At 41.1% G+C, this 62,801-nt stretch overlaps 1 protein-coding gene across 2 annotated transcripts; it reads left to right on the top strand.

Annotated features, from left to right (window-relative positions):
* Window positions 1-8,270: 8,270 nt before the first annotated feature.
* LOC139468512 (neuronal acetylcholine receptor subunit alpha-10-like) lies at window positions 8,271-54,830 on the top strand. Of its 2 annotated transcripts, none has more exons than XM_071250510.1 (8): window positions 8,271-8,401; window positions 31,410-31,485; window positions 33,713-33,927; window positions 40,304-40,413; window positions 41,510-41,964; window positions 45,169-45,255; window positions 51,167-51,282; window positions 52,123-54,830. In XM_071250510.1, the coding sequence occupies exons 2-8, from the start codon at window positions 31,431-31,433 to the stop codon at window positions 52,567-52,569; spliced, it is 1,485 nt and encodes a 494-aa protein (XP_071106611.1). In that variant the 5' UTR covers window positions 8,271-8,401; window positions 31,410-31,430; the 3' UTR covers window positions 52,570-54,830. The 2 variants fall into 2 exon arrangements, with proteins under 2 accessions (XP_071106611.1, XP_071106610.1); XM_071250509.1 differs by lacking the exon at window positions 8,271-8,401 and adding an exon at window positions 25,282-25,650.
* Window positions 54,831-62,801: the final 7,971 nt, after the last annotated feature.

Raw genomic sequence — 62,801 nt, 5'->3', positions numbered from 1 at the left:
ACGCGATCCCACAGGCCCACAATGCAACAAGGACCGGATGTATCTACACAGTCCCACATATTCTCATTCTCACAAAAAAATCCCTTGATGGACTTTTCCGCTAATATCTACACTAACTCCCAATAGATTTAAATATGCCTTCAAAATGTTTTCCCATTTGTATTTGAATACGAATCAGCAGTTCTTGCTTTGATATTTCTATGAACTGTTTAGTAGTAAGGATTTATGTTAGGGAGTAGTGGTTGCAGTATTAGTTGTAGAAGTAGAAGTATTGGGTCTAGAAGTAGCAGAATTAGGTGTAGAAGTAGCAGTATTCATGATAGAAGGAGCAGTATTAGATGTAGAAGTAGCAGTATTCATGATAGAAGTAACAGTATTCATGATAGATGTAGCAGTATTCATGATAGAAGTAGCAGTATTCATGATAGAGTAGCAGTATCAGGTATAGAAGTGGTATTAGGTGTAGAAGTAGCAGTATTCATGATAGAAGTAGCAACATTAGGTGTAGAAGTAGCAGTATTCATGATAGAAGTAGCAGCGTTAGGTGTAGAAGTAGCAGCATTCATGATAGAGGTAGCAGTATTCATTATAGAAGTAGCAGTATTCATGACAGAAGTAGCGGTTTTAGCCATAGAAGTAGCAGTTTTCATGCTAGAGGTAGCAGTATTCATGATAGAAGTAGCATTATTCATGATAAAAGTAGCAGTGTTCATGATAGAAGCAGCAGTATTCATGATAGAGGTAGCTGTATTCATGATAGAGTAGCAGTATCCATGATAGAAGTAGCAGTATTCGTGATAGAGGTAGCAGTATTCATGATAGAAGTAGCAGTATTCATGATAGAGGTAGCAGTATTAGCCATAGAAGTAGCAATATTCATGATAGAGGAACAGTATTCGTGATAGAAGTAGCAGTATTGATGATAGAAGTAGCGGAATTAGTTATAGAAGTAGCAGTCTTGGGTGTAGAAGTAGCAGTATTGGTTATAGAAGTATCAGTATTAGGTGGAGAAGTAGCAGTATTCATGATAGAAGGAGCAGTATTAGGTGTAGAAGTATAAGTATTGATGATAGAAGTAGCAGTATTAGTTATAGAAGTAGCAGTGCTGGGTGTAGAAGTAGGAGTATTAGTTATAGAAGTAGCAGTATTAGGTGTAGAAGTAGCAGTGTTCATGATAGAAGTAACAGTATTAGTTATGGAAGTATCATTATTTGTTATAGAAGTAGAAGTATTGATTATATTAGTAGCAGTACTGTAGACGTAGCAGCATTGAGTGTAGAAGTAGTAGTAATGCTTGTAAAAGTAGCAATATAGGTTGTAGAAGTAGTAGTATTAGTTGTAGAGGTAGCAGTATTGGCTGCGGAAGTAACAACATTGGTTGCAGTAATAAGTGTATGAGTTATTTAGTGTTCTAGTGTATAAGTTTTGTCATCATCATTGTTGTAATTATCCAAAACAAAAGGGGATCATGAAATTAATATGTTATGTTTGGTCGCCAGGAGAAAGATTAGCTTAGAGGAATGACTGACAGAGATTGGTTAGGTTTCGGAACTAATACCCAACGTCCCAACACACACGAAACACTGCACATGGACCATGTAATTCCTCCGAGCTCGTCGGTAGAGGGTCAATCATCAAATCGCTCTAAGGCAAGAGTAATTTTGAATTTCTTTTTCCACAGTAACACGTGAGTTCTCTACTCCTGCCGTAATGCAGTATGCGTGATCAGATTGGGAATGTGTCGTCAACAATGCGATGAACGCTTTGTGGCTATTGGCATGCTTTCAACTGGTTGCAGTTGCCAATATCGCCATTTGTGTCACAGTCTGCGATTTGCAGACTTTGGAAAAAGTTTCTGCAGACACAAAATGTTAATGATCGTCCCGCTCATAGCGCCCTTGGTCAAGTTAAGGATTGACTAATCAGAAATTCAGGCTTCAAGAAATCGAGGCCAATCATGCCGGTCGAACCTCTTTTCACTTGCGCCAGGCCACCAGAGTTCAAGTTACTGACCAGACTATTATAAATCGTCTGCATGAAGCTAATCTGTATGCCCGGCGACCACGCGATTAACAACCGTTAACAAATCGACACCAATGGTGTCTAGCCAGATACCAGTGGTGTTTAGAGCGTAACAACTGGGGTAATCGCCGATTGTCTCGTGTAATGTTTTCAGATATTTTCCAGAATTGGCCTGGACTTTCGGGATTGGCGTGGACGTGTCTGGATGCGCCCGATGAACATCATGCGGACGTTAACGTAAGGCAACGTGACAAATGTGGTGAGGGTATAACGGTATTTGACGGGATCACTATGATCCCGCCAATGCAAATACCTATTGTCTATGGAATGTCAGTGGACAGTACGAGACACCATAATGGTCAATAGTTGTGCGCGCTTTACTGGTTCACGTTTTTTCTTTCAAGACGATAACGATAATGCCCGCCATGCACGTATCGTAACTGCCTACCTCCAGCAGCAACACAGAACGCAGGTGTCAACCATGAGTCCTGATCTTTCCCACAAAGAACACGTCTGGGACAAGATCGGGAGACGTGTACGTCGACGTCAAATGCCTAATGCCAAATGGGCCAGGATCGGCCCGAAATGGGCCAGGGTCTGCAAGCGGAGTGGACAAGACTCCCTAAATTGTCTTTTTGAAATTGATTCGGACCATGCCACGCCGCATAAACAAATGTTTGACGAGTCGTGGGGACATGATCCATTATTAATCAAGTCATCTCAAACGTTCATATGATTACTATACAACACTGAAGCCTTTCTCGGTTGTTTGCACACTTACAACACACCGCAAACATATTCTGTTGATTGTCAATCCATTATCGTCACTCGATACCTCTTTGTATCTCAATACGCATCTGTTGTTTTCGAATAACTAGTTTTATTGGAATATTATTTTATTAATATTGCGAGTTAATTCCAGTGATGATTCTTTAATGGTAACCTCAGCTAAGTTCGTTGTTATCGACCTTTGTATCAATACCTACGTGTTAATGTACAAATCAATTCCAGGCTCACATTTTACACCGTAGTTTGCAGCTCGGCTAATGATAATAAAGAATAGAAATACAATAATAAACAAGTAACCAGGCCATGAGCGTGCTTCCAGTTGACTTAGAATGCAGGTGGCGAAACAAAAGCAGATATACCGGTGTAAAGGTATGCTGTAGCAGGCCGGACGAATCAGACTTCAATGTCTGCTCCCAAACAAACCACAGGTGTTTGCTGTTTATGTACTTTCACAGGTTCCGCTAGTCCGTGGACGGTACACATACCGCAACAACGTTCACCGATACCTCTCTAGATACCACTCATGTCAATGTTTCTTTACAAAACATTTACAGCTAACAATTAGTAAGAAACATAAAATAGTTTCATTTCGGATGGAATTTATCTAAAATATCAAAATAAGTAATAATATTTAAAATAATACACCGCCGGGTAAAAGAAAGTAAACACTTGTGTTTGATGTTGGCTAAAAATCAAACAAACAAAAAATGGTTGTGCGATGGTGATGTGTTGGATGTGGGTACCATGGTTGTGTTTTAGACCTTTAGTGTTTCGGCGATTGTTTCCACCCTAGACACGTTTTGATAACGTTTGTAATTTTTCGGTCATTTCCAATTTTCAACTGAATACTTTCTTTTGCCTAGCAGTTTTATTAATATGCGTAATGAACAATGTTAATGTTGTGAATCGTGTGATAGTACGCCAAATCATGTTGTGAATATCGACTTAGCTTTGATCTTGATAAAGATAGAGAGTCTGTCGATAAAATTAACACGTTTTCGACTGTAAATACCTGTATATCAACATCAAACAGATGTGTTACATTATGATTGTTAATAATTCTCTTTCTTCTTTGTTTTCTCTCGCCACTTTACTTCTCTTGTTTTATGTGATGCTAATTGCGCTGCTTGTAAATGAATTCTGACTCTTTCGCAAGGTGTGAAAGCCGATCCCTTTCACGGAATGTGAATAAAATATGTTTAAACTGATTAAATAGTAATTTAATGACTATACTTGGAGATAATGCTGTTGTTGCGTGTTCATTCTGCAACACATGCCCTGCTCTTCAGGTCTGATGATGGCTGCAGATAGACCCAAACATGATTCACACTTGCATTCAAATGCACTTACAGTGATTCAATTAAAGCTGATATCAATAAGTGAAAAGCGTACTTTGGACCAGCGGAACACAGACGTCACCCATGCTGCCCTGGCTGAGTGTGCCAAGTATATCTTTGCACACTCTGCGTTCTGACATACGTCCTCTCGAATTACCTTCAAACAAATTCAACGTGTTCTGGTGCAGCGCGTGTGTATAGAGAGTTGTAGTGCGTATGTGTGGAGTGGCGTAGTGCTTCCGCGTAGAGTAGTGTAGTGTTTGTTTGTTTGTTTTTTGTTTGTTGTTTAACGCCGCACTCAGCAATATTCCAGCTATGTGACGGCGGTCTGTAAATAATCGAATCTGGACCATACATTCCAGTGTTTGACATCATGAGCATCGATCAACGCAATTGGGTTACGATGACATGCATCAACCAAGTCAGCGAGCCTTACCACCCGAGTCGTCTCTTACGACAAGCGTTGTCGGCTTTTACGGCAAGCATTGGTTCCTGTTCTACCCCGGATCATCACGGGTCAATGGTGTACTGCTAATATGAAGAGTAGTGTAGTGGGTACATATATAGAGCGGTGCAGTGCTAAAGTGCAGAATGATGTAGTCTTTACGTGTAGGGTGGTGCAGTGCTTACGTGTAGAGTGGTGTAGTGTAAATATGTAGTGCGGTGTTGTGGTTATGGGAAGAGTGGTTTTGGCAAAGTCAAATTAATGCTATTGTGCCAAGAAGTTTAACAAGTGTGTCGATGATCTGATATCGTTCAATAACCATGTTATCATCAAGTCCCTTCCACCGATTTACCCACCTGAACTAGAAATATCAGAGACCAGTGAAACCACTGCATTCGTTTCATATTTAGATCAATGCATAAACATTCAGAGTGACAAAACACTTTCCACAAAACTGTATGACAAGAGGGGTGACTTCAACTTTCCAATAGTCAACTTTCCCTTTATGTCGAGCAGTATTCCAGCAGCTCCAGCCTTTGGTGTCCACGTTTCAAAACTTCTAAGGTACAATTGAGCCAGCTAATTCTACCAAGATTTCAAAGAGCGTCATACGACTCATGATCAGATGTTGTTTTGTCAGGGTTCTAACATTCAAGGCCTCAGTAAAGCTTTCAAAACGTTTTATGGCAGCCATGTGGAGGACATATAAATTGTCAATGCAATGGAATAACCAGCTTAGATTTTAGGCCGAAACAGGTTCCACTTGGCGTAAAGTGTGACACAAAAGTGTGTGGAATTTATATGAATAGACCACTGAAAATCAGTGATGACACCAGGTGTTCATGTCATGTCATGCTCATGACATAGGAATCGTATGTACGGTGTATCGCCTGTGTCTATACGCGTAGAGTGTATAGATCGATGTGTAGTGTCTTAGTGTTTAGGCTTATTCCTGGTGGGGCACATATGTTCATGTGTAGAGTGATTCAGTGTTTAGGCTTATTCCTGGTGTGGCACATATGTTCATGTGTAGAGGGATTCAGTGTTTAGGCTTATTTCTGGTGAGGCACATATGTTCATGTGTAGAGTGATTCAGTGTTTAGGCTTATTCCTGGTGTGGCACATATGTTTATGTGTAGAGTGATTCAGTGTTTAGGCTTATTCCTGGTGTGGCATATATGTTTAAGTGTAGAGTGATTCAGTGTTTAGGCTAATTCCTGGTGTGGCACATATGTTCATGTGTAGTGTCTTAGTGTTTAGGCTTATTCATAGTGTGGCACATATGTTTAAGTGTAGAGTGATTCAGTGTTTAGGCTTATTCCTGGTGTGGCACATATGTTCATGTGTAGAGGGATTCAGTGTTTAGGCTTATTCCTGGTGTGGCACATATGTTCATGTGTAGAGGGATTCAGTGTTTAGGCTTAATCCTGGTGTGGCACATATGTTCATGTGTAGAGGGATTCAGTGTTTAGGCTTGTTCCTGGTGTGGCACATATGTTCATGTGTAGAGGGATTCAGTGTTTAGGCTTATTCCTGGTGTGGCACATATGTTCACGTGTAGAGTGATTCAGTGTTTAGGCTTATTCCTGGTGTTGCACATATGTTTATGTGTAGAGGGATTCAGTGTTTAGGCTTATTCCTGGTGTGGCACATATGTTTATGTGTAGAGTGATTCAGTGTTTAGGCTTATTCCTGGTGTGGCACATATGTTTATGTGTAGAGGGATTCAGTGTTTAGGCTTATTCCTGGTGTGGCACATATGTTCATGTGTAGAGGGATTCAGTGTTTAGGCTTATTCCTGGTGTGGCACATATGTTCATGTGTAGAGGGATTCAGTGTTTAGGCTTATTCCTGGTGTGGCACATATGTTTATGTGTAGAGTGATTCAGTGTTTAGGCTTATTCCTGGTGTGGCACATATGTTCACGTGTGGAGTGGTTTAGTGTTTAGGCTTATTCCTGGTGTGGCACATATGTTCACGTGTGGAGTGGTTTAGAGTTTAGGCTTATTCCTGGTGTGGCACATATGTTCACGTGTGGAGTGGTTTAGTGTTTAGGCTTATTCCTGGTGTGGCACATATGTTCACGTGTGGAGTGGTTTAGTGTTTAGGCTTATTCCTGGTGTGGCACATATGTTCACGTGTGGAGTGGTTTAGTGTTTAGGCTTATTCCTGGTGTGGCACATATGTTTACGTGTAGAGTGAGTTGATGTTTTTCGTTAACTCAGGTGAGGCACAATGACGATGTGAAATGTGAAACTTTTGAATTAAGAGGTTACATTCCGTTCCAGAGAACTCAGCGATTAATAATATTGGAAACGATTCATGTCGTTAGGAAGACACGCAATCAACGAAGTCCCACATGTCATCCACTCGATCCTCAGTTGCTTCTAACAACCTGACCGGCATGCTGGGAGGCTGCTCTGCCTGGTATCCCCACGGGGCGAAACGTTAAGTAGATTAAATGACCAAGATTCGCTTATTGTGGTAAGTCATGTCAGCTGAGCTCCACCAGTCTCACGACGGATGACAGATACTATCAACCCTATAGCAAATTACTAACGCGCTCACGGACAACCCTTGAACAATGAACCAACTCGCCGAAGAGCCTGTTTCCAGAACACTTTTCACGTGAGATTCACCCATTGCTAGAAATATTTTTGATCATGTCCATGAGTGCATGAGTGAATATTATACCCACGCGGCAGTCTGCAGTGACCCGGCTATGTCACAGTGGCCTGTAAATAATCGAGACATGGCCGGATGTACTAGTGGTTGAGGGCATGAGCATGCCCCCACGGTGTCACAGAATCGAAATCCCCTATGGACTGATACGTTTACAATTCCTTCACAACTACAGTGAACTTCGTTTATAACGAACACGCCTGTAACGAACTGACGGATATACGAACTGTTTTTATTTTGTCCCGGCCATTTGCTGTATATATGCCGTATAAGCGATTATAACGAATTACTGTTATAACGAACTAGAATTAGTGCTCCAATTGAGTTCGTTATAACCGTAGTTCACTGTACATTTGTATCTTGGATAATACAGTTTTGCTAGTATTGAATAGACACTTTGGTTAAGGGTTAACCGCGTCTGAGCTGCTTGCCTAGGTCGCTCCCCGCTTATCACTACCCGCTTATCATGGGTTTGAATCCAGATTTGCTCTGATTATGGTTCTTGTTTGTCAGCATTTGGCCCTTGGTCTACGTGCACCTTGGGGTTTCCTTCCACATGAAAGTAACGTGCCGTGATATATCTGAAACATTGCTAAAAAGCTTACTCATTCACTGGAATAGATTAGAGCCCCCAGACACCGTGCATTAATCGTAGAAATGATTAGTGAAAACCCCAGGGCCCGGATTCCTCTCTTGGACGATTAGAGAAGGGGTCCACGGGCTCTAACATATATGCTTAACATATACTTACTTAAATCGTGAGTAATTGTGTATCCCGAGTCTGCCTTGTGCTTATTATATTAAGTGTCTAGGAATCAGAACAATGTATTCACGGTCGTAGGTTGACGAGACCCCTGGAGTCTCAGCGCGGTGTATGTATCTTGCAAGGTGTCTGTTGTCTGCCTTAGTGTGTCATGAAAGAGACGATGACAAAGAGACGGTTAGCTGTGCAACATTCTTCAACACGAGACAGTCCCGGCCGACGTCAGGCAGTTACTAGACACACTGTGTATCGCTAGAAGAAGCCCGTCCAAGATTAGCAGTGGAGAAGGAAGTTTTAACAAACGACTTATTGACAGATTTGTACTTTTGTGAAGTTTGTTGGAAGCTGGAGAAAACGTCATAGGTAAGATATTCATTGGTAGTTCCGATTCTTCTACAGCAGTGTCGAGCAATAGTGGTAACATGATAATATATCACTGAGTTCATCACACTTACATAGTACGTACTGCAACACGAAGGTTTTGAATACCCTAACTATGTTCTATGTCTTTCATGTTTACTTCTTGACTAGCTTGTATCTCAACTCATCTACCATAGGGATGTCTGTATCTTAGTTGACGTCAAATGTGAAGCAAATGGGTCTTCTATGACCTCCACCAAGGACTGACTGCTCATCTCTCAACCTCACTCTGTGACACAAGGAGGTATGTCTCGACCTTTCTCCAAGAAGTATGTCTATCAGTCGATCTTCACCTAGAGAGGTATGTCTATCAGTCGACCTTTCTTCAAGAAGTATGTCTCTCATTCGACCTTCACCTAGAGAGGCATGTCTCTCATTCGACCTTCACCTAGAGAGGTATGTCTCTCATTCGACCTTCACCTAGAGAGGTATGTCTCTCAGCCGACCTTCACCTTGAGAGGCATGTCTCTCAGTCGACCTTCCCCTAGGGAAGTATGTCTCTCAGTCGACCTTCCCCTAGGGAAGTATGTCTCTCAGTCGACCTTCCCCTAGGGAAGTATGTCTCTCAGTCGACCTTCCCCTAGGGAAGTATGTCTCTCAGTCGACCTTCCCCTAGTGAAGTATGTCTCTCAGTCGACCTTCCCCTAGTGAAGTATGTCTCTCAGTCAACCTTCCCCTAGGGAAGTATGTCTCTCAGTCAACCTTCCCCTAGGGAAGTATGTCTCTCAGTCAACCTTCCCCTAGGGAAGTATGTCTCTCAGCCGACCTTCCCCTAGGAAAGTATGTCTCTCAGCCGACCTTCCCCTAGGGAAGTATGTCTCTCAGTCAACTTCCCCTAGGGAAGTATGTCTCTCAGTCAACTTTCCCTAGGGAAGTATGTCTCTCAGTCAACTTCCCCTAGGGAAGTATGTCTCTCAATCGACCTCCTCCAAGGGAGATATGTCTCTAAGTCGACCTTCGCCTAGGGGGACATGTCCCTCTGTAGGCCTTCACATAGGGATGTATATTTCTCATTTGAATTAACTCCTGGTCTTTGGTTCTCTCAGTGGACTGAATGGATCTCAAGGGTAATTAACCATATAGGATGCCATAGCGGTAGTGGAAAAACATACACGCTGCACGTGATATCAATGGCTTGTGTTTGTGACAGTTGGTGGGAGTGAGAAATGGTGTCTTCTATTCGCCTTCCGGATAGAGTTACGTCCCATGTACTATTCTCGTTGACTGTTGAGCTTTAAATCTCGAATGATCTGCGAATACAATATTAAAGAAGGACTACACAATAAATCCTCTGCGTCAGCTCTATTAGTAGAAGAAATCAATAATTAAGGGTGGCCTGTGGCCTTTTTGAATATCCGCTGCAACACGTCTGAAGGACGTCAACAGTAATGTTGAAATGTCTTATTAATAATGAAAGGCGTGGTGTTGTAGCTTATTGCTTAAATTATCCGCTCCCCTCGCCAAAGGCCCAGGTTCGATTCCCTACATGTATGAAACCCTTTGTTATTGGCTCCCACCGTGCAATTGCTACAATATGAACAACTTCGCTTATTGTTAATATAAAATATCATGTCGATAAACAGTGAACAGAACAGGTAGACAATGAAATGCTATATGACTCATTGGTGTATATAGATTTTTAACATTGAGTTGTGTCAGTAATGATTTACGTATGCTATTGCTATGTATTCTATGATATACATAGGATGTTGTCCATGTTCATGATTGTACTTGGCTCCTTCATTCATACTTTCGGGGCGTTCGGGTAGCCTAGTGGTTATAGTGTTCGCTCGTCACGCCGAAGATCCGGGTTCGATTCCCGACATGGGTACAATGTGTGAATATTGCTAAAAGCGGCTTAAAACCATACTCACTCAATAATACTTTCATTTTGTACGACAAAACTTATACTTATACCATTTATAATTTTTAAACACATATTTTGTCTAATGTACGCTACCTATCGCCAAAGTTCTGACGTGGAGAACACCTTGACAACGTTAAATCCATCCATACTTTGCAAGCACTACTATAAGGACACAGGTCAGTGTAGCCACCTTTCAAAAACACCACGTGAGTTAGTTGTTTTAATAATAAAACTGAGGCCAGATTCATGAACTCTAGGAACACATTATGTAACCATGATAACCTGGGTTGCGTGGATGAAACGTTGTACGCCTTACTACAAAGGATGTATAGTGCACGCTCAACAGATTGCATTCATTACATTTAGTACAACGCTGACCATGCTCGATGTTGCATTTGAACCAAATATACAACTAGGGAGCATATATTTTCAGGTATCAAATTGACTTGGTATATATTTTGTTGAGGATAAAATTGGCTGCAGCGCTGTCATCGGATATATCCAAAATCCATGCATGTGGACATAGTGTCAGCTTTAGGGAACGATGGTCCTTCCTTGGCCATAGTGAAGAGGTGGCAGAAAAATTCAAGGCTGGAAGAAAGAGCTTCGCGATCGAAGATGATCTAAGATCAAGAAGACCTTCAACTTCCACCAGCAAGGAAATGTTGGTGGCACTCATGACATGATTATGGATGTTCGACGACTCACAACACGTAACATGACACAGTAGGTATCATTCTGAGGAATGAACTGGGCATGCCAAAGGTTTCAGCACGCTAGGCTCTAAGGTTTCATACGTTGCCGGTTTTATCACACTTCGTGAAAATTCCCGTTTTGAAAAAAATTCCTGATTTTGTTGAGCGATTGGTAGTCATTGAAAAAGCTGAGTTTCACTCCTACCAGCCAGAGTCTAACACCAGTCATAGCAGGGAGAACATTTGATGTCAGAGGCAGAGTTTGTTCCATTATGTGGTCGGTTTTCTGGGAATCTAAAAGACTCTTACTGGTCGACTACCACCCCAAGGTTATACCATTAATTGCTAATATTATATTAATCTGCCCAAGTAACTGCATGTGAATATCACAGGATAAACGTCGTCGAAAACTCTCTAAAGGTTGGGTTGTTCCATTAGGGCAATGCACGTGTGCAAAAGTCTTTGGTCATGGCTGGAATGCATGAGTGGGGCTTCGTATTAACCAGATTTGTCACCCTTCAAATTTCAGCCTCTTCTCAAACTGGAGGAAAGAACTGCCTGTCAAGCATCTTCTACGTAAGGCTATTTAAACAACCAGGAGGAAGCCTTCTACACCAGCGGGATCCAGGCGCTCGTTGTGTGTGTGGACCTCGGAGGGGATTATGTTGAAAAACACCAACCAACTCCATCAACGCTGTCTATAGTGGTTAGGCTCAGAACGTTTCAGCCACCCCTTAAACCTTTATGTGAGGAACAGTGTATCAGTGGTCTATCCGACAGGAACTAAGTGTGTTGGTGGTTCACCCTACAGGAACACTGTCAGTGGTTCATCCTACAGGAACACATTGTATCAGTGACTCATCCTACAGGAAGACTTTGTGTCAGTGGTCCATCCTACAGAAACATTGTGTCAGTGGTTTATCCTACAGACACATTGTGTCAGTGGTTTATCCTACAGAAACGTTGTGTCTGTGGTTCATCCTACACGAACACAGTGTGTCAGTGGTTCCTCCTACAGGAACACTGTCAGTGGTTCATTCAACAGAAACACATACAGTGTGCCAGCGGTTAATCCTACAGGAACACATTATTTCAGTGACTCATCCTACACGAACACAGTGTGTCTGTGGTTCATCCTACACGAACACAATGTGTCAGTGGTTTACCCTACAGGAACACAGTGTGTCAGTGGTTCATCCCACAGGAACACATTGTGTCAGTGGTTCATCCTACAAGAAAACTGTCAGTCTGTCAGTGGCTCATCCTACAGGAACACATTGTGTCAGTAGTTGATCCTACAGGAGCAGAGTGTATCAGTGGTTCATCCCACTGGAACACATTGTGTCGGTGGTTCATCCTACAGGAACACAGTGTGTCAGTGGTTCATCCTACAGGAAAACACTGTGTCTGTTGTTTATGCTACAGGAACACAGAGTGTCAGTAGTTCATCCTACAGAAACACAGTGTGTCAGTGGTTCATCCTACAGAAACACAGTGTGTCAGTGGTTCATCCGACGGGAACACACTGTGTCAGTGGTTCATCCTACAGAACCCCGTGTGTCAGTGGTTCATCCTACAGGAACACAGTGTGTCAGTGGTTAATCCTACAGGAACACATTGTGTCAGTGGTTCATCCGACGGGAACACATTGTGTCAGTGGTTCATCCGACGGGAACACACTATGTCAGTGGTTTATCCTACAGGAACACAGTGTGTCAGTGGTTCATCCTACAGGAACACATTGTGTCAGTGGTTCATCCTACAGGAACACATTGTGTCAGTGGTTCATCCGACGGGAACACACTATGTCAGTGGTTTATCCTACAGGAACACAGTGTGTCATTGGTTCATCCTACAGAAACACAGTGTGTCATTGGTTCATCCTACAGAAACACAGTGTGTCAGTGGTTCATCCTACACGAACACAGTGTGTCTGTGGTTCATCCCACAGGAACACATTGTGTCAGTGGTTCATCCTACAGAAACACACAGTGTCAGTGGTTCAGCCTAAAGGAACACATTGTGTCGGTGGTTCATCCTACAGGAACACATTGTGTTAGTGGTTCATCCTACAGGAACACAGTGTGTCAGTTGTTCATACTACAGGAACACATTGTGTCAGTGGTTCATCCTACAGGAACACATTGTGTCGGTGGTTCATCCTACAGGAACACAGTGTGTCAGTGGTTCATAATACAGGAACATATTGTGTCAGTGGTTCATCCTTCACAAACACATTGTGTCAGTGGTTCATACTACAGAAACACATTTGTTGGGTGGTTCATCCTAAAGGAACACAGTGTGTCAGTGGTTCCTCCTACAGGAACACAGTGTGTGAGTGGTTTATCCTACAGGAACACTGTGTGTCACTGGTTCATCCTACAGAAAAACAGTGTGTCAGTGGTTCATCCTACAGGAACACACTGTGTCTGTTGTTCATCCTACAGGAACACACTGTGTCTGTTGTTCATCCTACAGGAACACAGTGTGTCAGTGGTTCAACCTACAGGAACACAGTCAGTCAGTGGTTCATCCCACAGGAACACTGTGTGTCAATGGTTCATCCTACAGAAAAACAGTGTGTCAGTGGTTCATCCTACAGGAACACACTTTGTCTGTTGTTCATCCTACAGGAACACAGTCAGTCAGAGGTTCATCTTACACGAACAAAGTATGTTGGCATGAAAGGCTTTGGGGAACACCGTGCCTGAGTAGAGAATTTTGTCTGAAGCATTATGTGCCAATGATTCGTCGCGCCTAGAACATAATTTAACTTATGTTAATGTCAAATTTCCGTAAAACCACATCAAGGCTGACTTGCAAACAAATTGATTTAATTGCTTGGAAAGTATCAAATTATTGTTACAGAACATTAAGCGACTTACCAGGTAAAAAATAGTCCTTCTTGAAATTACCTGTTGGTACAATGCAAAGTTGTAATGAGTTGCGTAAGCGTAAATGAGTAAGGTTACGAACAGAGTATAGTGGAGGCTGACCTCCCATATGTATATAACTTCCCAAAGGTTCTTTACAGCTGATTATGTACTGTAGTGTAGTATTCAGCAAACAACTAACTAAAGGGAAATGGGTGTTTAAAGACCTTCAATTATCATCTCACTGAACATTCAAATATAACTAAATATATATACTTTTGTTTACATTACCCATAAACATTTTAGACAGCCCCGTGGGAATGTAAATTCTACAGCACTCCAGGAACAGGAGTACCTGCCGACATATAAACAATCTGTGAGTTAGCCCAAAGCAAGTTTCCAAGTGATTGATATGTTTATAACTTGGGCCTCTTTTGTGTTCGCGTTTATTCTTCTCGTGACCATGGTCGACATGAGTTATTTCATTCAAAACGCCAATAACGCGTTCATATGTGTAGCCCATTTACGTGGAAAACATGCCAAGACAAAATGAAAGAGGCACGTTCGTAGTATGTTGTAGTGCCGACTAGTTGATACACACACTGACGCTGTCAGAAGTCAGAGGCGCGGATGCGCATGCACCATCTACCGGAAGTTAAGGTTTCGTGGCAACTACACGGTAGTTCTACCGGTAAGCGAACCATCCAGAATGGTTTAGGAAAGCCATGGTAGTACCTAAATTAAACCCCTGTAGTAAGAAACACTGCGCTCCTGCTGAACATGTTAGAACTATTGCGAGGGGAAGAAAAAAGAGTTGAGGATCGTCTTTCTCTTCCTAAAAATAAACAAAACGAACATCAAAACAGATGAAAAAGATAACGTAAACTCAAGGGGTGCATACAGAACTGATTGCTGGCGTGTAGACAGTGAAGAAACGCCCAAACTGGAGAATAATTTAGACTCAAACGAGAAGAATGATGACCTTCTTATTAGCCCAACACACAGTTTGATGGATACTGCACAGATTATTTACACCATAATATCCCCCGCCACAAGAAAAACTAGATAGGGGTAGACGGCATCGTCTAGTTATAATATTTATCACTAATCTGGTAGTTAAGGGATATAAATATGGATGAATACGTTTCTGTTCCTAGTTCGGGGATGGTGGTGGCAGTGGTGTGTTTGTGTGTGTGTCTGTGCTCCTTGCCTCGAGTCTGATGCTTGTGGATTTCACGTGATTCACGTTTAAGAGCTGTATCATTTGGAGTTTTCATCCCATAACAAGTTAATTTTATAAGCGTCACATTACAGAACTACTGTTTTAATCGGCATTAAAGCCAGTCACTCACATGCACCAAGTTTGGAGATGCTTGTAATATGGTTTCAAAATCGAAATGTAGCAAGTGTGAATTATTTTGTCTTTGGATTCTTTGGACTCGGTTGAGGATTCATTGCCGCACCACCTAAATACCACCTTATGCTTATAAGCACAGAGAGATGACCGTTTGCGACTGTTGAAGCATAACCAAGACAGGGATTGAGGCTTAGCAGAGGAGGGGCAGAACATACCTCTCTCTGCCTGTTATACTGGAAATGTATATGTTAATATCTCAAATAGAGCCTCGTGGTGTACGTGTAACAGGATTATGTACATCGACCTCATTTGGCCTCCGCCTTGATGCTTGTTGTTACACGCAAAGTTCTCGTTAAAGCTGTTACTTCTAACATCAATACATATTATAGTCCGTCTTAAGTCCCATAATTCCGGTTCTCCAGTGTAAAAAAGGAAACTTTTGTATCCCGATACATCACACTGTATGTAGCAGCACTAAATTAACACATCACTGTTTTAGGATACGCATATTCGGATTTCCAACACACGTAAAGAATAAAAACAAAGAAATGAAAAGTAATTCATCAACAAACAAACCATCGTTGACACTAGGTGATTGCGAAATAAATGAGCATGCCTAGCTGTTGTAGTGACAATTATGGGTCGAGGTCACTTCTGTTGAAATTCCGTCCGGAAAGTAATTACTGGATGTCGACATTCTTAAAGTTTCTAACTTAAATTGACAGGTATATCCTTGGGCTGTCTGCGATACGTAACTCTTCAGAGTAGCGCTAGCTTGGAAATGTCATCGGCATACTTAAGGCACCAATAAAGGGAACACGCATTTCCAAGAAGAGTTGATAATCACTATAGGTGCCGGAAAGACTTGGTGATCTGTTCCCATGTTCATCTGATGAAGGATACTTTTGAAAGGTCTCTTGGACAAAGTTGCGAAACGATTGAAACATCTAGAAAGATACAATTTTCAACAAGATCAAATATTTCCCCCAGTTGTTGTGGCCCGTCGTACCTGTCAAGCCCGTAGACTGTCTGAGTGTTTACCGTAAAGTATTTGATAGTTTGTACGCCCAAAATGTCATACCCTTACAAACATGTTCTAACTAGCTCGGTGAGACGTACGCTGAAATTAGTCTGAAAGGGCATTAAAGGCTAAGGCATAGGGTATGCTCGTGACATGAAAGGAAGATTGACTATTAGAAAACTGAAGTCATCGCTTTTGTGCAGAGAGCTCAACGATCTTAATTTTCTATGCATAGATCAAGGTATAAAACTGATGATCTGGCTTTCCCTTGGGCGTTTTTAATTACCAGGTTTACGGATCGACCGACCATTTTTTTTACAAACGTTACATAATATAAAATCTTTAAGAACAGCCCTTTGTCTTCCCGACAAGTCTGTTAACAAATTCCATTAATAAAAACTAATGGATAGATATGAGATAATAAACTGTTTACTTTGTTATTCACATCAATTGGTCTTTCTTTCATTTATATTAAAAAAATGTATTTACAACTTTCAACATATTCAACATACGTTTAGAGAGTTACTTTAATAAATAAATAAAACGCCGATATTGTCTGCTCAAGATAGCACACATATCAGTACTGCTATTACAATGAAAACCTCTTTATGTTCATAATATATTTGCTACTTGTCACAAGTTTGTAACATGCAGATTTATGGTTCATTGTAATGTATGTATACTGCGCATGTGTCATATCATGCTACAGTTATTTCAGTTCATGTCGGGGGCACGGGTGGCCCAGTCGTCTAAGGGGCCGCGATTTGCAGAGTTCCGTCCCTTGGGTACGCCAGAAACCTATGATTGTGCGTTCGAATCCCGGGAGTCCCCGATTATGTTTCTAGGTTTGTCAGCACCATACCCGTGCTCGTCTGTTTCACCGAAGTGGTAAACGTCTGAGACCTGCATCACTTCTGGCTTTCCTCCCACATTAAGCTGACACGCCGTGATATAACTGGAATACTGTTAAAAGCGGCGTTAAACCCAACTCACTCACTCACTCACTCAGTTCATGTCACAATATTTTACATTTACGCCGCATGTGCCGCATTAATTCCTGTAAAATATCCTATTATACTACATTAGGTCACCATATATATACCATTAAACTACATATGTGCAACATATATGTTCAATAATGCTACATATATTCAACCCTGTGAAGATCCGGTACAGAATGATTGTCGTAAAGGGATACTACCGTGTCATATTGGTCAGGCTCTCTGACTTAGTTGATGCATGACATCGTATCCCAATTGCGTAGATCCATGCTCATGATGTCAATCAATGGATTGCCTGCAGCAGACTCGATGATTTTATTATTATTTCGATTATATGGCTGGAACATTGCGTTAAACCACAACAAACAAACAAACATATTAACCCATATAAGTCTCATTATACTACATATTTTGTTTTATTATGCCACATTTTTTTACTGTGTCCCATTATACAACATATTTCCAATATATTTTCCCATTACGCCACATACACGTCCTACCGTGCAGCATATTTTTTATGTATATGTCCCATTGGGCCACATTTAATTCACATACATTTCAAATTATGCCACAAATATTCCACATATATATTCCATCATTCCATTGGGTGCACTCTGTATTTTCCCCACATGTATGTCATGGTTGTCTTGTATATATGTGTCACTGGCATACATTGTGTATACCCCAAAACCACAGGTGGAAATGGGTTCTCTGATTATAGGATATGCATAGTTGAAAGACCTTTTTGGAAGCTCTGCATTGTCTCCAGTACTGGCAAGGTGATACTTGTAATTTCATTACTTCTTGTTTAGGAAGATAATTGCATTTCAGTTCGTTCTTTATGCGCTTTGAGCTGAAGGAAAAAAATGCTATATTTATATTATGGAAGATCGTAGAAGCGGAGAGTGTACTGTGGCTCCGGCAAAGACATCCCCCGAGAGTGTGGAGTATCGATCAACGTGCCAGGGTGTCAGGAAGTGTCGGGAAACCGGGAGCTGTAGAGGGAACGTTTGTACTAAATATAATAGAAGCCCAACACTGAACACTTGTGATGGTCCTAATGTGTTGTGAGGAGACCTCAAGCGGACAGAGCCGTGGGCTGCGGTATCATGACCTGACTCCTGACAATTACACATGAGGAACGGTTCTTGAAATCGGGCAAAGTCAGCTGCACGTCTTAGTATTTGGTACTATGAACTCTGATAATTATCGGCAAAGGGACAATGTTTGACCTGTTATCACTGGTCCACTTGAAACAGATTAGCTCGGCCATCAACTACATTCTGCCTATCGACGCCACTGCAGCGGTTTCTGGTATCCAAGACTGCTGACTTAGCACATACAGTCGTCCCAACTGTGGGTACCTTAATCCTTCATATCATCTATTGTTTGTTCAATTAGTCGTATATATCCACTGAAACTGTTATTGGTGGGTTTATGGATATATGATCATGTTTAAGCTTTTCTCCTTGGCTGTAAAGTCGCAGTGCTTCCGTAATTCCAATATCTGTTGCTACGTATTACAAAGACACTAGTAATCAATCCGTCTTTGTAGCCAAGGTGGCACTCTAGAGAATAGCTGATATATTTAAGGGATCCTTTCTATACACTTACGTATTGATGGTGTGGTTAATAGGCTGTAGACTAACATCCTACCACAACTGTGTTGTGGAAAGGGTCATCAAGAATACTTGAGTACACGCCAAGTGATATCTGCCCAGTAGGCTGTGAACAATTGTTACACAATGGCACTACTCTAAATTGAAACAACAATCGTTAAAAAGGCGCATAGCTCTCATTTACTCGAAGAAGGCTTGTCCGTGGGGAACTGGCGTTGCTGGCAGCTTTAGTTTAAATGATTTGAGATAAAGAACCTTCCTGGGAGCTAATGTCAGCCAATGTCACATAATCACTGGCTTACTTTCATCGATAAGTGTCAAAACTCAGAAGGTGTTTGAAGATACTTCTGCATACAATGATGTCTGATAATTTAATAAAAGACAAACAAAGCTGCTTCAGTGCGATTCCAAAAAAGAATTTCGATCAGGGAAATGTGCAAATATAAGTCCCGTGTTTTAGCGCGTTCTCAATTTACGCATTTCGTTCAGTTTAGTCGGACCACAGTTATTTGTAAAGAGTACACAGGATTTACCTTATGGGAATAACGATCAACAATGCTTGGATTAATGTCCTACTCACGCTTAATGTCCTTGTGTATTAAGTAACCAAGTACAATAACAATCATGTCTTTGTTAAGCGTTCTTTCAGTTTGACCAGCTTCTTGCAGATCGTCTAACGCAAAGCGTCTCGTCAATATAACCATGCGTGGCGTGGGCTGTGTACCGTGCTCGAAGGCGGTCGCTGTCTATATAAAGATCCTGTTATGCACAGCAATTGTGGCCTTATATCTGCTAAGACAATTACAAAAACAAACAAAGTTAAGGTGCTGTGTGCGATGCATGTCTTGCCAAGGGTTGCACGCAAGCTTTAAGTAAGAGAAACGTGAGACATTAACTCTCTTACTCGTGTCACGGATGTTTACGGCGCGCTCTTTCGGAACACAACATGCTGGAATAGTCACAAGCTGCAAATCAAAACACTCACTAGATGTACATCAAATAGTACAGTTACTTATGAATAGGTGATAACGTTCTCAAAACATTCAATGAGTAACTGTGGTAAGATGTACTAAGTTATGAAAATTCTTCATCATGTGTGCTACTTATTTTGGTAGCAGTGAGTAGTGTTTTACGCCGCTTTCAGTAATATTCCAACAATATCACGGCGGGGGACATCAGAAATGAGCTTCATACATTGTACCCATGTGGGGAATCGAACCCGGGTCTTCGGCGTGACGAGCGAAAGCTTTAACCACAAGGCTACCCCACCGCCCATTTTTGTGAAATGTTTGGCACATCTTTTTACTTCGACATATGCACGACTGTGGGTGTTTATTCCAGAAATAGATGAACTGATTTGACAGGATCTGTTAATCCGGAGTTCGAATCCACGGTTAGCCTTAATTATTACTCTTGATCTGTCAGCATCCAACTCATATATATCACTACAGTAGTTAAGGCCTCTGACCTGCATCATTTCAGCCTTCTCGTCACATCAAGGAGACACGTCGTCCAGAAACTGAAATAATATTCATGGCGGTAATAAACACAACCCACGCACACCATTATTTTCCAGGGTTGTCCGGAGTGACAAATCGGCATTAGATGGACGCTCGCATTCAATTTCCAAGAGCGTCTCACCTGGTCTGATGGGTTACACAAATTGCAGTGTGCACGGTATGGGTGTTTCATTTATTTGATAGATGTTTTCTTATATTTGATATGAGACCAGCGGTCAGTTTCTACCAGAAATATTTCATATTGGGCGTGACTAGCCAGCGGCAAAAGTGATTCCCAAACCAAGCATCTGACACTTCTCACCTCAAGGAATATCAACTACATTAATAAAAGTTAGCCAAACTAATCAAGCTGCCCGAAGAGGTCGATATTGCGCCATGGCGTGCCTAAGCTTGTGGCTTCTAATCCGGGCCCACTTGCACAAAGCGTTCTGAGCGCTAAGACTAGTTTACTTGAACATTAACAAACACTTTGAGCAGGCTTGGGACAAATGTGGCTGGTAATACTACAAGAGTAACTCTGGTAGTTTAGAATACTTTTAAAACAATCTTAGTGTTAAGATCTGTAGTAGAGACAACTAACATATAGTCTTATATTCAAACACACTTAAAACCGATATTTACTAAGATTGGCAGTTATGAATACGGGCATAACTCGCGTACATAAACACTCATTTACAAAAGGTAAAGTGCTAAGATCCGGAAATGAGATAAACTTTCCGACTTTACCACACGTTTAGAAGAGACTTAGCACTAAGATCTGTTTGTGAAAGTGGACCCTAGTGATCTAATAAGCATTGATTTTTTTAAATGGAGGATATTGTATTTAAACTAACACATTACCTCCTCCCATGTCAGCGGCTGGAATCCTAACAGTTTGATAAACAAATGTTTATTAATTCATAATTACAGGTTAGGAATCTCATTACTTGCACAATACTAAAACATCAGACAAGGCTGATATGTAAAACGCTCTCCGTCGTGGACAGTGAATCAAATATATGGTAATGCAGCAGTTCGTGCAATAACGCGTGACGCTCACTTTTCGAGGCGTATCAACTTTCTGTACATTATTCACCAATTTTTTGGAAATAAGAATCAATATCAGTCATAAAATTCCCGAAGGTACCATTGCGTTTGATCTCTGTAACACAGCATCAGCCTATATACTTGTATGCGTCTATGATTCACCCGCTTGAGAGCTTCCTTCTTTGCCAATTGAAGGCACGCACAGAACGTGGGTTAATTGTAATTCATCTTTAATGTTTAATACCCTAATTCGACCTCTGGAACGGATTTTCTGCGTTGTGGCGAAAGTTTTTACTGTCTAGATATATCAGCCCTTGCACTTCCAAGGGACATATTCTTGGAATGCTTACGTCATGAGACGTTTGTGGATGGCGAATGTACTACTCCACACGTTGCGCTGACGTCGTGGGTACCCATAGTGTGGCAATGTCATTTCCGATCCCTCACTAGTCTTGGGGATCACCTTCTATCTAAGGCTCAAGGCTATGTCTGTGACTTAGCCTTCTGAATGGTGATCATTTGAAAATGGCACAATCCAGAAAATACTTTTGAGAGAGAACTATTTCCTTGACTGAATGTCTATCGGTATCGTGTTCTTGATGTTTACTCACATTTCCTGAACACCTGGTTTGATGACTGTAGCTCGTTGTGAACATGTCGCTTCCATTTTGTCAACAGTCTCTTTCCTGTGACAGAAATACAAAGACTTGATGTCTTCGTATTTTAATCTCAGGAAAAGGACGATTGACAACATGGAAGCGACACGGATGTTCTTATTCCTATCTAAACGTAGTTGACCTTTTAAATTGCAGCTCTGTTAACAGGCCTGGATTTGGTTGAGATCAATCCTCTTGAACACATTGCAAAGCATCCCCACTTGGCAAGAAAACAAAATCATCCACACCAATATCAACCGATGTATGAAGAACAAACTCCATTATGCCAGGAAAATGTAAAAAAGCCAGCCATTAAGAGAGATAAAAGACATCAATCTACTAAATGTAAACTCAACTGTGTTAATAGCAATTATCATTAGCTACTGACGGGTTCTTACCAGATGGGATGTAACGGAGTAACGTAGTTACCTTACTCAGACTAATTACATTGTTAGAACACTTAGCTTAATTAGTCAGTTGTTACAATATCAGCTTATTGCCTCCAAGTGATTAATCCCACTGGCTCCCCTACCCGATATATACTTACCATGTCTATATTAATTAACCCGATCCAAGTCTACTACTGTGTTTGTCTATAACTCTCCATATGATTAGTTTTCCCAATGAAATGAAGGGTCAATGTATAACCATAACAACTTTGAGAATAGCACAAGATATACACAGATTCATGTTTGTCTGTTCTATCAACTTTTGAATTCAAATGAAAGCTCGAAGCAGTAAATTGTGTGCGGATACGAAATTCACTTATAGGGACTGACTATTTAGTATTCTGGTGTTGTTGCTAGTGGTGCTGATGGTATTGTTGATGTTAGCGTTGGTGGTGTTAGTGTTGTTGTTGCTGGTATTAGTGTTGGTATTGGTATTGATCCACGACATATTCTTTATGAAAACATCCAACATGTCCAGTGTACGACGTATGTATTTGTTGGATCTCAGGACCAGTATTTCCTGTTCTCCAGCATCTTATGGTTACATATTTATGTATAAACCAAACCTGCCTCCACCTCCCCATCTTCCAGAGGCAAGAGAGTTAACTGACTTTAAAAGTTCAGTTTTCACCCTTGCCGAGCTAGGCGGGAATTATGGAGTTATAGTTTGGCAGGACTAACTAGCCTATGTATAGTCCAATCAAAATCCCCTTACGATAGAGACATCCAGTTCATAAACAACATGGCAACTGCCGTGCCGAATTCGTTCGATTGCAGGAATTGTTCCATCATTTAGGCGTCGACACATATTTTCTTAATCGTTTCATGTTTTTAATCAAGTTATTTGATACACTTCGCGATTTAAAACCCGTTTTATTGCAGTAAAGATTCTCTATTATCGATGAAGACGTCTTGACTGGGCGCCAACATTTTGTTTAAGCAAATGCAAGTGATATGAAAGATAGAATCTGATTGGTCAGTGTAGGGAGAAGATAGAAGGGACATAACTCGTATTAGCCACTGGTGGCGCTAGGATCGAACCCAGAAATCTCAGCCTAGATCGGAAAGGTTGAAAACTGGACTTTTAAAGTCAGTTAACTCCCTTGCCTTGGGAAAACGCCACCTCCCAAAAATATAGAACGATGACCCTCCCACCAACCCTCCCAAGATTAAAACAAAAGAATATCACATGACGGGCCCCTCAGTCCTTTACTATGAGCCCTTCAAGCACTGTGCTACTGAGTTTCAGATAATACTTTGAAAAACAGTGGCCAGGGAAGACGTGGTTATGCTTTACGCGACCAGTCATAACATTGCTGAAATGTATAGAATTTCCCAATACAATGTGGCATGGTACGCCTGGGAGAAGGTGGCATGCTTGCAACAATGTTGCACGGCATCTGTGAATCTTATGTTTGTGCTTGGAACGAAATGCCATGGAAGAAAGTCAACACTTGCGCCAAATAGTTTCATGTTAAATACAGTGTTATATGGTCTCTCTGAATGTTGCTATGTGTGTGAATGCATGTGTCAGCAAACGCAAGAAACTACAATGGGAACCTATTTACGGAGACCCGGTTAATTATTGCTGAAACCTTACATTGAGTACTGGAAATCCGAAAAGTCATCTTACTCTTACAAGGTAATCAGGAGTACTGCATATGAAATATTTACGGTAATACAACAACCGAACAAGTTTAATCACTTCGCCAATGTTGTGTCATACGCTGCATCCTCGTGATGGATCAGTACATCCCGCGCTCATACGTAGACGGTTCTCTGAAGGCAGATTGATCAGCCACGTGAGGAACGACCACCTGATCCACAGACACATTTACAATAAGCATGCCAAAGTGCAGCTTTGGATGTGATTCCCGGTCAACGCACCTGATGAGCTGATCAAGAGCTCAACCAGAGATAAACCAGAGCTGCACCAGAGGCGATCAAATCACACGGTCGAAGCTACGCACGGTCGACGCCACACATGACTTGAAATATGTTTTGGATATGCAAAGCCAAACAACACAGCCAGGACAAGCAACCTTTGTATTGTCTTAATAACCCACTAAGTCGATATGTCTCCAATACATTTCAAGCGAGGACTTATGGTCTTATAAAAAAATTCAATGTTCATCTTGATTCGTAGTGCTCTAAAACGAACCGTTCTGGATCTATCACACCTGCTACCCTTCAGCTATCTTTACACGTCGTGCACCGAAGATGCGATTACGAATACCAGCTTCATCATTTACGGGGATGCTATGTTTCCACCGCAATTAATTAAAGAAAATAGGACGATTAAGTTACGTTATTACCAGCCATGCCAAATGCATTGGTTTCATAAATCACACCAGTCATTAAATCAAAATCTACTACCGGCATATTCGTGTAGCTGGTCATAAATGATTATTTCATAAAGAATGATACAAAGGAACGGTTTTTTAACAAATCATTACGCGGCGTTATTCTCCCAAATATAGCTGAATGATTAAAGTTTCACTGATACCCACACGTACCATAGAAGTAATTTGAGCTGGATATAAGATTACAGTCTGCAAATCGATGTGGACGGGGATATCTTAGGTGGCGATATAGGAAAAAGCAGGTTGTGGTAACACTTGCATGCTGTATTGAATAAACAGATAGCTGCACGGGCTGATTGGGTATAAATATGTGATAGAGTGGGGGCAATGAATGCGGCCTGCGCAGTGGCCAACGTCGGGGCTGGGTGTACTGGGTTGTTCGTTCTCCCTCCCACATCGCTCCATGTGCCTGGCAGTTGATGACGCGCACAGGTGCATAGGGAAAAAGTTTTGTGATAAGCTCGCTTGTGAAACTGCTGTCTGGTGCGGCACCACTGGGCAAGATAGAAGCGAAGCGCTTTCCAGCTGACTGTAATGTTGAACGGGCGAGAAATGAACAGGTAGAGAACGCGAGCTGGAATACCAACCCAGGGAGGCACGTATATGCACCACTCAGAGACATGTTTCCAAGCGGTATATCGCGGGAGAGCCAGTAGCACGAGCCTCGGATACACCTTGAAGCCACGTGGAGACAGGAGAAGACCACGTTCTTCAAGTTGACCGCTGCCTTCGCATCGATATCTAGGTTCGTATGTAGGTGATTCTTCCAGTATCTGACCCTGTTTTCAGGTACCGTAGACAATACCGAGTCATGCATGCGTTACACATCCTCAGCCACATACTAATTTCATTTTGTGGCAATTATTTAATGCTAACTTAAAGTTGGCTCACGAGACCGCTTGTGCACAGCAGAAAAAGCGACGGATCGATTTCCATATTGGCCAAACCAAACTTAACTCTCGCTGCTAAGTCATTAGCTATATTGATGTATTCGCACAGGTGAAAGTATTCGCAAAGATTTCATCTTGCTACGACTACGCAAGAATGTTTCGATGGAACGAGAGGTCGAGTTTATTCGGAGGAATAAGTCACATCGTGACGGGCATTTATTGGAGTATAGCTACCGGTTTAAATAGTCGCCTGGAAGAGGACGGTATTATTTTGCCGCCTATGTTTCGGCACAAACTCATCGATCAAACCTAGTTGACGTAAAAGGCCTCAGCGTGCGCGTCAATAGTCTCAAGTTTGAGGTATAATATATTCAGAGTGTTCGAAATCCTCTAACCGGGCTGCATCCTGTCCTCTATAGAGAAAGTCGTGAAGGTAGGGACGGCATATCAGAACCCCGGGGGAGGGTTGGAGACGGATGAGGGGTGACTGAGATGTGGGGGGTGATACTGATTAGGGGGGATGCCTTCACTCCAGCACATTCCTTCGCTGTAAATAACATATTACCGTCGTTTGGATTTTTAGCTTTTTACACTTTAGGCAGTTAACGTAATGATATTTTAGCTAAGAGAACGCTATAAATTCCCCAGCTAACTATCCCACGGTACACCCAATCTGGGTAATTCTTCACTTTAGTTCTGGTGAGACGTACGTTATCTGTAACAGTTTTGTATTTGTTTATTTTTGTCACAACGTTTTGCAACGTGCTACGGTGTATCACAGTCATCCCCAGAGAACAATCATCTCGACTATCTGCCGAAACAGATTCCATAGGTCGGAGAAGGCAATGCTATTTAATCTACACCTTGTTGGTTCAATCATCTGCTGACCTGTCTTAGTCATTGCCAGTTAATCCATATACTATTCTTAATAACAATGTATCAGTTTATCCTTTGCTAACACGTGTTGAAAATTGTCCGTCGATCCATTTGTTAGCCTTTGGCAAATATTGGATGAGTTAATCTATCTGCTAACCTTTAATGATCATTCCATCAGCTTTTCCATCTGCTGACTTCTGTATACAATTTCAGTTAACCCATCTACTTTTGATAAATATTTTATTAGGTAATCCAGCTGCTAACCTTAATACTCATTGTATAAGTAAATAATCTGCTAACCTTTATAAAATACATTGTCAGTTGACCTATTTGCTAACCTTTATATAAATTGTCTTTTAAACCACGTACTTTTCTTAATAACAATGTATCAATTAATGCTTGTGCTAACCGGTAACATACATTCGGTGCACATTTCCTATCCATCTTTTTAACTAGAATAAACACTGTTTTGTGTAATACATCTGCTAAAGTGTATGTACATTGTATCCTTCATTCATTCCTCCAACCTGTAATGGATTGCATTAGTACTCCATCTGCTAACCTGTGACGCATTGTGTTAGTTACCCATCTGCTAGGCTATAATACATTGTGTTAGTTACCCATCTGCTAACCTGTGACGCATTGTGTTAGTTACCCATCTGCTAGGCTATAATAGATTGTGTTAAGTAATCAACCTGCTTACCTGTGATACATTGTGTTAGTTATCCATCTGCTAACCTGTGATACATTGTGCTAGTTATCCATCTGCTAACCTGTGATACATTGTGTTAGTTAATCCATTTACTGACCTGCAAAAACATTGCGATAGTTAATCCACCTGTTAACCTGAGATACATTGTGTTAGTTAATCCATTTGCTAACCTGTGATGCATTGTGTTAGTTATCAATCTGCTAACTAATATTACATTGTGTTAGTTAATCAATCTCTAATCTGTAATACATTGTGCCTCTTAATCCATTTGCTTACCTATAATGCTCTGTATGCGTTAATCCCCCTGTCAACCTGCAATGCTCTGTATGAGTTAATCCATCTGCTGACATGCAATGCTCTGTATGGGTTAATCCATCTGTCGACCTGCAATGCCCTGTATGAGTTAATCCCTCTGTCGACCTGCAATGCCCTGTATGAGTTAATCCATCTGCTGATCTGCAATGCTGTGTATCAGTTAATCCATCTGCTGACATGCAATGCTCTGTATGAGTTAATCCATCTGTCGCCCTGCAATGCTGTGTATAATTAACATATACATGAGGAGCAATTGTCATTTGCATATTATGCTATTATCATGCGGATATGACCAGTTTTTCGTTTGTCAAGTACTGTTTATTATGAGTGCAAATAGAAACAACTTACAATGCGCGTGGGCTCCAATATTCTTATATCCTCCCTTTCCGCTAGGATAAATAAGCACTATCTGAAATAAATAAAATCTGTAACACACCACCTTATTCTGTAGTTCTATCCAAGTGTACTCTGAACTGCGCTAATACATATATAAATGCACGTTGTGTGCAGTTTGTTTCCAGGGCAAATTGATCCCTACTAATAAATACATATAAATAATGTGCACGTTTATTCTGAGGCAACATTGATTGGTACTAATACCAAAATAAATGCACGTTGTTGGCAGCACTTTTCCAGGGCAAATTGTTCTATCCCAATGCACATATAAATGCGCGTTATGTGCAGTTCGTTATCAGGTCATACTGCTCTGTGTAAAACAGAGGGCATATTGTTCTGATATAAACATAAATACATGTTATATGTAGTTTTTGCTCAAGGCAATTTGTCTATATCACACCATATATTATTATACGAAGATGATACTGAGGGAAAATTGTTCTTTACCAAATACATTTATCGTTTTATATGAGACACATATACATGTAATATGCAGTTCTTTCACAGGGCATATTGTTTTATATAAGGCATATATACATGTAATATGCATGTGGTTCTCAGGGCATACATATTGTTCTGTATAAGACATATATACATGGAAGTTCTCAGGTCATAGTGTCCTTATGTTAAACATATGTACATGTAATATGCAGTTGTTTATCAGGGCATATTGTTCTATATAAAACATATATACATGTAATATGCAGTTCTTTCTCAGGGCATATTGTTCTATATAAAACATATATACATGTACATGTAATATGCAGTTCTTCCTCAGGGCATATTGTTCCATATAAAACATATATACATGTACATGTAATATGCAGTTCTTTCTCAGGGCATATTGTTCTATATAAAACATATATACATGTAATATGCAGTTGTTTATCAAGGCTTACTGGTCTATACAACAATATATATACATGTAATATGCATTTCTTCTCAGGGCATATTGTTCTATATAAAACATATATACATGTACGTGTAATATGCAATCTTTTTCTCAGGACATATTTTTCTATATAAAACATAAAAACATGTAATATGCAGTTCTTTCTCAGGTATATAGCCCTATTTTAAACTGTATTAATGATATTGTTATGCTGAAATATGTTTCGTCCATTGTAGTTTAAATATAGTATGCTCAAATATGTTTCATAACTTGTTTATAAATATACTTTTGCATAAATAGCTAAATTGAGGATATAATAACTTGGTCTCGTCGCTATGTGGCTGAAATAATGCAGATAAGACGTAAAGGTTAATTCACTCACTCACTCTTTCATATTAAATAAAAACAATATACAATAAAAACGACAATACAATTTCGACAATTATTAAATCTCTCCAAAAAGCAGAGTCCATAACGATTCTGACTATATTATGTTTTTATGAATCGCTGTTAATGGTTACCAGTGATGATACAAGCGGCTCTTGTTCAGGGCAAATGGTCCTCTATTGATATATATGAGTAATGTGCAGTTCTTCGTTTTTCAAACTGACCTTTTCTGTATTGCCCATGATCTGATACAGTGTCCTATGTGTATAAGTGTTTATCACCCCTGTCTGTCATACAGTGTCTTGTGTGTAAATGTTTATCCCCTCTGTCTGTCATACAGTGTCATATGTGTATAAGTGTTAATTCTCCCTGTCTGTCATAGAGTGTCCTATGTGTGCAAATATCTATCCCCTCTGTCTGTCATAAAATGTCCTATGTGTATAAGTGATTGTCCTCCCTGTCTATCATACATTGTCCTATTTGCATAAGTGTTTATCCCCTCTGTCTGTCATACAGTGCCCTATGTGTGTAAATGTTTATCCCACCTGTCTGTCATACAGTGTCCTATGTATATAAGTGTTTATCCTCCCCGTCTTTCATACAGTGTCCTATGTGTATGTGTGTTTGTACTCCCTGACTGTCATACAGTGTCCTATGAATGAATGAATAAATAGTCTTTATTTCCTCCATTAGTACTGTATATATGCGTTTATACCCTTTATCTCTCAGCACTTTTTTCTGATTTTGTGGGTTTATCCACTTTGTCTGTCCAACAGTGTCTTTTGTATATATGCGTTCATCCCCTTTGTCTCTCCAGCCTCCAGCAGTGTCTTCTGTATATATTGCGTTTATCCCCTTTGTCTCTCCAACAGTGTTTTTTGTATATATGTGTTCATCCTTTTTGTCTCTCCTACAGTGTCTATGCGTTCATCCCCTTTGTCTCTCCAGCAGTGTCTTCTCTGTATATGCTTTTATCTTCTTTGTCTCTCCAGCAGTGTCTTCTTTGTATATGCTTTTATCTTCTTTGTCTCTCCAGCAGTGTCTTCTTTGTATATGCTTTTATCCCCTTTGTCTCTCCAGCAGTGTCTTCTGTATATATGTGTTCATCCTCCCTATCTATCCTGCCCTGAATATATGCAAGTATGTGTTTAACCTACAGTGTTCTCTGCAGATGTGCGTTACATTTATTATGCACCTGTAGCTTCTAATGTGTATAAATGTAAAGCCTCTGTCTTACATAGAATCACCGTGTGGGTCCGCTTATTTTTACTGGTTATGATTGTGGCAGTATGTATATATTCCCCTGGGCTTGTATAGTTTACAATGGCCCGTAGTGTGATCTAATCTTGTCTCGATGAATATGTCTATCCCTTGAACGTTAGCGGTATTGTTGGAGTTTGTTTCGCATAAAGGTGTTCTATTTTCTCGTTATTGGAACAGGTTGCTTTCTGTATTGTTATCTACAGGATTTATTTGAAGTTGACATAACTCAATACCAGGACTGTGATTACAGCCAGTGAGAAAAAAAAGCTGTTATAAGTGGGAGTAAGGTTGTAGAACTATGTAGCATAGTGTATGTTCCAAAGGGGTGAGGGTCATTGGCTGTGCCTAGGGAGTATGGACTGTTGGATGTTGGAAGGGTGAGTATGGGGGTAGGGGTGGTGTAGTTCCGTGACTGTGTCGGGTGAATATGTGCTGTTCAAAGTGGTGCTTGGCTGTGACCGTTGTTGAGGTTGGGATATTGGAGGTATTATGTTGCATTGCGACTAGAACTAAATGTGTGTGGGATGTTCCAATGAGGCCTTGAGGCAGTCGTGTTCAGGGCATGCGAGATGTTTGTATGGCGTACAAAAATGCCACAAAGAGGTACAACCTCTTTGCCTACAGTTGACTCAACAAACGCTACACTTTATTGCTGATTTAGCCTTACAGAAACTTTGACTATGCAATTATGTTATTTCAAATGACAAGTCAGATTTACTTGGTTAGCAAAATATTTCATTTCTTCTCGTCAACAATTACTATTTGTGTTATAGAGACAAGCCGGAGGACTCAACATGGACGTGTATCGTGCTATTTACGGCCTTGCTGTCTTGGCGATGTCATTGATTTGTAAGTATTTATCATTCTTCACTTCGTATCAGCCACTAGGTAGGCTCACAATTTGATGCGTATGTTCTAATACCTGATTCGTAATGATTTTATTTCTAGGTTTGTCAGCACCATACCCACGCCTGTGGGTTTCATAAATGTGGTAAATGTCTGTCACATCTCTTCAGGTGTCCGTAAACGTCGGACTGACACGCTGTGATAGAAGTGAAAGCGTCGTTAAACCAAATACAATCACTCACTTACCTACTATATGACACTCAGGGCCCAACTGAAATAGTATTCCAAATAGAATGTACATCCAGTAGTCAAACCGTGTATTGTTACATCTCTCAGTAGCCAGTGTCCGTACTAGAAAGATATATGTTGCTGAAACCAATTACCGTTTCAATTGCGATCACTAAATTAAACTATTTTCAAATTATCCCCTGTCATATCACGGGCTGACGTTTATCATAAGCAAATGTTAACGATCTCATTAAGCAAATCGACATTCATTTTGCAATAAGCGTGGTTGGTGACATTACCAGTTTCTGTGTTGTAAGCCATTAGACCTTCATTTACTAAAACAGCTATGGACAAAAATTTGAGTACAAATGTACATTAACCATATCCGACATATGTTGTCACTTATCATTTATCGTTCGTATATTTATAATCGTTTTCCTTTACCCTGAAAAATGAAAGATATATTTTTTCCAGTTCATCATATTTTCTAAAAGTAATATTTCCGAACCATGTAATACATAATAGGCAATATCTTACAGTGCTGTAACAACTAATATAATATATAATCTATTCTCTTCAAATTACTATACAAAGTTTGACATTATTAGACACAATGAACTATACACAATGAACAATGTACACTATATTCTCCCCAATATACCGTAATCGCTGTTTAATACACAATGCAATCTCCATATCATACCACCAACTTCACTATACTCAGTATATTCACAACGTCAAAGCCAGAGGATAATGTGTCGCGAATATCTGGCAAAGTAATGAATATTACATCAATGGATCACTGGAAATCGGTTATGACACCAGGTGTTCGCGAAAAGGGAAAACATATTCTGTTCTACCGGAAACATCCGTCACTCACACAAGTTTCATTAAACAAGTGTCAGAGGATGAGGGGGTGTGGAAACCCATGTGTGAGACATCGCATCGTGTTGACAAGGCCACAGTCACTCGGCAGTTGTCTAAGTATTACCTCAACTTGGCTTTCTGCAATATTCATGTACTTACAGTCACGACTGTATATTCGGCGCCTACTGAATCATCTCTGTGTAATGTATCACTTAGTTTCCTCCAAAAGCAAGCTGACACGACGTGATGGAATTGAAATACTGTTTAAAGCGGCGTTGAACCCATCTCACTCATTCTCTCTGTGATGAAGAAATAAACGTATGTACTCTGTTACTGTTACATTAACAAAGGCACGAATCACCCAATTGCTGGTCGTAGGAATCGGCTGAATGCGTTTTGATGGTCAGTGTCGTGTCCCGTTGCTGTTGTTGTGCAGCCATGCCCCGATGGCATGGAACTTTGCTCATGATATTAATCATAGGTGTTCCTCGTCCAAACCTGTTTCAGGTCGCCGTCAAACAGCTGGAATATTGCTGAGTGCAATCTAACAACATACATTCGCTAACGCACTTATTCAGTCATGACATTACATTGTAAATACAGTCTCGTGTGCTGCAATTGTCTCGTGCATGTTGTACCATCCAGTTATGAAATTAAACTGTCTGAATAGCTTCGATTAAGCTGTACAAATCATTCGTAGCATTACTGAGAACAGCGTTATCTATGTAAAGCATACTTGTCTCGATGCTATTAATACTAAAGATGTTGTCCCGTGGACCGTTTCCTCAATTTACTAATTGTGTGCAAGCTTACGGGGGTTTTAAAATGGATTTATACGATTCCAATTTCAATAAAACTCACATTGAATTTTCTTACACAATGATTGAATGTTCTTGAAGTCTCCCACTGACATGTAGCATGTTTCACAACACAGTGTGTTTATACGACCAAAGTAGGATCTTAATATAAGGTTACTCTACTATCTCTTGAGTCAACGATGTGATGTACTCAGCAGATTTCAGTTTATAACTTAAGAAATATCGCAACGTTCTGCAAGCATTTCAAGAGAGTCAAAGCAAAGATGTTCAAACCCATTCTGTTGTTGACAAATTTCGTCTTGTTTCTGCGTCCATAGCTACGTCCAGTGGTAATCGAGGTGGGGACACGCTCTCCTACGAAGACCAGCTTGTGAAACAGATTCTACACAAGTATCGTGTGCGCGGAAAATACAGTCGCCCAGTTCGGCATTTCAACGACACTCTTAAGGTCACCTTTGGCATACAATTGACGCAGATCATGGACTTGAACGAGCAGGATCAGATACTAACGCTGAATGTGTGGGACATTTACGTAAGTACATAAAATGGGATTGAGACAGGGGCACTTAATATCAAGGTCCTAAAATGGAGCTACGGATACTGAAACAGAACGGAGATAAATATAGTTCAGGATTGAGACATTAAGTATCAAGGATCAAACGGAGATTTATCTATATGTGTGTGGGGTTGATATACTGATTTACTATCAAGGGTTGAGGCACTTGAACCAAACTGCAAAGGTCTAACGGGCGCGGATGTTTTAATGTATATTTTTCTAGTTTTGGGGCTCTGTCATGAACACAAGACACAAATTTAAAAGGTTGAGGCATTGTCACTGTATATCAAGGATCTAACTTCGAACGGATATATGTACGCACGGTTGAGGTATTGCAACACAAATATCAAGGATCTAAGGATGTTTGCCACTCAGTTGACTTGACAGTCAGTATCTAGGATCTTTATATATACAGGTCGAGCCACTGACTCTATATGTCTATGATCTTGAGGGGGCAAATGTATGTAGGGTTGATGAACTGACACTTGCGATTAAGGATATAACGGTAATCACCACACGCTGATACAATGCCCCGTCACCAAATAGCAAGAATCTAATGTGTCTATATAGGAGGGGATTTAACAAAGCCCATACCTACGTTTCCGTTTCACTGCAGCTTGCTGCAACAAAGTAGTTTTGTGTAACCGACCTTCCAGGGTTTTGCTACACATGTTTTGCACTAACTCCAGGTGTCCCCGATCTAATATCCAGAAGGATTGAGGCGCTGACGCAAAATAGCAAGGCACTAAACTACTCGTTAGGTTGAGACATAGACATATAGCAAGGGTTGAGACACTGACCAAGGATGTAATATGTATACACATGTATGTAGGGTTGACACACTGGCACTAAATACCAAGGATGTAACAAAGATCCCTATATGTAGGATGGCATACTCATTGAAACTAACTGCAGCAGGATCTCAGATGAATTCATTAATTCATCTTTAAGTGTTGCTGCAGGAAGTAGCTTCACAGTGTGTAATCGTGTGGGAGATCCGAGCCTTTGGCGTGACGAACGTACGGTTTAACGACTACGCTATCCCACCTCCCCTTCACAAATATAATAACACCATTACCTGTGTAAATATAAAACCTCAATGCCAGAGAATAACCAGTCTGGATTCTCTGCCGAAACAGGTTCCATTTGGCGCAAAACGCAAAATAGCGGTAAACATTCCATGAATGGATCCCTGAAAATCAGTGTTGACCTCAAGTGTAAGGGTAAGCATGTCCCGCCCTCGTACAATTCGCATAAAAAAAGTAAGTGTTTGTTGACTGATGCCACACAGCAGTACTCCTGCCACACGACGGCGGCCTGATTTAAAAAAAAAGTTACATGTACATCTATCAAACAAACAGTATGTTAGCATAGCGTAATGGATCACCGTGTGTCTGGGGTATCATCATACTTTTGTAATGTATTATTCTTAACGGATAGGATGATAATATATGCAGTTAGCTTTAAAGGGATGCACAAGTACATTTTTGCTGAATGCTTGGCCATCGATGTTTAAATATGACCCTGGTAATGTACAAGTGATGACAAAGAAGAAATGTTTGTTATGGGATGATACACAGTATACTGAATCTGAGCCGACCATTCCTTGTTTTAGGCTCTGGGTAACAACAAGTACAATCTTTTATCGTCTCTCTTTATGACATGGCCGGAGAGCCGGCGAAACCCCAACCCTTCGGTCTCCGGGCGGACGCTCTATCACTAGACCACGGAGACGGCCTGATGACGTATATACATTCGAGAACATGCGAATAAAAGCGACAAAAACTTTCCATAATCATAAGAAATGTCTGCTTAACGATTCCTATCATATGTATTTATCAGTTATCAAATAGTGATGATACTAGATGGTGAGCATATCCTTCCCCACCGATGGAAACCGTTACAAACACATGCAAAGGCAAGTCAGTTGTTGACCTGAAAAAAAACTACGGGAACGTATGGTATAAGTCAAAATAGGGAAATGCATCCGACACTATTTTTATCACTGATGCGTCAAAAGTGGAAATGTTCTCCATATGTATATCATAAAAAAGGTTTTGAAAGCTTTACTAAGGCATTCAATGTTGTAGTCTTGATCAAACAATTTTTTAGCAAGATTTGTAGAGATGATGATTGTACCTTGTGAAATGTGGACATCAAAGGCTGGAGGCGATAGAGTATGTCTCGGCAATGATATACTTGTTATGGCATACCCACCATGGCAGTCATACAATGAGGACCATCAGATAATATACACTCAAGTGATGAGATACATGTAACGAAATACAAGTGATGCCATATAACTGGTGACATACAAATAATGGAATAGTAGTGGTGACATACAATTGATTTAGTATCAATGATGATATACCAGTGATAGCATTTAAGTGATGAAACGTACGTGGTGACATAGAAGCGTTGTTCGAAAGTGATGAGAAACTAGTATTGGCTAGTAACGGAGGATATACATGTGATGCAATACAAGAGATGCAATATCATTGGTGGCATAAAATTGATGGTATGTAGTGATGAATGTGACATCATAAAGTGACCGTATGTTCATGATCATATACAACTTACGGAATATAAAGTATGATATACAAATGAAAGTAATGATATACAAGGTATAGTATGTTCATAATGATATATAAGTTATAGCATGTAAGTGATGTGCAACGTGGTGATTGATGTTGATGTCCCGGAAATAATTGTCATCACTATGTTGCCTTTTACGCCCAATGGAATTCGCTTCGCCAGATAAGCGAGACTGATTATTCTCTGGTGTTGACGTTTCGAACATGTAATTGCCCTTTATTCTAAGTTATGCGTAATCTGCATATGGAATGTATTACCTCGTCACTCTTCGCCACTGGTAATCTTTAATAAATCTATTTAGAGCTGTAAATTATATTGCTTCCTGTATTTTCTTACCATCGAATATTTTCGTGTCAATTCATTTCTTGTACCAGAAAAGTTGAAAGAAACTTCACATGGCGGAACAAATTAATACAGAGCCACATACATGTATACATAAACATGTGTTAAGTAAGAAGTGGGGTGATATACTTGCCTTCCCTAGAGAACATATGACGCATATAGTTAATGTACCGACTGACTGCCTGGATGTAGATAGCAGATGTGACCAACATGCTTCACTGTTGCGGGTTCTTCACTCCCGCGTCAACTCATAGTCATTTAGATCATAAACCACCAAAACATAACACTGTTATAACGTATGCATTTGATGGTTATATTTTTTGGGACAGACTGGTGGATGCATTTTGCATGCATAAACTACTAAAACATAACACTGTTTTAACACATATTGTGATGGCTATATGTTTTTAGGTAGGCTGGCGGATGTATTAACATATGAAAAAATACCAAAACATAAAAACGTTACGTGATTGTTATACTTCTAAATATACTTGGGATGCTCTTTACAAGCTTGGCCATGATTCTGAAAACATAGACGCGTTTCTAACTTCTTTCAAATAGGAACACGCACTGAGACACATCAAACCCTTTGGAGTTTAATATCCTCGTCTGAGAGCAGCATTTATGGGCCTTAAGATATTCATATTCAGATCTCTGTTGCAAGAAAGGGAACAGAGTACACACAATCCCATAAACCAGGCAATCAATATTAAAATCAACATTAAGAGGCGGCAGGCGCATATCATACAATTCATTGAACACGAGAGACGATTTTTATCATTTTCGATTCTGGATGACATTGAAAGATAACGCAATGTACTCATGTCATTGGTTGTCATTTAGGCTTTTATTGATAATCGGAGTAATATATTCACTTCGTTGATCGTTTTGTGTCGGACATACAAATATGAAGTAAGACTTCTTCGATTGCATAATCTGTGCATCCTATGGTTGTCCCCAAATCGCCCTGTTTCAATAAGGAGCTTGTGAGGAATTTGTCTAATCCTGATAGTGAGCCACGACATTTTACACGTATTTATGGGGGTATAAAGTCCATTGTATTTATGTGGTATAAGGTCCATGGTATTTATGTGGTGTAAGGTCCATGGTATTTTTGTGGTATAAGGTCCGTTGTGTTTATCTGGTACAAAGTCCGTTGTATTTATGGTGGTACAAAGTCCGTTATATTTATGTGGTGTAAGGTCCGTGGTATTTATGTGGTGTAAGGTCCGTTGTGTTTATGTGGTACAAAGTCCGTTGTATTTATGGTGGTACAAAGTACGTTGTAATTTATGTGGTATACGGTCTGTGGTATCTATGTGGTAAAAGGTCCGTTGTGTTCATGTGATACAAAGTCCGTTGTATTTGTGTGGTACAAAGTCCGTTGTGTTTTTGTGGCATAAGGTCCGTTGTGTATATCTGGTAAAAGGTCCGTTGTATCTATGGTGGTACAAAATCCGTTTTATCTATGTGGTATAAGGTCCGTTGTGTTTATGTGGTACAAAGTCCGTTGTATTTATGTGGCATAAGGTCCGTTGTGTATATCTGGTAAAAGGTCCGTTGTATCTATAGTGGTACAAAGTCCGTTTTATTTATGTGGTACAAAGTCCGTTGTATTTATGTGGTACAAAGTCCGTTGTATTTATGTGGTATAAGGTCCGTGGTATTTATGTGGTGTAAGGTCCGTCGTATTTATGGTGGTATGGGGTATGTACTAAATGTAAGGTTTTAATCAACTCCGATGAAGCATTTTGTTGACAATTCTACCATACCCTTGATGAATCTTTGTGATACTGATGAAGTATAGCAATATTCACAATGTGTCTTGTCCATGTTTGGAGTTCGACATGATGAGGAAAGGTGCGTTTACTTTGTTTCCATACCACAGCATCAGTTTCTTTACTGACGTTTCTTTAACAGCCTGACACAGGCTTCGATATATTTCACTTTAAGACTTTGGAACACTTATTTTGGACTCTAATGTGATCTTAGTTAAACTACACTGCAGACAGCAGTGACACGAACGTTCATTAAAAAGGTGAATCGTTCCCTTTACCACTTTAAGTGACTGAGACAGGAAGAGCCGGATGTCCAACTGTAGTGAATTTGACATAATCAGTGGTAGGCTATACACAAATTCCAGTGGCTGTTGTAATTTCCATCCTTTACTCAGAATGTTAAGGGATGACATATTATAACTGTATATACTAGTGTCAGTGACCGTCCTTTACTCAAAGTGATGACAGATGACATAGTTTAACTATAAATATTAGTGTCAATGATCGTCCTTTACTCAAAGTGATGAGTGATGACATATTATAACTATATATACTAGTGTCAGTGACCGTCCTTTACTTAAAGTGATGAGAGATGACATATTACAACTATATGTATATTAGTGTCAGTGACCGTCCTTTACTTAAAGTGATGAGAGATGACATATTATAACTATATGTATATTAGTGTCAGTGACCGTCCTTTACTCAGATCGTTGAGAGATGACATATTATAACTATATATACCAGTGTCATTGACAGTCCTTTACTCAAAGTGATAATACATGATTACATATTATAACTATATATAACAGTGTCACTGACCGTCCTTCAGAGCGTTGAGAGATGACATATTTTGACTATATATACCATTGTCAGTGTCCGTCCTTTACTCCGAATCTTGAGAGATGAGATATCAAAACTATATACTAGTATACCATTGTCAATGACCGTCCTTTACTCAGAGTGTTGAGAGATGACATATTATTACTATATATACCATTGTCAATGACCGTCCTTTACTCAGAGTGTTGAGAGATGACATATTATGACTATATATACCATTGTCAGTGTCCGTCCTTTACTAAAAGTGTTGAGAGATGACATATTATGACTATATATACCATTGTCAGTGTCCGCCCTTTACTCAGAGTGTTGAGAGATGACATATTATGACTATATATACCATTGTCAGTGTCCGTCCTTTACTAAAAGTGTTGAGAGATGACATATCATAACTTTATATAACAGCGTCAGTGACAGTCCTTTACTCAAAGTGATAATACATTACATGTTATAACTATATATACCAGTGTCACTGACCATCCTTCAGAGCGTTGAGAGATGATATATTATGACTATATATAGCATTGTCAGTGTCCGCCCTTTACTCAGAGTGTTGAGAGATGACATATTATGACTATATATACCAATGTCAGTGTCCGCCCTTTACTCAGAGTGTTGAGAGATTACATATTATAACTATATATACCAGTGTCTGTGTCCGCCCTTTACTCAGAATGTTGAGACATGACATGTTATAACTATATATACCAGTGCCAGTGACCGTCCTTTACTCCGAATGTTGAGCGGTGACGTAATCATGCCACATATAGATCAGTTATGGTCCTTGGTTCCAGTGGTGGAAAGATGAGCAGGCAACGTGGAACATGACCGAATATGGCGGCGTCGACAAGGTGCGCATACCCTGGAACAAAGTCTGGTTGCCAGACATCAAGCTGTACAACTAGTAAGTCCCACCATGCAGCATCAAATGTAATGGGTTATCTCCCTGGAATCTATCTACCCCCTTATTCCAGTTGATGAACTGGATCACAGGATAACCTTTTAGTGTACCATCATGAATATTTGTTTGGACAGACAAACTCCATCGCCCTCACCCCAATCACCTCCTCGTGATTAATACGACATAGTCCCAAACATTGCTAAAGGGATTAATTCCTGTCACTGTGAGTTAGTGTCAGGCAAATGTAACTTCATGTAATCCAGTTAATTCAAAATATCTTATTGAAAAACTGTAAAACTTTTTTTATTGATAATGTCATAATATGATGCAGTTACAACACAAGGGCATTCATCTTACTTTGAAATGCAAAATGGTAATGTGCATACGCTTGAATCTCTGTCACTTATTACATTATATTGAAGTGAATGGTTGTATCTGTGTTACACGGAAGCAAATCACCCTTACACTGTGCAGACGTCCTGGTTAGAGTCAAACAAGAACCCCAGACATGCTCAGGAGGGGGAGGGCTTAGTAGGTTTCGCCATTCCACCTGAATTACTGCTGATGTTTCTTATTCTCAGTGTGTGACAGGCATTTTTCTGTTGCAAGAATTCTCTGCCGTAAAGGTAGCATATCTTACAGGCAGGGAGTAAGGCAGGGTCAACGCTTAATATTGCTTATGAATCTTCAGTCTACCAATCCATCCACCCTATCACCGACTCATACATCCATCCACCAATCCATCCAACCTACCTACCACTCATCCATCCATTTATCCTCCGTCCACCCATCCATAATCCAACATCCAAATATCCATCAATTCACCCCCATCGATAAATCCATCCTCATCATCAGGAAATCCATCCTCATCATCAAGAATCCATCCCTCATCCATCCATCCCTCATCCATCCAACTTACCTACCACCCATCCAGTCATCCATTTATCCTCTGTCCACCCATCTATCATCCATCATCCAAATATCCATCCATCCACCCTCCAATCCATCACTCCATCCCTCATCCATCCATCCTGCCACCCACTCATCCATCAAAGTACACATGTGTATATCTGACTATCTGCATTGTTCTTGCATCTAGCGCTGACTACCGCCTGCAAGAACAGCGGACGGTGTTGTGTGTGTTCCACCATGATGGCCGAGTTCAGTGGATGCCCCAGGCTGTGTACCGCAGCTCTTGTCAGATCGACGTTACGACCTTTCCATTTGATGTTCAGTCGTGTATTTTGAAATTCGGATCCTGGACCTATGACGGTAACAAGCTTGAAGTTCATTTCAACGAAGATAAAGACTATATAGATCTTACAGAGTACGTGACCAGCAACGCCTGGACCATCATTGACGTCCCTGCGAAACGCAACGTCAAGTTCTACAGCTGCTGCCCTGAGCCCTACGTGGACCTGACCTTCACCTTGATCTTCCAGAGACGAGCCACCCTGTATAACTACATCCTGATTCTGCCGTGTGTCCTTCTCACCTCCATCACCCTCATCCTCTTCTGGATTCCCCCGGAATCACCCGCAAAGATGATGTTAGGTGTGTACAACAATTTTCTCTCCAATATTGGCGAAACGAATGGAATATAGTATGTATGGAGCAATTGCATTCCATAAACGTCAGTTAAATAACCAGTTTTCAGATTTAGCGACCATCATTCAGCTACAATCCTTCTCAATCCTACTCCTGTGTTCTCCAAGTCAAGCTTACCCACGCCTGAATAAACGCGTCTGTTGAGTGAGTGAGTATGGTTTTACGCCGCTCTTTGCAATATTCCAGCAATGAGCTTCACACGTTGTACACACGTGGGGAATTAAAACCGGGTCTTTGGCATGACGAGCGAACGCTTTTATCTCTAGGCTACCTCATCGCCCTAGTATCTGTTGACTATCTGAAGCTTTCTGTAGATTTTCCAGTGTTCCTTGAACTTATTTTCTACATGTACACCAATATATTTTTTGCAAATATTTGAATAGATGAGGAATTTCAAACAATGCAAATGCGACTTTTCGCTTAATATGTTATTTGGAACAACATTTCATTTCGTTAATGCGCAACTTTAGTGACAACTCGATATGTGAAGGCGTGCTCTTCTGCGGAATCAGATGTGCGGAATCAGAACCAACCTGGGGCAGTCTCCGTTATGTTTGGAAATCACAACACTTAAGATAATACATGCGGCGACATTAAGTTACATCTGCAGCAACTGTAGACATTAAAACGTAATCTCAGCAACTGCAGACCACCATATGTGGACCCAAGCTGCAGCAACGGTAGACGTTCAAGGCCAATCTGGAGTAATTGTAGACATTTAAAGGCAAATTTAGCAACTTTGGAATGAGTGAGTGAGTGAGTATGGTTTTACGCCGCTTTTAGCAATATTCCAGCAATATCACGGCGGGGGACACCAGAAATGGGCTTCACACATTGTACCAATGTCGGGAATCAAACCCGGGTTTTCGGCGTGACGAGCGAACGCTTTAACCACTAGGCTACCCGACCGACCCACTTTGGAATGAACAATGCACACCCAATCTGCAGCAACTTTAGACGTGTTAGGTCAAAACAATCTGCAGAAGGGGGCACGGATGGCAAAGTCGTCAAAGGCGCCACGATTCGCTGAGCAGAGTCCCATGGGAATGCCAGAAACCTATGATTGTGGGTTCGAATCCCGGTTCGCCCTGATTATGTTTCTAGGTTTGTCAGCACCATACCCGTGGGTTTCACCGAAGAGGTAAACGTCTGAGACCTGCATCACTTCGGGCTTTCCTTCCACATTAAGCTGACATGCCGTGATATATACCTGGAATACTGTTAAAAGCGGCGTTAAACCCAACTCACTCACTCACTCAATCTGCAGAAACTGTAGACGTTAGAGGTCAATCTGAAGAAACTGTAAACATTTGAGGTCAATCTGCAGAAACTGTACTTGTTAAAGGCCAATCTGCAGAAACTGTAGACGTTTACGTTCATTCTGCAGCCACTAGACATTTAAGCTTAATTTGCGGCATCTGTAGGCGTATATTTTGATAGTTTATTGTTTAACACCTCGCTTAGCAATATTAAAATATACATGATGGCCACCTGTAAATAATTGAAGGCTTGATCGTAGCACCACCAGTGGCTATTACGAGTTATGCCCCTTCTATGTCTCTCCTTTTGACCAATCACATTCCACCTCTTATATCACTTGTATTTCCTTCAAGACGATTTGATCGATAATCAAGATCTGTGTTGTAATAAAACGGGTCTTACCTCACACCTTGATGAAAAACATGAAAATATTTGCAAAATATCTGTCGACGCCCAGTTGGCGGTACACATGCTTTGCAAATCCTGAAGTCGACTGACGAACCGGATGTCTGGTTCATTACGCGATATTGATTGGACTGTGCATAGTCTCGTTAGTTCAGCCAAAATGTAAGCCTAGTTCGGCAAGAGGGGAAACTACACTTTTATAGTCAGTTAACGCCCTTGCCTCGTGAAGAAGCGCAGTCAGCGGCAACTCGTGACGTGAAGACCTAGTGTTTGACAAATGCTGACATTTTATGGCGATCTGGGGCAAGTTTGCGGCAAACATGAACTTTTAAAGCTCAATCCGAGTTTGAGTTCGACCCAGTTTGCAAAATACGGAAACTATTAATATTGCACAATTGAAATATAGTTTTGTGACTTGGCAATGGGAATATGCCTTTAAGGTTCTTCTCTATTTGTAAAGAGGCAGTCTCCAGGTCGACTCATTTAGAGCAGATTGTGAAGGTAAAGGGGGGTAATTGGATTAGCTAAATAGAGTAGTCTACTCCTGATAATAACATCTGCATCCAAAAGAAGTTGAGGTGTGATCCGGGCTTTGGTGAGGGAAGAACTAGTGATTAGGTTTGTTCTATATGAAAAAATGAACCACAGCGGAAGATGAAACACAATCACTTCAATCCTTTTGCTTGAGACGATGCAAGCCGGATCTAATCAATTTAGTATTGAGTATCCATACCAATTGTACAACAATAGCAATTTTCAGATTGTGTTTTTGTGAATGTCAGTCAGGTACGTTCGAGGTATTTTGGGCGATGTAATTTTAGCTAACCTGACTTAACGTCAAGTTCACTTTGACTTGGTGGTCCTGTCATGCGTCGTAAACATTTCCTTCTTTTTAATCGTTATGGTGTCACGCTATTGTTTTTGCAGTTGATCATGAGCCAGAAATTTACTGGCACTTCTGAATGTGCATTTTGTGAAAGTAAAACTGTCGCTACTATATGTCATTTTGCATGGTTATGGAGAACTCTCCCCTTCATAGCCCCTTGATTCTACTTACGGAAACAACATCATTTCTCTATTCCGAAATCATGAAAATATGTTGAGTCCTGAAACAGAATCAACTTGATCATTTGGGGTCGTTATTTCTAGTTCCGAAATCAAGATACTCATGATTTCGCCATTGCCATTATCACTGCATCAATGAAATCGAAACTCCACAAGCATGTTCCCACCAATGATACACCCCAATGTTTTCATTGGTTCGAATCCGATTTTCTGTATAACACTATAACAGCCGAGGTGCATACCTGGCTCTGAAAGGTCCTTATCATCCGTATATATGCAGAAAGATTTACATATCGACGGTGTCAACTTTACACTGTTGACTTCACACCCAGGTGACCTACAGTGCCTTGGCACTTTTTCTTAAGCAAGTCACGTAGTATATATTTGTTTTAATCTGTATGTGTTATTCTTCATTTTCAGGTTTAACTATCTTCATTGCCTTCTTCATTCTGCTGAAAATCTTGGAGAAGAACCTTCCACCCGGCACATCCAGCATGCCCTTGATAGGTGACGTATTGACACGAATTTCCAACGTGTCTGCGATGACCGGAGATGCAATTGAATAGATTTGATTTATTTTCAGTTACCTGTATTTTATACGTTGATTACAACTATAACATTAGGATGTTGCGATTGCAAATGTCTGTATATGAACACTAACCATAAGCACCACCAACTAAAACAGGACACCAGATGAGAGAGAAACCATCGTTGTCAAATGCGTAGGAGCACATATATTTCCGTTAGCTCCTCACAGCAGTGTCTCGTCGACATTAAGCGCGAAGCGAGTGTGTCCCGCGCTGGGATGGAAATTGGTATTTCAACCGATATTAGCAAACTCCCGATGTAGTTTGATGTGTTGAAGCCGATTCCTAATTAGCATTACAATAATCAGACGGATCTATATTTAGCTGGTTTCGCACAAAATATCATCGCACAGAGCACGGTAATTTTGTACTTCGTTATTAGCTTCAGATGATCAGCTTTAAATATCTTTCAACTTTGTTATTGATTTTTGTCATATTGTGAAAGGGCACTTGTATAAGAAAAAGTATGGAAGAACAGAAACGTGTCTTGTGATATGACAAATGGTACGTGGTAGAAAACAGCAGGAGTATAAGTGTAGAAGTACAGGATTTGGTAGTGTAGGAGTACAGGATATGGTAGTGTAGGAGTACAGGATTTGGTAGAGTAGGAGTACAGGATTTGGTAGTGTAGGAGTACAGGATATGGTAGTGTAGGAGTACAGGATTTGGTAGGGTAGGAGTACAATAATTGATAGTGTAGGAGTACAGGATATGGTAGTGTAGGATTACAGGATTTGGTAGTGTAGGAGTATAGGATTTGGAAGTGTAGGAGTACAGGATATGGTAGTGTAGGAGTACAGGATATGGTAGTGTAGGAATACAGGGTTTGGTAGTGTAGGAGTACAGGATATGGTAATGTAGGAGTACAGGATTTGGTAGTGTAGGAGTACAATAATTGATAGTGTAGGAGTACAGGATATGGTAGTGTAGGATTACAGGATGTGGTAGTGTAGGAGTACAGGATATGGTAGTGTAGGAGTACAGGATTTGGTAGGGTAGGAGTACAATAATTGATAGTGTAGAAGTACAGGATTTGGTAGTGTAGCAGTACAGGATTTGGTAGTGTAGCAGTACAGGATATGGTAGTGTAGGAGTACAGGATATGGTAGTGTAGGAGTACAGGATTTGGTAGTGTAGGAGTACAGGATATGGTAGTGTAGGAGTACAGGATTTGGTAGGGTAGGAGTACAATAATTGATAGTGTAGGAGTACAGGATATGGTAGTGTAGGATTACAGGATTTGGTAGTGTAGGAGTATAGGATTTGGAAGTGTAGGAGTACAGGATATGGTAGTGTAGGAGTACAGGATATGGTAGTGTAGGAGTACAGGGTTTGGTAGTGTAGGAGTACAGGATATGGTAGTGTAGGAGTACAGGATTTGGTAGTGTAGGAGTACAATAATTGATAGTGTAGGAGTACAGGATATGGTAGTGTAGGATTACAGGATGTGGTAGTGTAGGAGTACAGGATATGGTAGTGTAGGAGTACAGGATTTGGTAGGGTAGGAGTACAATAATTGATAGTGTAGGAGTACAGGATATGGTAGTGTAGGATTACAGGATTTGGTAGTGTAGGAGTATAGGATTTGGAAGTGTAGGAGTACAGGATATGGTAGTGTAGGAGTACAGGATATGATAGTGTAGGAGTACAGGATTTGGTAGTGTAGGAGTACAGGATATGGTAGTGTAGGAGTACAGGATTTGGTAGTGTAGGAGTACAATAATTGATAGTGTAGGAGTACAGGATATGGTAGTGTAGGATTACAGGATGTGGTAGTGTAGGGGTATAGGGTATTGTAGTGTAGGAGGACAATAATAGGTAGTGTAGGAGAACAGGATTTGGAAGTGTAGGAGTACAGGATTTGGTAGTGTAGGAGTACTGGATATGACAGTGTAGGAAGACAGGGTGTGGTAGTGTAGGAGTACAGGATGTGTTTGTTTAGGAGTACAGGATGTGTTTGTTGAGGAGGACAGGATGTGTTTGTGGAGGAGTACAGGATGTGGTAGTTAGGAATAAAGGGTCTGTTTGTGGAGGAGGACAGGGTGTGGTAGTCTAGGAGTACAGGATGTGGTAGTGTAGGAGTACAGGAATTGGTTGTGAAGGAGTATAGGGTGTGTTTGTTGAGGACAGGATGTGGTAGTGTAGGAGTACAGGATGTGGTTTTGAAGGAGTATAGGGTGTGTTTGTTGAGGAGGACAGGATGTAGTAGTGGAGGAGTACAGGATGTGGCTTTGTAGAGGAAGACAGGGTGTGGTAGTGTAGGAGTAAAGGATGTGGTTGTGTAGGAGTAAGGGATGTGGTAGTATCGGAGTACAGGATGTGCTTGTTGAGGAAGACAGGATGTGTTTGTGGAGGAGGACAGGGTGTGGTAGTGTAGGAGTACAGGATGTGTTTGTGTAGGAGTACAGGATGTGTTTGTTGAGGAGGACAGGATGTGTTTGTGGAGGAGTACAGGATGTGGTAGTTAGGAATAAAGGGTCTGTTTGTGGAGGAGGAAAGAGTGTGGTAGTGTAGGAGTACAGGATGTGGTAGTGTAGGAGTACAGGAATTGGTTGTGAAGGAGTATAGGGTGTGTTTGTTGAGGAGGACAGGATGTGGTAGTGTAGGAGTACAGGATGTGGTTTTGAAGGAGTATAGGGTGTGTTTGTTGAGGAGGACAGGATGTAGTAGTGTAGGAATAATGGATGTGTTTGTGAAGGAGGACAGGGTGTGGTAGTGGAGGAGTACAGGTTGTGGTTCTGAAGGAGTAAAGGGTGTGTTTGTGGAGGAGGACAGGGTGTGGTAGTGTAGGAGTACAGGATGTGGTAGTGTAGGAGGACAGGATGTGGCTTTGTAGAGGAGGACAGGGTGTGGTAGTGTAGGAGTAAAGGGTGTGGTAGTGTAGGAGTAAGGGATGTGGTAGTTTCGGAGTACAGGATGTGCTTGTTGAGGAAGACAGGATGTGTTTGTGGAGGAGGACAGGGTGCAGTAGTGAAGGAGTACAGGATGTGGTAGTGTAGGAGTAAAGGGTGTGGTAGTGTAGGAGTACAGGATGTGTTTGTTGAGGAGGACAGGATGAGTTTGTAGATGAGTACAGGATGTGGTAGTTAGGAATAAAGAGTATGTTTGTGGAGGAGGACAGGGTGTGGTAGTGTAAGAGTACAGGATGTGGTAGTGTAGTTGTACAGGGTGTGTTTGTGGAGGAGTACAGGATGTGTTTATGGAGGAGGAGAGGATGTGTTTGTGGAGGAGTAAAGGATGTGGTTGTGCAGGAGTACAGGATGTGTTTGTTGAGAGGACAAGATGTGTTTTTGGAGGAGTACAGGCTGTGGTAGTGTAGGAGTACAGGATGTGTTTATGGAGGAGGACAGGATGTGTTTGTTGAGGAGTACAGGATGTGGTAGTGTAGGAGTACAAGGTGTGTTTGTTGAGGAGGAGTAAAGGATGTGGTAGTGTAGGAGGACAGGGTGTTTTGTGGAGGAGGACAGGATGTAGTAGTGTAGGAGTACAGGATGTGTTTGTGGAGGAGTACAGGATGTGTTTGTTGAGAGGACAAGATTTGTTTTCGGAGGAGTACAGGGTGTGGTAGTGTAGGAGTACAGAATGTGGTAGTGTAGGAGTAAAGGGTGTGGTAGTGTAGGAGTACAGGATGTGGTAGTGTAGGAGTAGAGGATGTGTTTGTTGAGGAGGACAGGATGTTGTAGTGTAGGAGTAAAGGGTGTGGTAGTGTAGGAGAACAGGATGTGGTAGTGTAGGAGTACAGGGTGTGTTTGTGGAGGAGTACAGGATGTGGTAGTGTAGGAAGACAGGACGTGTTTAAGGAGGAGTACAGGATGTGTTTGTGGAGGAGGACAGGGTGTATTTGTGGAGGAGGACGGGATGTGGTAGTGTAGGAGTACAGGATGTGTTTATGGAGGAGGGCAGGATGTGTTTGTTGAGAAGTACAGGATGTGGTAGTGTAGGAGTACAAGGTGTGTTTGTTGAGGAGGAGTAAAGGATGTGGTAGTGTAGGAGGACAGGGTGTTTTTGTGGAGGAGGACAGGATGTAGTAGTGTAGGAGTACAGGATGTGTTTGTGGAGGAGTACAGGATGTGGTAGTGTAGGAGGACAGGGTGTGGTAGTGTAGGAGTACAGGATGTGGTAGTGTAGGAGTAAATGATGTGTTTGTTGAGAGGACAGGATGTGTTTTTGGAGGAGGACAGGGTGTGGTAGTGTAGGAGTACAGGATGTGGTAGTGTAGGAGTACACGGTGTGTTTGTAGAGGAGTACAGGATGTGTTTGTGGAGGAGTACAGGATGTGGTAGTGTAGGAGTACCGGGTGTGTTTGTGGAGGAGTACAGAGTGTGGTAGTGTAGGAGTACAGGATGTGGTAGTGTAGGAGTACAGGAAGTGGTTGTGAAGGACTATAGGGTGTAGTAGTGTAGTAGTACAGGGTGTGTTTGTGGAGGAGTACAAGATGTGGTAGTGGAGGAGTACAAGATGTGGTAGTGGAGGAGTACAGGATGTGGTAGTGTAGGAGTACAGGATGTGGTAGTGTAGGAGTACAGGAAGTGGTTGTGAAGGACTATAGGGTGTAGTAGTGTAGGAGTACAGGGTGTGTTTGTGGAGGAGTACAAGATGTGGTAGTGGAGGAGTACAAGATGTGGGAGTGTGGGAGTACAAGATGTTGTAGAGTAGTTGTACAGGGTGTATTTATGTAGGAGTACAAGATGTGGTAGTGTAGGAGTAAAGTGTGTGTTTGTGGAGGAGGACAGGGTGTGTTTGTGGAGGACTAAAGGATGTGGTAGTGTAGGAGTACAGGATTTGTTTGTTGAGAGGACAGGATGTGTTTTTGGAGAAGGACAGGGTGTGGTAGTGTAGGAGTACAGGATGTGGTAGTGTAGGAGTACAGGATGTGGTAGTGTAGGAGTAGAGGATGTGTTTGTGGAGGAGTACAGGATGTGTTTGTGGAGGAGGACAGGATGTGGTAGTGTATGAGTAAAGGGTGTGGTAGTGTAGGAGAATAGGATGTGGTAGTGTATGAGTAAAGGGTGTGATTGTGGAGGAGTACAGAGTGTGGTAGTGTAGAAGTACAGGATGTGGTAGTGTAGGAGTACAGGGTGTGTTTGTAGAGGAGTACAGGATGTGTTTATGGAGGAGGACATGATGTGTTTGTGGAGGAGGACAGGGTGTGGTAGTGGAAAAGTACAGGATGCGGTAGTGTAGGAGTAAAAAGTTTGTTTGTGGAGGAGGATTGGGTGTGGTAGTGTAGGAGTACAGGATGTGGTAGTGTAGGAGTACAGGACGTGGTAGTGTAATAGTACGGGATGTGCTAGTGGAGGAGTACAGGGTGTGTTTGTGGAGGAGTAGAAGATGTGGTAGTGGAGCAGTGAAGGCTGAACGCAGTTTGAAACGTTTCTAGCACTTTTTTCGCAAATAGTTTAAGTGGCGTGATGCTACCGGTAGAGTAGGGTTTGCTAAACATTATCATCACTGAACAGTGATCCATTCATATAATTTTCACCTCAATATTGCCCTTGCGCACAAAACAATCTTCATGACATATAATGGTGACTTATTATTCTCTCGCGTTGATGTTTCATACTTACATTTTAGGTGTCGCGTGCGTGGATGTCGGCATATCTATGGATTCATATTACTAATTTACGAAGATATATTAAATTCCAAATAGTCTCTCTAAATGGTATCTCTAAATGTCCAGGGATACTCGCCCTTTGCTATGAATATTTGGCTATTTCTGCTTTGGCTTGTAATGCACAATTTATTCAAGTTTATTATTCCGTTTTACAACGTCTCCAGTTTGTGGTATTCATAAACACACGCGTAACTGGTACAAACTGCTGCTGTTACAGGTACTTACTACTGCCTCAACATGATCATCATCACCCTATCATCATTCCTCAATGTGCTGGTGGTCAACTGGGCGGCATATGGTCAGAGAGCAAACATTCCTCCTCCTATGAAGGCGGTGAGTGGCTTTGAATCACTGTCACACTGTGAATTCACATTTTCTAAAATAGATCCTTAAACATATTACCCAGGGTAGAATCCTCGCGTGTAATAAATGTGCACGTGGTGAAATTGCAGCACATTGCGTCGTTGTTGAGCATTGTATGATATGTCGTCATTCATTGTGACGTCACAGATTGATTCATTACGTCATCTGAACATGAAGTCTTGTGGCTTGACATTTTATACATTTTTCCTCAATTTCATTCTTAAGGTGTGACGTATACGACAGTGATCCTAAGAGGGTACAAATGCATTATACCAAACACCTATCCGCCAGCACGCAACAGCATCACTATTTGATAAATAGGGCGATAAAGCTAAAACTAAGCAGACAAAATGACACCTCTTGCACTTGTATGGTTTAATATGATTAAACCTTGAAATTGAATATCAAAGCGATGCATTAACGTCGCAAATTGGACTTCAACATCGAAAAAACACTCGAAAATAGAAGTTCCATAATGGCGTGCGACGACCTCATCAGTGAGATCAGTCGGAGCCACATTATAGTGAACACGTTGTATTTTGTATCTACTTTGGTAATTAAACATTACATTTACTTACGAAAGCATTTTACTCAAGCTGTTGAGTGGGGGCAAGCCCCCCCCCTGTCATTTTAGCGAGGCGACAAAAATGGCGTCTGAAAAAAACATGGAAACCGTTACTTAGGAATGAGCTCGTGCAAATCCCTTTAACACCAAAATGGCTGAAGGTGTCTGGCATTATGCATTCTTGTCCCTAAGTGCTGTATTATAGGAGATGAACGCGCTGACTTATAGAACGCTGTGTGTTGTAGGTTCTGTTTGATGTATGCGCTAAGGTGCTGCACATGGAAGACCTTGTTCGACCATTCCAGAAGAAGGACAGAGGAGAGGAGGCAGCGGCAACAACCAGTAACCCTGGAGAGGAGGACTCCAAGTGGAGCCAAGATCCCATGGCTTCAACTGAAGTGCTTACGCATCTAAAATGCACCCATGCCACAGGTCCAATTGCTTCTATTGACGCCAAACTTGGAGAACTTCGAGAGTTTATTCGTGCTCACAAGCAACGTTTGGCGGACAAAGATCGCCGCGAAAGTATGGTGAAAGAATGGAAGGCGTCAGCTTTGATCCTCGACAGAATTATCTTTGTCGTTTACTTCCTTATAATAGTAACCTCCTTGGCTGTCATCTTGCCATCTATTGTCTATAGTGCTGATTACCAGAGCACAAGACTTAAAGAGGCATTTAATATACAGGAATAAGACGCTTATGATAAATCTGCGAGGCTCTTGTGGTATTGTCTTCAGGCGGTCACTTTCATACCCTTCATATGATGATATGATGGTTGCACAAACACAGGGCAGATATTAGCCGGTCTTCACAAACATTTAGAAAGAGAGACCTTCCAACTGTTGCTTATCAGGAAAGAACTGGTGTTTACGTTAACGCACATCTTTGTTGTTACTAGCCAAGGCGTTTGAATGCAGTATTGAGCCAAGATGGACACAAATAACTGAAGAATATGCTTGTCTTATTTAAATCAGCACTTATCTGTATGAATGCGTAGTGAGAATATTGGATATGTGCTGTGGGATATGTTGTGCGCGAGTGCTGGTTGTTTGGGACGAGACTGGGATTGATAAGGATGTTTTTTTGTGGCTGGGCAATGTTAATCGGATCGTGGTTGGGTAGGAAGAGACACACAGACTGAGATGGGTGTTTTGTGTGGTAGGGCAAAGTAAGTCGGATGTTAGATCGTATTATGGGGCCCCCAGGACAGGAATCCAACATGTGAATGTAAGTTGCGTGATAGGGTACATTCTTTCAGTGAATGTTTGTTTTGCAGTACAACGCAAAAAGGTCATGAATGATAGTTTAGAGGTAAGGACTTCCACATTGTGAAAGGTGGTTCAGTGGCTGCAGACATTCAAAGGTTGAATGCGGTAAGGGACTCGTAGAATGCGAACTTGGCTTTGCGAGACGGGGCGTGTTGATTGTGAATATTGATAGTGAAGTGGGTGGCATTCAGGACGTGGGCTATGGCTGTGTAGAACAGGCGTGAACGGGTTTTACATCAATGAAGATACAGAAATTGTTCAAATCGTTTTACAGAGAACGCTGTGCACTCTTCACAGTAAAACCGCCCAATTTCATGGGTCTGGTGCAGGAAAATCTCATATGACCAACTTGGGATAATATTATTAACTATGCATAGTGGAGAAACTGTACTTTTTGGCATGTTTATGTTTACTTAATTCTGGATACTTCTCTGTCTTGAATAGACCGTATTGCACAGAATGGTTTATGCAAATATGTTGTCAGTATTTAATTGTATGCGGCACGTAAGGCCGTTGTGTTACCCGTTATCGAGGTATGATTTGTCTGATTGTTTGCCTGGAAGTGGAAGACTGACGTCAGCGGTGCATGGTGTGTGTTTGTCTTGTACAGACTGATGCATTGTTACCCTTATTTGACGGGGAAAAATCAACGACATTTGTAGTTTTGATACTGGTCAAATCCTAATTTAGATTTAGAAGTATGACTTCAGGACAAAATGTAGTGTGTTTAATTTAAATATGTATAAATAGAACCCTTAAGCTTTTGAAGCGTGTTTACATGTTTTTTTTCTAGAACGGACATTGTGATGTTATTGTCATTGAAATATGTATGTACATATATGTAAATACAAACTATGTGTTTTCTTTATGGTTACTTGGTAAGCCATCATGTAAATGTATTTTCCACTTATTTCCACAAATCAAGGAAAGCTATGCCAATTGCAGAAGCTTCACCTACACATGATGTCACAGTTTCACATTGACCTTCACTATGATAATTCAAGATTGAGACTTCTTGTCAGTTGTCACTGATATAAACATGCAGCGTTATATATGTATTGGACATACTTAGAATCACGAGAAGACGGTATTTGTTGTTGCATAGATGATTTGTCGTGATGTCGGTGGGGAAGTAGTATCGCATAAAGGCTCAACGCTTACATGTGTACTCAGGGGTTGGTGGAGATAGCCAAGTGGTTCAGCGTTGTCTCATCAAGCCCAAGACAGGGTTTCATTTCCATACGGTAGTAAAGTCCATTCGTTGCCTCCCCGCCGTGATATCACTGAAATATTGATGAAAGCGGCATAAAACTTTCTTACTCACATGTGTGTGTACTCTGGTTTATTTCAAGACAAATCTGGTTGACATTTATATATTTGTTTTCCCTCAACGGTTGTGTTTCTACCCATTAGAAGATTATTTTGACTAACACATATGGTATGAACCCTTTGTACGTGGGAGTTTCTTTTTTGTACATTGTTAAACTATTGATTTGTGTTCTTCTGCCAGAGTATACTATATTATAGGGGTACTGTTTGCATTCCACTACCATTCAGCTATAGAACTCATTATAGTGCTCTTCCATGGCTTGCTTGCGTTTGTCTCTGACAGCTTTGTCAAACGAGAACAGCAACATATTAAAAAGTGATATGGTCAGCACGACTTAACCTTTCATACGCATTCGTTATGAGATGATAATGTGTATATTACACTATAGTTTTCATTCATAATCTTTTGTGTTTTTTATACCGCCTAAGGGGGTATGTTCCGCTCATCTTCAATGACCAGTACAGCGATGCCGGCGTGAAATCAACACCTTGAAATTTGGCACAGCTGTGTCTTGCATCATGTCTGTGAGATACTGACGTGATGGTCTGTTTCAGAATATTTAAGTTCTTGAGAGTTCCGTTAACTGTGGCTGGTGCATATGTGAGTGAGTTTGGTTAAGCGTTGCTTGAACAGTATTCGTTTGCGTATCATGGCGACGCAAGTCTTTGACGTTCTCTCTTTTTATGAAACCCACGAGCACGAGCTGACAAACAAATGCATGGGTGTGTTTGTTGTGTTGATATGTTGGTTTGTCAGCAGATGTATGTTATTTCTGTCGACCTGCTTTGTTGGTGAGAAAATGTTCTTCCACGCTCGCAATACTACAGCTCCATCAAGCTTCCTGTGAATAATACACCTGCCAACCGGTGGTCGAGATCATGAGAAAAGGACTTGCCACCAAAGCAAGATAACGCAATAGTGACCGAGTCTCATCACCCGATGCAATTATACTTCACATATTACAAACAGTGATGGGGTGTTTCAGACCCCCCACCCGTGTCTGTCTGTGTCCCTCTGGCGTGTTCTGTCTGCAGAAGGTGTTGATTTATGCAAGGCGTCGTGAGTGTCAGTTTAAACATGGTGTATGTACCTCTTGGATACGTACATGATCTTGTGTACAGCTAGTAATGGATGATGTTTAACGGCGGCCCAGTGATTGACATCAGGAGCATCGACCTACGCAATTGGGATACGATGACATGCTTCAACCAAGTCAATGAGCCTGCCCAGCAAATCTTGTTTGTCATCACTAACGACAAGCATGGGTGGCTGAAGACCAATTCTAGACAATTCTTCACGGGGACACCTAGTATGCACGTGTAGAGACACTACCTGCGAAACTGCATGACGTACTAGCGTCTACAGTGGACTAGTACGTCGCCAAGATCGTAGTGTGAAGATATTCACCTATGTAAAGTCAAAGATCATCATCCCAGGACGGCCGCGTCAAACCACAAGGCATTTAAAAATTGTACTTATTGTTACCCTGCCTGGCGGTCGGCATTCGTGGGCTAAAACAAGGACTGGTCAGCTCGGAGTCAGTATACTGTGTCTGAATTGTGTGTTCATGTTAAGCTGCAGCATTGAATCTCAGTGGGCTAGCACCATCAGCATTTGTCCGAAATAGTACAAGCAGCCAAATACACCACACACACACACACACACACACACACACACACACACACACACACACCTATATGAGTGCAATAATGTTGAACTCGACGTTAAACCCCATTTCACCTCACCTCACCTCAATGTAACAGTGGTCACTGACATTGCAGTTAAGTTGTAGATATGTTGAATTTGTTCTTACACGTCAAACACAACGCTGTTGCAATGCTATGTAAATAAGAGTTCCGAAAGCTGTACATTCGACAATGAAAATACACCAACATCATTACGTTTGCAATCTATCAATACAATCTAGACCCAACATTTATCATTTGTAATATCTAATCCACGTTACGTTAATGACATTCTGCCTGCCATGTATGCTGTCAAATCACAATTGAAAATGTGTAAATATGTTTTTAGTACAGCTGATAAGAAAGCGTTAATGGTCGGAATAGAACTGATATAAAACTGAACCAGGAATAGACATGTGACAGATAAGAGTTAAACGGAAAACGTTGAGTTTCTTCAATGCCTGTGTGGGAATATCGTGGAATCTTCAAAGGATATTGATCTCTTAGAACGGATTTGCACAGTCACGCCACTGAAACTTACATACGTCCATGCTGCCGCTGCATATTTATCGTCGGTAAGAACATTTCTGATTTCAGTTCAGAGACAGGGGTTATCACAAATCACGTTATCTACATGTAAGTGTGTGAATCATATACTTGCTTAGTAGTAGCTCATGATAAGACGATTCATTATAAAATTTCAAATAGACAATTTTAATATGTTCATGGTTACCCGCGCAATTACAATAACTAATCCTAACCGTTGCTTCGATATTTTGGAACTGACTGTTGAGATAACGACCAGGGAGCTCAACTAATGATATATATTTAACATTGAGTGACCTAAGAAGCAAAAGGCCTGAAGGTTTTTGATAGATTTAAACCTCTAATTCAGAGACAGATGTCTATATATGTACCTACATATCCTCCAACCCACTCACCTATTCACCCACCCACTGATCCATCCCTTCGTTCATGTGTCCATCTAGCTATTATGCCTCAACAAAGTTATAATCTATAAACCGACACTGTCAGTTTTGAATTACCTCCCTTTGACTCATAAGTGACACACCGCTAGAAAAAAGCGGTCTTCATAAAGCTCAAACACAACCAAGTATTCATCACCCATAGTTCTTGTCTGTGAACGCTCCGCAGTTTACTACTCTACAAGAGGATACAGATAATTTGATTAGTATGCAGCCGTTGAAACCTGAGGCTATTATATTCGCACAATCGACGCAGCCTTCATGTAACATTTAATCAATGTTGAACACGTCATCGCAGAGATCCATTATCTACTTTGCCATTCCAGAGCAAGTGACGGGTGTTCCCAGGCTGCATGACACAGATTAGCGCTACAATTCACTGCCAGGGTGTTCCGCGGCTGTGTTTTCAATGATCAGCGCTATGATTCACTGCCAGGGTGTTCCGTGGCTGTGTTAGAATGATCAGGGCTATGATTCACTCCCAGGGTGTTCCGTGGCTGTGTTACAATGATCAGCGCTATGATTCACTGCCAGGGTGTTCCGTGGCTGTGTTAGAATGATCAGGGCTATGATTCACTCCCAGGGTGTTCCGTGGCTGTGTTACAATGATCAGGGCTCCGATTCACTGCCAGGGTGTTCCGTGGCTGTGTGGCAGTGATCAGAGCTACGATTCACTGCCAGGGTGTTCCGTGGCTGTGTTACAATGATCAGGGCTATGATTCACTGTAAGGGTGTTCCGTGGCTGTGTTACAATGATCAGCGCTACCATTCACTGCCAGGGTGTTCCGCGGCTGTGTGGCAGTGATCAGCGCTATGATTCACTGCCAGGGTGTTCCGCGGCTGTGTTACAATGATCAGCGCTATGATTCACTGCCAGGGTGTTCCGTGGCTGTGTTACAATGATCAGCGCTATGATTCACTGCCAGGGTGTTCCGTGGCTGTGTTACAATGATCAGCGCTATGATTCACTGCCAGGGTGTTCCGTGGCTGTGTTTCAATGATCAGGGCTTTGATTCACTGCCAGGGTGTTCCGCGGCTGTGTTAGAATGATCAGGGCTATGATTCACTGCCAGGGTGTTCCGCGGCTGTGTTAGAATGATCAGCGCTATGATTCACTGCCAGGGTGTTCCGCGGCTGTGTTAGAATGATCATCGCTACCATTCACTGCCAGGGTGTTCCGCGGCTGTGTGGCAGTGATCAGCGCTATGATTCACTGCCAGGGTGTTCCGCGGCTGTGTTACAATGATCAGCGCTATGATTCACTGCCAGGGTGTTCCGTGGCTGTGTTACAATGATCAGCGCTATGATTCACTGCCAGGGTGTTCCGTGGCTGTGTTACAATGATCAGCGCTATGATTCACTGCCAGGGTGTTCCGTGGCTGTGTTACAATGATCAGGGCTACCATTCACTGCCAGGGTGTTCCGTGGCTGTGTTTCAATGATCAGGGCTTTGATTCACTGCCAGGGTGTTCCGCGGCTGTGTTAGAATGATCAGCGCTATGATTCACTGCCAGGGTGTTCCGTGGCTGTGTTACAATGATCAGGGCTATGATTCACTGCCAGGGTGTTCCGTGGCTGTGTTTCAATGATCAGGGCTATGATTCACTGTAAGGGTCTTCCGTGGCTGTGTTACAATGCTCCGCGCAATGTTTCACTGCCAGGGTGTTCCGCGGCTGTGTTACAATGATCAGCGCTATGATTCACTGCCAGGGTGTTCCGTGGCTGTGTTACAATGGTCAGGGCTATGATTCACTGTAAGGGTGTTCCGCGGCTGTGTTACAATGATCAGGGCTATGATTAACTGTAAGGGTGTTCCGCGGAGATCATGTAAATAAAGCGACAAAACCCTTTCCATATCTCTTAGATAGAATAGAAATCTCTTGAGTCGATTGTAAAATTCCGATTATATCATGAGCATAATTATGAATCAATATCAGATAGTGATGATACCAGGTGTTTGCGAAAAGGTGAGCGTATGGCACCGGTGGCACCCGTCACAAACACATGCAAAGGCAAGTCAATTGTTCACCTAAAAAAACATGGGAACATATGGCACTAGTCAAAATTTGATGCGTCAAATTTGGAAATGTTCTCCACGTCTACCATAAAACTTTTTTTGGAAAGCTTTACTGAGGCCTTGAATGTTGTAACCTTGATCTGTGGTATCTGTGCCTTGAAACTACATTACCAACATTGATACCTTACACAGGGATGTCTGCAACTAACATCACAAAGATAACAGTAGACAGTGGTCATGTATCTGTAGTCTCATGTAAACTTGTTGCTAAGTGATATCGGTATATGAAGCCTTGTCAGGACAGCATAATGCAGCGTTATCTGCAGCCTCGTCGGGATAACATAATATAGCGTTTTCTGCAGCCTCGTCGGGATAACAGAATATAGCGTTATCTGCAGAACAAATACACTGAGCAATGTAGGGAATTTATTAGTCGGCCTCCGTTAATCAGAAACCCCTCTTACATGGTGAGTACCACTGGGAACGTTTACATAGGGAAATAAAAACGACAAAATTAAACCCTTACCATATTTATAAGAAACCTCCGACCCCCTCCGTGGCCTTGGGGTAGAGCGCCGCCCGCAGAGCGGAAGGTTCAGTGTTCGATCCCCGGCCGCGTCATACCAAAAGACGTAAAAAGATGGTAGTTGTTGTTACCCTGACTGGCGCTCGGCATAAAAGGGGCTAAAACAAGGACTGGTTGGTGGTATACAGTGTCTGAGTGGGGTATTGATGTTAAACTGCAGCATGGTAGCTCAGTGGGCTAGCACTATACATTTGGCATTATTTCGGACCAGTACAAGCAGCCACACACACCCAAACACACACACACACACACACACACACACACACACACACACACACACACACACACACACACACACACACACACACTCCAGTGCATGCACGTCGCTTAATAGTGCAATAATCTTGTACGCGACGTAAAAACGATTTTCACCTACCCTCACCTCACACAACGTATCTCCGCCAAAACCAGTGGATTGCACGATTCCGACTACATCACAAACACGAGTTCATGAATCCCTGTCAAATACTCCTTATCCCAAGTGTTCCCGAAAAGATGAGCGTATCCTGTCCCACCGTCACAAACACACGTAAAGGTAAGTCAATTGTTCACCTGAAAAACAAAACAAAACACGGGAACACATGGTACAAATAAAAGTTCCATATTCCGGACATTCGTTAATCCGGACGTTTTAACGGAAAACGCTATCGCCCTGATTAACAGGGTTCTTCTCTGCAGGTATTACTGCACGGTTTCAGCTGTGCACAGAGCCTCGTAAGACGTGTGCAAATGTACCAGCTATATACAATACAGCGCATACATTCCGTTCTGCTAAATACTCACGGTGTATGATGAGCATAACAGATTGTTCAAGTGTAAATAAAGACAATTTTTTTGCGAAGCTCTTTTTAGATTCATGCGTACATACAGTTCACTGATCGCCCACAGCGGAACATGGTATTGTGAATCTGTATTGGTTTGTCATCTTGCCATCATGATTTTTATGCATTGCTCAAGGATATCGGCAATACCCACAGGAGAAGGGTCTGTCATGTTTGTATGCTTTTTACAAAGATACTAATATTGCCGAGCGAAGACGACCTGTCATCAAACTTTCATACTAATTAAACACTCCAGAAATGTCAACATTTTCAAGGAGAGGTGATATTCTGATATGTTTCCATCCTACTGTGTTATGCTTCACAATGAAATAGCAACACCATCATACATATTTCTTTACAAGGTCGAAGAAACGTTTTTTGCTTCGAATTTCTTGGGGGCACGGGTGACACTGTCTGTTAAGGCGCTGCAATTCGTTGTGCATATTTGCGTCCTTTTGGGCACAACAGAAACTGATAAATCTGAGTTTGAATCCCAGTTCGCCCCGATTGTGTTCCTGGGTTTGTTATCACCAAACCCAAACTGTGGGTTCCACCAGACCTGCATTACTTAGGGCTTTCTTTCCAGAGTATGCTGACACGCCGTGATATAACTAAAATAATGTTCAAAGCGGCGTTAAACCTAACTAGCTCACTCTCATTCGAATTTCTGAGTGTGTGAAGAACTGATAGGGGTACGTGAGTTGTATATTCATACATAGAGACATCAACTATGTTCCAATAAAGTTTACACTTTTATGAAGAAAAATAAAAAAAATGTGAAATCAATAATAATTGTTGAATACAAATCACAAACAATTTTTTTAGATAACTTTAAATCGAATTTGTGATATCAAACAATCAGTTATCACTAAATGATTTTTCGAAATGCTTTGTTTATATTTAAACATCTAATTTGTGATATCAATTTTGTAAACATAAAGTCTAATTTACCAAAGTAAATAGATCACTGTCAACAATAGTGTCTGTTTCTTCCATCACGAATTAATGTAGGGACATATTTCTTATGTGTGAATTATTGATAGTAGCTTTAAAGACCTTGTGCCATTTAACAAACTAAATATGACATTCGTAAATTCTCCGATTTTCCGCGCAGTCACGGAATAAGTAGCAATTATTGTCAAAAGGCAATTGATGATATCACAAATTCGATTTATTGGGATTTATAATCATTTAAAGATATCCCAAAATGAATTATTCATATCCCCATTTCGATTATATCACAAAATGAATTATTGATATCACAAATTCGATTATAAGATTTCACAAAATTGAATTTGTGATATAAACAATTCTTAAGATTTTTTATATCACACATTCAAATTTTTAAATAATATTTATAACAAACTTCACTGTTCAATATCATTATTGTATTGATAGGTGTATCTAAACATCGTCATATTCCAATTTATCAATTTATGAAGTCATGATTTAATTTCTGATACATTTACTTTGATATCAATGAATGAATTATTGCTATTACAAAATAGGGAGTGGGTAGTAAAATGGCTATTCATGTACCCGTTTGAAGTTGTGACTGTTGCGTGTAATACAGTTTCTTATTCCTACCCATGTTCAACTATCAGTTTTATCCTCTCTAAAACTCGTATGTGTGCTTTAAACACCCTAAGGTGGCAGATCCTTAGCACAATTACTGTACATTAACAGTAAACGACATGTTTGGGGTGTGATTAAACTGCAATGGACAAAGCAGGGTCCAGGGTTTGAATGTATTATGAGACAAACTTCACACTTGCAGCTGCCAACTATTTACTGTTATCACGGCTAAGTAATGGCAACACATGGGGTTGTAAATATCTGACAGGTCGGTTATTTTGCACTTTTCAGCGTGAGAATAATGAGAACCCCCCGGATCCCGCAAAGCTAATCACCATCACCATCCTTTAACTTTCTAGCAGTATACATTTCACTAAAAAACGTCAGACTGCGTTATGTGAAAGTGTTATGATCGAAACAAGGTCATAAATGACAAAAACGTTAACAATGAAAAAGGAAAGAAATACGTGACATATTTTTTAATTCCTCTACATGCTTGCAATGCCAGACATCACGCACACAACACTGTGATGCGCAGCAATACGTTACTCTGCATGGTACGTCGTGGTGAATAACATTGTTCCCACGGAAATGAGCTGGGTATACATATCCTTGGCTTGCAAAAGATAAACATGAAATATGTCTTCAAGAAATGC

The sequence above is a fragment of the Haliotis cracherodii genome, unplaced genomic scaffold (genome assembly GCF_022045235.1).
Source record: "Haliotis cracherodii isolate W230 unplaced genomic scaffold, xgHalCrac1.p SCAF_2, whole genome shotgun sequence".
NCBI lineage: Eukaryota > Metazoa > Mollusca > Gastropoda > Lepetellida > Haliotidae > Haliotis > Haliotis cracherodii.
Note: the sequence above shows the minus strand (reverse complement) of the source record. Positions and strands in the feature narration are given on the sequence as shown.

Coding starts and splice junctions, on each gene's coding strand:
- LOC139468512 (XM_071250510.1), top strand. CDS start 31,431: ATGGACGTGTATCGTGCTATTTACGGCCTTGCTGTCTTGGCGATGTCA. Junction 31,486..33,712: donor CTTGGCGATGTCATTGATTT/GTAAGTATTTAT, acceptor CTGCGTCCATAG/CTACGTCCAGTGGTAATCGA. Junction 40,414..41,509: donor GACATCAAGCTGTACAACTA/GTAAGTCCCACC, acceptor TCTTGCATCTAG/CGCTGACTACCGCCTGCAAG.